We start from the raw sequence: 72089 nt of genomic DNA, 5'->3' as shown, positions 1-72089 counted from the left end.
TTTTACAAATTCATTTGTCTGAAAACACTATCATTATTTTGTCACGTATTTGCAGCATCCAGTAAGCAGCACTTGATGAAGTTGCTATGGAAAACTTCTAGTATCATGGTTCACATATAAAATAACCCTGTAACATTATTAGAGAATATTCACCAACTGGTGCCCTTTCAAAAAAGAAGTCTTCACAGCTATTGTGTATGACTTGTGAAAAAATTAAAATAAGCACTGGAATCATTAGCATATTAATTGTATGCTTCCATATGGTACTCACAGTATGTCACCATTGTGCACATTCAAAATTATTTGGTTTTAAAATTGTACAAGGATTTTTATAAATACTCAGTAAATCATTGGTTGCCTTAGCAATATTTAACTCCTGACTTAAAGCTATATGAGGCAAAATATGACACCAATATGCTGTAAAAATTGAAGTATTTATTTCTGACCTAAATTTTTAGATTTTGGGATTATTTAACAGGAGGAATATAGATTTCAATATGGCTACTTATTGTAACTTAATAGTGGATTAGTGAAAGCATGATTTTCCTGTAGTCAAATAATTTACTGAACAAAAGTCAGTTATTAAATTTATGTCATGGGTTTCCAGGCCATAAGCTCAGTCAAGTTTTTGGACAAATCCCACCTTCACTTTTCCATTCTTGTTTCCAAACTTATTAAATATCACTCAGGTAGGCAGCAGATGACATAGCCCTCGACTGTCATTTCCTAAATAGAGTGCTTATAAAGAGGCATTAAAAGAAATAATAAATATTTACATGGAAGTCTTCAAAAAAGTTCATGGAAAATACATACTATGAAGAAATTATGTATAGGTTTTAATTTTTTTTGCACCAAAATAAACTTACCTTTTAATTCCATTTTCCATGAATTTTTAGGAGTACTTTCATATTTTGTTTACATATATACACACACGTATTTTTTTTTATTTGAAATAATTACAGAGCAAAAGAGAGACAGACAGAGAAAGAGAAATCTTCCATCCACTGGTTCACTCAGCAAATGGCTGCAATGTCCAGGGCTGGTGGGCCAAGCTGAAGCCAGGAGCCTGGAACTCTATCTGGGTCTCTCACATGGGTGGCAGAGTTCCAAGTACTTGGACCTTCATCTGTTGATTTCCTAGGCACATTCTCAGGGACTTGATATGGGATACTGATGTTAAAGGCACAATGCTGGCCTTATCTAACATTACTCTGACATTTCCATTTATTTTTTTTTAAAAAGGGAAACTAATGTCAATGAGGTTAGGGAGTATGACAAATAAGTGGTGCTTATGCATGGTAGGAAAGGGACTCTGAGCCAGCTGTGTCTGCATGCAATGCCTGTGACTTCCATCACTGTGCCACACTGTGCTGTGTATGTGCCAAAATTTCCTGACCTCTTTCACTGCTCATATAGCCAATGCAGTCCAGGAGAGAGCAGGCAGAATGGAACATTCCACATAGTGCTCCTATTACTGCCACATTAAGGCACCAACTTGTATTTCATCAAATTTAATAAATATTAATGCAAGAATTTCTTTTGTCTTTCCAAAAACTATTCACACAACAGTATCATATCTATTTCAAAGCTGATGGTAATTTTAAAGGACTATTATATTAAGATTTATACTAACTTTTCTGTTTTTAAATTTAAGAAAAAATTTAAGTTAATATAGTACAATAAATATCAATTAGTGTTCATTGTTACCAGTTCTTTCAATGTAGTCTTGAGCATTACTTAGCAATTTGACTTTAATTTACATGTCTTTACTATCTAAAAGAAAAATCACTTAATTCTTTTTTTTAACTTTTATTTAATAAGTATAAATTTCCAAAATACAGCTTATAGATTACAATGGCTTTTCCCCCCGATAACTTCCTCCCACCCGCAACCCTCCCATCTCCCACTCCCTCAACCCTGGGTCATATTCATTGACTTTAGTATGATACCAATTCCATCAGTCACAGTTGGAGTTAGCCATATCTCTTCTTTTTCTAGATTTTTTTTTAAAAATTTATAGAATTTTTATGGTACATATTTTCGTTGGAAATATGTAGATCTTTCCATGCCAGCAGAATCACAGAATCTTGAATTAAAAGAAATCTCTGCATTCTAACTGGTCCATCTTTCACTCTAGGTTGTAGACCATCACCCAACAAAAGTGGCTGTAATAGACAGCAGAGCTAATCAATTACCTGCTGATTTGTGTCGATATTTGATATTACAAAATAAAAGATTCAAAATATTGAGTACTACTGCATGTTGCAAATGTCTTTATTGCTTGCTACAGGTGGCAGCAACAGCACCAAGTGCCTTAAGGTCCAGACTTCTCATTGATGAGTGGCCTCAGAAGGCCAGTACTGACTTCAGACTGTAGCAAACCAGGTTGGAAAAAATACCTGTCTGTCCATACATTGCATTCTTGCAACAGTGACCCCTGCTTCACCCCATATTGACTCCATGAGCAAGCAGCCTCCTGAGTATCCTCCTGACAAGTTCTTTTTAGTCTTTACTCTCAGCTACATGGTTGGCCAGGCTTTACATTTCTACTGTTTGTGATTTTATTATTCTAGTCAATACACTTCTGCAACAACAATAAATTTTCAACAAACCCTCAAGAGTGTGGCTGTATCTGGTTGGCTTTTCTGTTTCTCAAAGCTGATGTTCATCACTTAGCTGCAGTAGACATCTCTTTAATTCCTTTTGCTTTGTTGCTGCTTTCCTGATATGTCTCTTCCACTTTACCTCCAACGCGCATTTGAGCTTCACCAGATTCATGAACTCATGCTGAATCCCTTGGTTTTAGGATCTGTTTCTCTCTTGGGCTAGCAGAACACCCATCTTGTTTTGTTTGTGTTGTAGAATGTTCTTTGTCTAATGCACAGCAGTTTCCTGACCTCACAATTGCATTAACCCACAATTGCTGTTTCCCATGATATGGATTTTCTCCTAATTTCTGCAGCATGACCATCAAGCAGTGGACAGTCAGTCAATGTTCATTGAATTGATGGTACAACAGTTTCTGCCCAAGCCCTGGAGGAAATTAATCAACCAGTAATGGAGCCTGTTGATGAGCAGTCAGTTTGTGTGGGTGTTCCAGATACATATGAAATGGAAGAATGCTAGGATATTCTAGGATGATCTCATTAAGACAGCATAAATGCAAAACAGGGGCTTGAAAAACTGAGGCGAAACCCTCCTAGGTGGAAGTGCTTTTGTTCTACTTAACATTGCCAGTAACCCCCTTCTTCTACTTTATTTTTGATATGCAGTCCTTTTCTGAGCTTTCTTCCAGTTTCCAAATCTTCCCTGTCGTCTTCACGCCCATGGTCACTCCAGCTGGCCTACATTCTCACCACTTCATTTTTGTGCACCTCTGCAGGTACCTCTTAGTGCCAATCTGATCCATCCTGGACACTCATACTCTCCAGTGTCTACCAGTGGCAGGGGAGACATCAAGCACATGCATCCCAGTTTGAAGCTCCCATGATTCCCTGTGAGAGAATCGTTGTGTAGGTCAGTTCATCATGTTTGCATTCAGTTCCTTCCCAGCTCTGGTCCCATACTTTTGGGTCAACTTCAGATCTTTATCTGCAAACTGTCTCATTTCACTAAATAAATTGGTTAACAACTGTTTGCTTGAATTGATTGTTCAACTGGGGAAGCACAATAATTCTTTGGTGTAGCAGCCCCCACTGTGCATCCTTCAGTTACAAAATGAATCTAAAAACAGTTGCTTTTTTTTTCTTTCTGATGTCCTATCACTTCATTGTCATGGATGTTTTTAAGTGGTGCTGAGTGAGGAAGCAAGGAGATCACCCAGTTCCTTTGGAATGAAATCAACTGATGTCCAGGAACCAAACCAACTATAATTAAAATGTTTCTTGCACTATTCCTCCTCTCAGGAGGAAGGTTTAGGATATTTTGGTCTAAATCCTTTTCTTCCTGAAGATGTATCATATGCCATTGGTAGCTGGGCCTGTGCTTGATATACTAGGCTACTTTGGGTCTAGAGAGGTAGTTTAATTTAGAGTACATGTGCTTCAATTTTTATTGGCTTGGAGACCTTTAAAAATAATGAACATGATTTTTTATTTTACACTTGCAAACTTTTTCAAAATTTAGATTGTCCTAGCCAGAACATGAATCTGAAACTTTAGAAAACAATCAATTCATAGCACAATAAATTATGGTTGTTTTTTTGTTTTATTTCAGAAAATCTAAGTGAAACATAAGAACATTCATCTTTCTACTTGAAAGAAGGATTGAATCAATTCTAAAATTTTATGACTACCTAGCCTAGGGAAATCTGTGCCTTTACAGTTTGGTGTCAAAGCTATACTTGGCAAAACTGAGAATTCAACATATACCATACTCTGTAGGTAAGCTCTAAATGAGTCCCCTAGTGGGAGGGGACTTAAATCTATAGGGACAGGAACCACCCAGATAGGGAGTTATTCCAGAGTGTAAAATATTCACAATTTCTTTGCATTTTTATTAGCTTTACCTTGATGAAAGACTTATAACTGGTTGCTATGTACTTGAGAAATGTCAAAGATTGGTCATGGTCGATGACTTTCATACTTTGTACAGAATCAGGGTCCTTTGGTGCCATACTGTTTATTCACTTCTGGTAATTGGTCCCACAGGGCAAAGAAAGCGCCAGTGCCAACTCATATGGATGGAGAATCACCCACATTATCTTCTTATGTGACTACAGAGCTTTTAACATGTAAGACTCTGAATAGAACATGGACACCACGAGCTGTTAAAATGCTGAGGTAAATTAGTATTCCAGGTTTTACAGGGGAGGCACAAATTTATAGGATTTCTTGGTCCAAATCTTTTTTCTCCTGAAGATACGATATCATATGCCGCTGATAACTGGACTTATGTTTCATGTGCAAAGCTACTTTGGGTCTAGAGAGGTAATTTAATTTAGCGCCTGTGGTGCTTCTATTTTTGTTAGATTAGTGGCTTTTTGAAATAATGAACTTGTATGTGCACTCAAGAAGTTTTAGCAAATAAAGTACTTTAGGGGACTGGCATTGTGGCCTAACAGGTTAAGCTGTGTCCTGCAATGCCAGCATGCCGTATGGGTGCTGGTTTGAGTCTTGGCTGCTCTACTCCCATCATACATCACCATCCCACTTAAATCAAGACCTGTCTCACACAATTCCTCTTCTCCTGACAGTTTCCTTTAGGCTACTGATCCCACACATTGTAGCATTTGTTTCTTGGTTGTCTGCCTACTAGAAAGCAAGCTTCAGGAAAATTATATACCTAGAACCTGGTAAGAGCTGTGTGATGATTCTTTGCAGGTCCAGATTTCCATCACATTAAAATATTTTATGAAAGGGATAGCAATGAACTTTCTAGTTATGCACACTGGGCACTAATTGCATGAGCATGGACCATCTAGTTATGCTTCTAAGTCTCTCCATGCCTTATTTTCTTCATCTGTTAGGTGAGATTAGAATAATCTGACTCTTACGGAGTCATGAAATGGAATTACAGGTATGAATATGTCTGGAATTTAGCAAGCATTCAGAGAATGCTAGTGAATAGATTTTAAAAATTAGTTTGCTGTGAGCATGGGCAGGAATTATTTAACAATGGGGGAATTTTAATTCGACAGCAACCCTTTCACTGGGGTCAGACTTAATACGTCAAATCCTTACCTTTCTGTCTTAAATGTCTGCTCCATCTTTGGGAGAGTCACACTGTATGGGCAAACTGAGCACAGCACTCAACCGAAGGTCTCTGTGTCATTGCCAGTGCCCAGAAGGGGCAGGCAGTCCTCCATGATGTCACTCCAGTGCTGGCCGCACATACTGCCCTGTCTCCTCAACTATCAGGGCTGTGAGCAGGGACTAAGAACATACAAGAGAAAACTAGCTTAAAAAAAAAAAAAACATTCAAGATGCAGTGGCAAATGAAGCCTAAAATTCCTGAAAAGCTTGGTTTCAGAAGACTCTGTATCTGAAGGTTCTGACATACTGGCACAATGATGTCTTTTTTTTTTTTTTGACAGGCAGAGTGGACAGTGAGAGAGAGAGACAGAGAGAAAGGTCTTCCTTTGCCGTTGGTTCACCCTCCAATGGCCGCCACGGCCGGCGCACTGCGGCCGGCGCACTGCGCTGATCTGATGGCAGGAGCCAGGTGCTTCTCCTGGTCTCCCGTGGGGTGCAGGGCCCAAGGACTTGGGCCATCCTCCACTGCACTCCCTGGCCACAGCAGAGAGCTGGCCTGGAAGAGGGGCAACCGGGAAAGAATCCGGCGCCCCAAGTGGGACTAGAACCCGGTGTGCCGGCGTTGCAAGGTGGAGGATTAGCCTGTTGAGCCACGGCGCCGGCCAACAATGATGTCTTCTACTCACCCTGTTTTGCCCCTGTGCTTGCCACCTAGAAATTACTTACCATGTATATGATTTTTCAGGGCCTCCAAAATCATGGTAGTAATTAATGTGTCCTTAAGCAAAAATTAATAAGTGATGATGCATTATTTCAAAATAAAATAAAGTTTCTTACTCTCAGTTATATTTCTACAATAAAAGAAATTAATGCACCTCTTCCTTAACAGATTCACTTTCAACTGCTCTCACACTGCTGCCCTGCCCTAAATGAATGTCTCTGCCGGGAGATACACCCAGTAAATATAAAACAAGAACTCATTTTTTTTTACAAGTCTCTACATTGTAAAGTAGATCTAAACTCAACTAATTTCTTTTCTTAATTTGCTTTGTGTCCCAAACTAGTCTGTTTCTGGTCAAAGGAATGTCTCTGGAATTGATATAATAGAGTTTAATTGTTTGATTACGAACTTATTTCACAACTTGGGCTGTAACAGTCATTTCTTTTGGAAATCACCCAAGTCCCACCCAGTCTTGACTTGACCCGGCTTCTCCCATATCATCACTTTCATTTGCACATAATCTAGAAAGTTCACATTCACAAGGCCAGTGATACAAAAATACGGAAAGCTTACGTGTAAATGCCATTTTTCTGAAGCAGAGAACAAACTTGGCCCACATTATTCAACTACAGTCTTGTGTCTTTTAATGACAGGTTTACATTCTGAGAAATGAATTGCTTGCAAGGTGATCTCATTTCTACGTTAACATCACTGAGAATACTTATACAAACCTAGACAGAATAGTCTAGACAGTATAGCCACCATCCTATTTGTGGCCTGTCATTGAATAAAATGTTGTTTTGCAGCATTAGGCTGTACTTCCTGAAAGAGCAGTCTCCAAGGATACTCTTTCCACTTCCTCAGTCCCAGGTCCTAGTGGGTGTGAAGTGGTATCTCACTGTGGTTTTGATTTGTATTGTTCTGAGATTATAACAAGCATCTTTTCATGTGCTTATTGGTCATTTGTACATTCTTTGCAGAATAGATTTTTAATTTAAAGGTCCCAGCTAGTCTAGACCCTGTTTATCTCTGCAGAGATAAACTACCCACTCTCTGATTTTAGTTTTATGAATTTCTTCAGCCTTTGAAAGCACTAAGGTCACTGCAAACTTTCCTGTATCAGGGTTCTTATGCCTCCAAGTCTCCTGAACTGACATCTCTTTTCCCCACTTTTACTCTTTCAACCACAACTCATTTTTTAGAATTCAATTCAACCCTAACTTCATCCAAGAGCCTCCCTTGACTACCATAGCCATGGGTCCATAACCCAGCTGGGCTCACAAAGGGCCCTGCACTAGACTAGCATGGCCAGTCTAGAATATGAACTAATTGCCCCACCCAGATAAGTCATCAATTTCACTAGGTATAGCTTTATCATCAAACTTTAAACTCACAGATTTCTCTAGGCTAAACAATCACAAACTTGAGAATTAACTCAACATTTTTCAAATAGAAAGACGAATGTCCCTACTTTTCAGTTGGATTTCCTGATGTAAAACAGAAAAATGAACTATAATTTATTTTGTTATGAGTTGGTTATTGATAAAGTTTCATTTAGATATTTGATGATGTTAATCAAAACTTACTTGAGTTATTGTCTTTGAGGCATCTAGGTTGGGGCTAGGGTATTTGAGATTTTGCAAAAAGAAGGTTACAAGTGTAAATACAGTAAAAGAAAAGATTGAGTTCCTTTGAAAAAATAACAATTAAGACAATAATAATAAAAGAACCATGTTCTTTAATTTGAATCATCCTTGTAGAACCCAAACAGCCTTACCCTTCTAACAAATGCCCATCTTCCATTGGCAAATGGTGCCATATCTTCCCTGGGGAGAAGATTCAGACCAGGAAACATTAAGGCCTTTCCCACTACAGGGAGACTAGCACACTAACAAACTTTATGATTACATTCAGTTTGGCTCCTTAGTAATCTTAATTTAACATACTCTAAAGAACTGAAATTAAAATAATATCTGGATAATATGTGGTCCCATTTATGTAAAGAATCAAGAAAATAAACAAAAATAAACTATGATATTTAAGAGGTCTGGTCAGCTAGTGAAACATAAAGAAAGATCTAATGACAGCCCTCTTGGCATCAGTAAGCTCAGAATCAGCAAGTTCCTTTTTCCTGCTTAAAAACTGTGGATATGTGAAAAAGAGATGATTGAAGTTTGTAAGTTTTAATTCATAGTGATAGGTTTGGCAAAGCATCAAATAGCCATTACCAGCTCCATCCAAAAAAACTTAATTCAAATCATTGTTGTAACTTTCAGACTGATAAAATTTAAGTTGTGAGGCCAGCACTGTTGTGTAGCAGGTTAAGTCGCTGCCTGCAGTGCTGGCATCCCATGTGGGTGCCAGTTTGAGTCCTGGCTGCTCTACTTCTAATCCAGCTCTCTGCTTTGGCCTGGGAAAGCTTTGAAAGATGGCCCAAGTCCTTGGGGCCCTGTATCCATGTGGAACACCCGGAAGAAGTTCCTGGCTCCTGGCTTCAGATCAGCACAGCTCCGGCCATTACGGCCATCTGGAGAGTGAACCAGAGGATGGAAGACCTCTCTCTCTCTCTTCCTGCCTCTGCCTCTCTGTAACTCTACCTTTCAAATAAATATATAATTTTTTTTTAAAATTTAAGTTGCAACAATAAAGTAATCTTCATATTAATTATTCTTTTGCCTATTGATACTGCTAATAAAAATAGAATTAGTGTTACAATTAATGAATATCCAGACACCTGGAGGATGCAGAACTGTGGACACCTGACAGGCCAGGCATGGGATCTCTTCCTATCCAGAGAGTGTTGGATGCTCCTAAGAGGATAGACAGCCAGGTGGCAATGGATCAGTGACAGAAGGTGGGAGGATGCACAGTTGGAAGGAGGCAGAACAGGGCAAGGGGTAACGGAGCAGGGTGGAAGTGCAGGGCTGAGTGGCCACTGTACAAGAGGCACTTATGACACGAAAGTCCAGCATTTTGCAGGAGGCTCCAGAGCTGAAGATGTAGTTCAAAATGCTGAGAAAGGGCCAGAGCATGTAAAGATCAGGAAAGAGCCTTTGCTGTTTTGAAAGAGGACCCTGGAGGTGGGAATAGAAGTCCTTTTGGCATTCAAGTTTGCTATCTGCGAGCATTTCTAACTGTAAGCTCAGTTCCAGGTGAAACCTGTCCCTTGCAGCTCCTGGAGCTCCCAATTTGTCCTATGAGAGATCATAGGCTACTGTATGGGCTCCTTGGCTTTAATGGGCTCATATCAAGTCCCCACCAACCAGAAAGGAAAAAGAAAATGGACGGAAACACAGAAAATAAAATTGTTAAAAAAAAAAACCTTCATAACTGGGAGCAGACCTATAGCCTACTGAGGGAAGGGTGTGACAGCAGCCGAGAGGACCACGTGCCTGTGTCCTGGCACCTTGCTTTTCTCCTGGCATCACAAGAGCTCCCCCCTACCTCTTTCTGCCTTAAAAAATGAAAATAAATAAAATGAAAGTCTATGAAAATTTATGAAATAGAATCCTAAAGTTAGAATTCAATTTTATCTGAACATTTCCCTATATAATTGCAAAATTAGTTCATAAATCTAATAATCCACTTTTCCTTAAGTAGGAGAATCACATTTCTGTTTCCAGGGAGAGGAATGCCTGGTGAGGAAGCTACCTCCCCTTTGACTACACAGATATTCTCAGAACACAGGCAAATGGGGAAATTGGTCTACACAGAGATGCAAATATTCTTTCAGCAAGTGTGTGCCAGAAGCGTTCTGTGTATCCGGCACCATTTTCAGTCCTAGAGGGATAACAGTGAATAAAAACCATGATATCTTTTTTTACATAAGAAATAAATAGAATGAAGTAGAATTAATAAAAATTAAAATTTTTTATTAAAGGGTAAAGAGGAAACAAACAGAGGAAATATGTAAAATGGGAGGTGGCATTTTGGGAAATTAGGTAGGGGGGTGGTGGTCTGAGAAAGGCTGTGGAAGGTGACATAGAGGGAAACCCAAACCAACCACAGCGGAGCAGTGAGTCACAGCATAGCCTTGGATGCTGGGGGAGATGAGCAGATAGTGTGTATCATAGTTGGAAATGGCTGATATCCTAGGGTGATGAACTAGATTGTCGGATAGGAGAAACCCCTGTACCTGTTAAGCCTCTAGACCTCATCAGTCTCTCCGAGAATGACCAGCCTTCCCTGAGGGTTGCTGCCTGTCTGAGGAGTCAGCAGGGCAGAGCATCAGGTTTGCAGCGTCCTTGCACAGGGGTCAGCACCACTTCCATCAGGTTAGCATTGTAATAGCCTCCAAATGATCTGTAAGACTCTTCAATTTAGTGTGATCTGAACTTCCATTGTGGGGCCATTTACAACCCATGCATTTTAAAGAAGTCTAATGCATTCAATAATGAATTTTGCTGCTATATTCAGACACTGAATAATTTCTCTTAATAACTTCAGTTGACCAAGACAGATAATTAGGAAGGTACTTGAAATATATTCACCTTTTTTAAATTCAATCAGGTAAATATTGATATTTTTTAACCAATCACTATCAGCAGGTTTCAGTTACTTTTTGTAACAAATAAGATCACCTGTTTGGAGATTTGTGGTTTCTCCAACCAGGAGAGAGGGAGAAAAAGGCAAAAGGAAAGATCCCCATCTGGCACTTAGGGCAGAATGAGGGAATTCATGCAGAAACTTCAGGTTTCCCTAAGATTCCCCACCTGTCCCCACTGGCCACCTGGAGCTGAAGCCCAGGATCAGCTATAGTTTGCGGGGTTTCTGAGCTCTGAAGATTTGCTGGGCATACAGTGACCCAACAAGCCTAGAGAAGAACCATCAGAGGGACCTTCTGAGGATTCAATCCAACACAGTCCAGTAAAGTCCCCATGTCACCTTACAAGGCTGACCAAAACAAAAGGTGGGACATTCACACAAGGATGTTGGGAATATGCACCAGTGACAAAAAGGATAAAGAAATCCCAAGCATGAGAAATTATCAGAATGAAAACTCCTGTCCCACCCCACCCCATCCCACCCTGCCAGGTCTGGTGTTTCAGAGACATGAAAGTTGCCGGAATAAAAAAGATGTCACTTGTGTGGAACCCAGACAAATGGAGCCAGGGAAGGTCATGAAGGGGGCAGCTCCATTGCATCATTGTCTGGTAACAAGAATCGGCACAAAAGATTCTGCCAAAACCACAACCTTCCACAAAGGCCACCACAGTCTTACACAAAAAATACTTTTTCTTTTTCTTTTTTTTGCTTTTATTTTTTTTTTTTAACTTTTATTTAATGCATATAAATTTCCAAAGTACGACTTATGGATTACAATGGCTTCCCCCCCATACCGTCCCTCCCACCCACAACCCTCCCCTTTCCCACTCCCTCTCCCCTTCCATTCACATCAAGATTCATTTTCGATTATCTTAATATACAGAAGATCAGCTTAGTATACATCAAGTATGGATTTCAACAGTTTGCTCCCACACAGAAACATAAAGTGAAAAATAATAGATGATTTTTTTAAATGATGATGAAATCAGAGCAGACCTATTGTCATGTTTAATCCCAGTGAGAGTCAAGTTGGGAGTTGATAATTTCTTTTTTTTTTACAGAGGATCAGTTTAGTATGCATTAAGTAAGGATTTCAACAGTTTGCACCCCCACAGAAACACAAAGTGAAATATATTGTTTGAGTACTCGTTATAGCATTAAATCTCAATGTACAGCACATTAAGGACAGAGATCCTACATGAGGAGTAAGTGCACAGTGACTCCTGTTGTTGACTTTACCAATTGACACTCCTGTCTATGGCATCAGTAATCTCCCTATGCTCCAGTCATGAGTTTCCAAGGCTATGGAAGCCCTCTGAGTTCTCCGACTCTTATCTTGTTTAGACAAGGTCATAGACAAAGTGGAGGTTCTCTCTCTCCCTTCAGAGAAAGGTACCTCCTTCTTTGATGACCTGTTCTTTCCACTGGGATCTCACTCGCAGAGATCTTTTGCCAGAGTGTCTTGGCTTTCCATGCCTGAAATACTCTCATGAGCTTTTCAGCCAGGTCCGAATGCCTTTAGGGCTGATTCTGATGCCAGAGTGCTATTTAGGACATCTGCCGTTCTATGAGTCTGCTGAGTATCTCACTTCCCATGTTGGATCACTCTCCCCTTTATTTACTCCATCGGTTAGCATTAGCAGGTACTAGACTTGTCTATGTGCTCCCTTTGACTCCCAGTCCCTCCACCATGACCAACTGTGAACTGAAACTGATCACCTGGAACAGTGAGATGGCATTGGTACATGCCACCTCGATGGGATTGAATTGGAATCCCCTGGTATGCTTCCAACTCCACCATTTGGGTCAAGTCAGCCTGAGCATGTCCCAAATTATACATCTCTTCCCTCTCCCATTCCCACCACCATGTTCAACAGGGATCACATTTCAGTTAATTTTCAACACTTAAGAATAACTGTGCATCAATTACAGATCTAAACCAGTCATATTAAGTAGAACAGATAAAAAAACTACTAAGAGGGATAATGTATTAAGTTGTTCATTAACAGTCAGGGCTATGCTGATCAAGCCACCGTTTCCCATAGTGTCCACCTCACTCCAACAGGTTTCCCTCTTGGTGTTCAGTCAGTCGTCACCGATCAGGGAGAACATATGATATTTGTCCCTTTGGGACTGGCTTATTTCACTCAGCATGATGTGTTCCAGATTCCTCCATTTTGTTGCAAATGACTGGATTTCGTTGTTTCTTACTGTGGTATAGTATTCTAAAGAGTACATATCCCATAATTTCTTTATCCAGTCTATCGTTGATGGGCATTTAGGTTGGTTCCAGGTCTTAGCTATTGTGAATTGAGCTGCAATAAACATTAGGGTGCAGACCTCTTTTTTGTTTGCCAATTTAAATTCCTTTGGGTAAATTCCAAGGAGTGGGATGGCTGGGTCGAACGGTAGGGTTATCTTCAGGTTTCTGAGGAATCTCCAGACTGACTTCCATAGTGGCTTGACCAGTTTGCATTCCCACCAACAGTGGGTTAGTGTCCCTTTTTCCCCACATCCTCGCCAGCATCTGTTGTTGGTAGATTTCTGCATGTGAGCCATTCTAACCTGGGTGAGGTGAAACCTCATTGTGGTTTTGATTTGCATTTCCCTGATTGCTAGTGACCTTGAACATTTTTTCATGTGCCTGTTGGCCATTTGGATTTCCTCTTTTGAAAAATGTCTATTGAGGTCCTTGGCCCATCTCTTAAGTGGGTTGTTGGTTTTGTTTTTGTGGAGTTTCTTGATCTCTTTGTAGATTCTGGTTATTAACCCTTTATCTGTTGCATAGTTTGCAAATATTTTTTCCCATTCTGTCGGTTGTCTCTTCACTCTCCTGACTGTTTCTTTTGCAGTACAGAAACTTCTCAATTTGATGCAATCCCAATAGTTGATTTTGGCTTTGACTGCCTGTGCCTCCCGGGTCTTTTCCAGAAACTCTTTGCCTGTGCCAATATCTTGAAGGGTTTCTCCAATGTTCTCTAGTAACTTGATGGTGTCAGGTCATAGATTTAGGTCTTTAATCCATGTTGAGTGGATTTTTGTGTAAGGTGTAAGGTAGGGGTCTTGCTTCATGATTCTGCACGTGGAAATCCAATTTTCCCAGCACCATTTATTGAATAGACTGTCCTTATTCCAGGGATTGGTTTTGGATCCTTGATCAAATATAAGTTGGCTGTAGATGTTTGGGTTGATTTCTGGTGTTTCAATTCTGTTCCATTGGTCTATCCATCTGTTTCTGTACCAGTACCATGCTGTTTTAATTACAACTGCCCTGTAGTATGTCCTGAAATCTGGTATTGTGATGCCTCCGGCTTTGTTTTTGTTGTACAAGATTGCTTTAGCTATTCGAGGTCTCTTGTGCCTCCATATAAATTTCAGCACCATTTTTTCCAGATCTGCGAAGAAGGTCTTCGGTATCTTGATTGGTATTGCATTGAATCTGTAAATTGCTTTTGGGAGAATGGACATTTTGATGATATTGATTCTTCCAATCCATGAGCATGGAAGATTTTTCCATTTCTTGGTATCCTCTTCTATTTCTTTCTTTAAGGTTTTGTAATTTTCATCGTAGAGATCTTTAACGCCTTTGGTTAAGTTTATTCCAAGGTATTTGATTGTTTTTGTAGCTATTGTGAATGGGATTGATCTTAGAAGTTCTTCCTCAGCCACGGCATTGTCTGTGTATACAAAGGCTGTTGATTTTTGTGCATTGATTTTATACCCTGCTACTTTGCCAAACTCTTCTATGAGTTCCAATAGTCTCTTAGTAGAGTTCTTTGGGTCCCCTAAATACAGAATCATGTCATCTGCAAAGAGGGATAGTTTGAGTTCTTCCTTCCCAATTTGTATCCCTTTAATTTCTTTTTCTTGCCTAATAGCTCTGGCTAAGACTTCCAGAACTATATTGAATAGCAGTGGTGAGAGTGGGCATCCCTGTCTGGTTCCAGATCTCAGTGGAAATGCTTCCAACTTTTCCCCATTCAATAGGATGTTGGCTGTGGGTTTTTCATAGATTGCTTTGATTGTATTGAGGAATGTTCCTTCCAAACCCAGTTTGCTTAGAGTTTTCATCATGAACGGGTGTTGTATTTTATCAAATGCTTTCTCGGCATCTATTGAGATAATCATATGGTTTTTCTTCTGCAGTCTGTTAATGTGGTGTATCACATTGATTGTCTTGCACACATTAAACCATCCCTGCATACCAGGGATCAATCCCACTTGGTCTGGGTGGATGATCTTTCTGATGTGTTGTTGCATTCTATTGGCGAGAATTTTATTGAGGATTTTTGCATCTATGTTCATCAGGGATATTGGTCTGTAATTCTCTTTCAGTGCTGCATCTTTTTCTGGCTTAGGAATTAAGGTGATGCTGGCTTCATAGAAGGAATTTGGGAGGACTCCCTCTTCTTCAATTGTTCTGAATAGTTTGAGAAGAATTGGAGTTAGTTCTTCTTTAAACGTCTGGTAGAATTCAGCAGTGAATCCATCTGGTCCTGGGCTTTTCTTTGTTGGGAGGGCCTTTATTACTGTTTCAATTTCTGTCTCAGTTATGGGTCTGTTTAGGTTTTCGATGTCTTCCTGGTTCAATTTAGGCAGGTTGCATGTGTCCAGGAATCTATCCATTTCTGATAGGTTTCCCTGTTTGCTGGCATACAAGTCCTTGTAGTAATTTCTGATGATTCTTTTTATTTCTGTGGTGTCTGTTGTTACGTTTCCTTTTTCATCTCTGATTTTATTGATTTGGGTCTTTTCTCTTCTTTTTTTAGTTAGTTGGGCCAATGGGGTGTCAATTTTGTTTATTTTTTCAAAAAACCAGCTCCTCGTTTGGCTGATCTTTTGTAATGTATTTTTGGATTCAATCCTGTTGATTTCTTCTCTGATTTTAATTATTTCTCTTCTCCTACTAGATTTGGGTCTGGTTTGCTGCAGGTTTTCTAGATCCTTGAGGTGAATTGAAAGCTCATCTATTTGGTGTCTTTCCAATTTCTTGATGTAGGCACCTATTGATATAAACTTTCCTCTTAACACTGCTTTTGCTGCGTCCCATAAGTTTTGGTATGTTGTGCTGTTATCCTCATTTACTTCCAGAAAGTCTTTGATTTCTCTTTTGATTTCTTCTATGACCCATTGTTCATTCAGGAGCATGTTGTTCAATCTCCATGTGTTTGCGTATGCTCTAGGGATTCCTGAGTTGCTAATTTCCAACTTCATTCCTTTATGGTCTGAGAAGCTGCATGGTATGATTCTAATTCTTTTGAATTTGCTGAGACTTGCTTTATGGCCTAGTATGTGGTCAATCCTAGAGAAGCTTCCATGTACTGCTGAGAAGAATGTAAAATCTTTAGCTGTAGGATTGAAAGTTCTGTATATATCTGTTAGATCCATTTGGGCTATAGTGTCGTTTAAATCTACTGTATCCTTGTTGATCTTCTGACCGGATGATCTGTCTATTTCTGAGAGTGGAGTATTGAAGTCCCCCAGTACTACTGTATTGGGGTCTAAGTCTCCCTTTAAGTCCGTTAATAAATCTTTTAGATAAACTGGTGCCCTGTAGTTAGGTGCATATACATTGATAATTGTTATATCTTCCTGTTGAATTGATCCCTTAATCATGATATAGTGTCCCTCTTTGTCTCTCTTAACAGTTTTTGTGGTAAAGTTTATGTTGTCCGATATTAAGATGGCTACGCCTGCTCTTTTTTCATTTCTGTTGGCATGGTATATCTTTTTCCAGCCTTTCACTTTCAGTCTGTATGGATCTTTGTTGGAAAGATGTGTTTCTTGTAAGCAGCAAATAGATGGGTTTTGTTCCTTAACCCAATCAGCCAATCGGTGTCTTTTAACTGGACAGTTCAGGCCATTCACGTTCAAAGTGACTAATGATAAGTGGTAACTTTGCCCTGCCATTTGCCAAAGATAAGTTCTAATATATGCTTTGAATTCCCTGTGATCTTTTGCTGTGAGGTTTCCTTCCTTGATTTCCTTCCTTTACCTTCTTTCATATTGATGACCATGTTTCTGTGTTTCTGTGTGTAACACATCTTTAAGCATCTTTTGCAGGGCTGGACAAGTGGCAACAAATTCTTTCAATTTCTGTTTGCAATGAAAAGTCTTTATTTCACCTTCATTCACAAATGATAGCTTTGCAGGATATAATATTCTGGGCTGGCAGTTGTTCTCTCTTAGTACCTGGGCTATATCTCGCCATTCCCTCCTAGCTTTTAGAGTTTCTGATGAGAAGTCAGCTGTGAGTCTGATTGGAGATCCTCTGAGAGTAATCTGACGTTTCTCTCTTGCACATTTTAGGATCTTTTCTTTATGTTTCACTGTGGAGAGTTTAATTACAACGTGTCGTGGTGAGGATCTCTTTTGGTCGTGTTTATTAGGGGTTCTGTGAGCTTCCTGTACTAGGATTTCTCTGTCCTTCTCCAAACCTGGGAAATTTTCTGCTAATATCTCACTAAAAAGGCCTTCTAATCCTTTCTCCCTCTCCATGCCTTCAGGAACTCCTAGAACCCGAATGTTGGGTTTTTTAATAGTATCCTGAAGATTCCCGACAATATGTTTTAGATTTCTAATTTCCTCGTCTTTTCTTTGGTCTGACTGTATCCTTTCCTGTTCTCTGTCTTCTAAGTCCGATATTCTCTCTTCTGCTTCACCCATTCTGTTTGTAAGGCTCTCTATTGTGTTTTTCATTTGATCTATTGAATTCTTCACTTCAGTCACTATCCCAGTTTCCTGTTGTACTAGTTGTTTCGTTTCATTTTGATTCCTCCTTAATATTTCATTTTCACGAGAGAGATTTTCTATCTTGTCCATTAAGGATTTCTGTAGTTCCAGAATTTGTTTTTGAGAACTTCTTAATGTTCTTATCAATTTTTTGAGATCTGCTTCTTGCATTTCTTCTATGTCATCATCTTCATAATCTTGAATTGGGGTGTCTTTTTCATTTGAGGGCATCATAGTGACTTCCTTGTTTTTAGTACCTCGGTTTTTGCGTTTGTTATTTGGCATATTGGAGATATTTGGTTTCTTCACTGTGGTGCTTTTTCTTGTTATACTATGACTCTAGATTAAGTGGACTATCTGTTTTTGATGGAGCCTTAGGGCTTGAGATGGGTGTGGCCTGAGAGATCTGTTTGGTGTGCCAAAGGTGACACTCCCAGGTTAGGCGTGGTAAATCTCTCTCTCTCTCTTTTTTTTTTTTTTTTGATTCAAAAGGGAAGTAATTCCGCACAGCTGAACGAAGTTGGAGGTAGTTAGCAGGCAAATGATATACCCACAGGAGCCAGAGATCGGAAGCTCTTTCCCAAGATCCCCACAGGGAATCTGTTCGGCCCTCAGAGTGGGCTCAAATTCTCCTTCAGCCTCCCACTGGGTTGCCAAAGTTACGGAATTGTAGCGTCTCTGGAGAGTGCTCACGTGAATTCCGTGAGTTCTCTCCCCCACCATCTCTTTTCACAGTCTCAGTTCAGTAGCACCACAAATTTACTAGGTCCTAATGTCCTGTTAATTCGCCCCGCCCAGAGTCAGGTTTTTCTGCTAGGCTCAGGGCCGGTGCAGACCTGAGGTCGCTCTGCTTATGACGTATGTCCAAGATGGCGCCTGCTCTTTGTCTTGCTCGCCCTTGAGAGGTGAGCGGAGAGAGAGAAACCCGTGTCCGTACTAGTCACCTTTTTTTTTTTTTTTTTCTCTCTCTCTCTCTTCCAGTTAGCTTTGTGAACTTCCCCCCCTCCGGGGGTCGTTCCCTCTAGTCTCCTCTCTCCGCTTGCCTGCTGGTGTCTCGGGCTATTGAGGTTCGGCTCACCTCGCATTCCAGCGCTGGTGTGTTGAGTCTGCCGCTGATGTCCCGAACTGTGGGCTCCCACGCTCTCCACGCAGGTCTGCTGTGAGTCACGCGTTCCGGAAGTGTTTCTTCTGCTGTTTCCTCCCCTACTCTTCCTTGAACCTGCAGTATCTCCACTTTTATTAAACTATCTCTCCCCAGAGTATCAGTGTGCTCCCTTCCTATTCCGCCATCTTGCCGGACAAAAAATACTTTTTCAAAAAAAAAAAAAAAAGATTTACTTATTTGAAAGCCAGAATTGAGAGAGAGAGAGAGAGAGAGAGATCTTCCATCAACTGTTTTGCTCCCCAGAGAACAGCAAGGGCTAGTGTTGGGTTAGGTCAAAGCCAGGAGCTTCATCCAGGTCTCCCATATGGGTGGCAGGGGCTCAAACCCTTGGACCATCTTCCAATGCTTTCGCTAGCCCATTAGCAGGGAGCTGGATCAGAAGTGGAGCTGCCAGGATACAAACCCATGCCTATGTGGGATGTCAGCATCTCAGATGGAGGCTTTATCCAATACATCACAATACTTCCCCCAAAGTGAGGTAGTTGTAGCAACATATAGTTAGGTCTAGTTTTAAAATGTTCAATGTCTTTAATTGGAGAATCTAGTCCATTGATTTTTTAAAAAATATTTATTTATTTATTTGAAAGTCAGTTATACACAGAGAGAAAGGGAGGGAGGGAGAGAGAGAGAGAGAGAGAGAGAGAGGTCTTCCATGCCCAACTGGCCGCAATGGCTGGAGCTGCGCCAATCTGAAGCCAGGAGCTTCTTCTGAGTCTCCCACAAGGATGCAGGGGCCCAAGGACTTGGGCCATTTTCTACTGCTTTCCCAGGCCAGAGCAGAGAGCTGGATTGGAAGTGGAGCAGCAGGGACTCAAACCAGCACCCATATGGGATGCCAGAACTGCAGGCTTTACCCACTACACCACAGTGCTGGCCCCTAGTCCACTGACATTTAAAGCAATTACTGATAGTAAGGTCTTACTGCTGGCATTTTTATACTTGTTTTATATTTTTATTTATAGTGTCTTTCTTTGCCCCTCAACTGAATATTCACTTGTTGTTAAGTGACTTTCTCTAGTGGTGTACTTTGATCCCTAGTTTATTATTTTTGAAAAGTCTATGTATAGGTTATGCCTTGTGGTTCCTTTGAGACTTACAACAACTCCTTTTGGGTATAGCAAGCTATCTTCTTTTTAAAATTTATTTTAGGCCGGTGCCGTGGCTCACTAGGCTAATCCTCCGCCTTGCGGCGCCGGCACACCGGGTTCTAGTCCCGGTTGGGGCGCCGGATTCTGTCCCGGTTGCCCCTCTTCCAGGCCAGCTCTCTGCTGTGGCCAGGGAGTGCAGTGGAGGATGGCCCAGGTGCTTGGGCCCTGCACCCCATGGGAGACCAGGAAAAGCACCTGGCTCCTGGCTCCTGCCATCGGATCAGCGCGGTGCGCCAGCCGCAGCGCGCCGGCCGCGCCGGCCATTGGAGGGTGAACCAACGGCAAAGGAAGACCTTTCTCTCTGTCTCTCTCTCTCACTGTCCACTCTGCCTGTCAAAAAAAAAAAAAAAGATAAAATTTATTTTATTTATTTGAAAGACAGAGTTACAGAGAGGCAGAGACAGAGAGAGAGGTCTTCCATCTGCTGGTTCACCCCCCAATTGGCTGCAATGGCAGGAGCTGCACCAATCTGAAGCCAGGAACCAGGAGCTTCTTCTGGGTCTCCCACACAGGAGCAGGGGCCCAAGGATTTGGGCCATCCTCCACTGCTATCCCAGGCCATAGCAGAAAGCTGGATTGGAAGAAGAGCAGCCAGGACTAGAACTGGTACCCATATGGGCTGCTGGTGCTTCAGGCCAGGGCTTTAACCTGCTGTGCTACAGCGCCTGCCCTAGCAAGCTATCTTGAAGTGATAAAAATTTAACATTGATTGTAAAAATAGGAAAATAGATAAACAAACAAACAAACAAAAAACAAAGAAATAAGAAATCCTAATAAGGCACTCTACATTTGTACTCCATTATTCCTCACATTTTCATTTTTTTATGTTATACTTGCCCTCTTTCCACATTGTCTTCTACTAACATTTTAGTATAGTAATTATATTTTTTGGCTTCACGGGAAAGATAAAAATGATTTACTCACCATGTTTACAATAGTTGAGCATTCTGAATTTATTGGTATAAGTAGTCTTCACAGTGAATTTTCTACCATCTTATACTTTCTTCCTACTTCTTAATGTCTCTTTCTTTCAATTTGAGGAATTCCCTTTAATGTTTCTCATAACACAAGTTTGTTAGTGATATATTCTCTCATGTTTTGTTTGTATGGGAATATATCTCTCTCTTAATTAATTTATTTATTTGAAAAGTAGAATTACACGCAGAGAGAAGGAGAGACAGAGATCTTCCATCCACTGTTTTATTCCCCAGATGGCTTCAATGACCCAGGCTGGGCCAAGCTGAAACAGGGGCCCAGGGACTTGGGCCACCCTCTGCTGTCCTCCCAGACATATTAACAGGGAACTGGATCAAAAGTGGAGCAACTAGGACTCAAATCAGCATCCATATGCTATGCTGGTGCTACAGGCTTCTGTTTAATCCACTGAGCTGCAATGCTGGTCCCTGTCATTATCTCTCGAATGTGCTTTCTAATCATTTGGCATTTTTAAGTCCCTCTTGCATCCCAATAACTTGAATATTTTCTCTTTTTATGTGATCCCATGTTTTCTATGAACTTTCTTCATTCTTCTTAACTCTTCTTATTTTTACTCTTCCAACTATATATTTTCAAATAGTTCATCTTCAAACTCATTGATTCTTCTGTTTGATATATACTGCTATTTATGCCTCATATTGTGTTTTTAATTTCATTTAATATATTTTTGGCTTAAGACATCTGTTTAATTTTTAATTACTTCCATCTCACTATCAGACTAATCATTTCTCCTTGTTCTCTTGAATTTCACTGAGCTTTCTTAAAGCAGCTATTTTGAAATTTTCAAACAGGTATTTTGGACTTTTGATTCCTTTGAGGTTGGTTTCTGGCACTTCATTTTGCTTTTTGGTGAGTCATGGTTCCTTGGGAGTTCCTGATGCTTGTTGGAGTATGACATCATCTGTGCACTAAAGGATTATAGTAATCTAGCTTTATTTGTGGTTGTCCCTCTGACAATTCCAAGTTGTCTGTTCTGCTGCTGAGGTGGGCTATTGTCTGCTGTTGAGGTAAGCTCACAGCCTGATTCTGCTCCCATATGCCACTGGAATGCTGCTTGAAGTATAAGATTGCCAGCCAGGACTGTGCAACTCTGCTGAGCACTGAAACAGGTACAGAGACTCTGTCTACAGGCACTGGCCCAGGGACGGACACAGATGAAATCTGCTCAATGCTGGGTTTTATCAGTCTGCCACTGAACTTCAAAACAGTTCTTTGATTCCTTGTTGCTTACCCAGTGTTGCAGGAGGGGTAAAATAGGCAGTTCCTCAGTTACTCATTAGGGCCTAGATGCATCACACTTGGTCTCACAATCACCAGGCCCTGCGCAATCTCAGAGATTCACACCAGGCAGAAGAAAAGCCTAATGGCACACTAGGCAAAAAGTCTATCTCAACAGTGTACTTGTCACCCTCTGATATGGAGACAGATCATTTGGTCCGCAAGCACTGGCCTGACTTCCAAAGCTCCTGTGAACATGACTTGGTGTGTGTGTAGCTGTTCTTGGTATCTCCATGGGGAAGTGGTCACCAGAGTTTCTTATTCAGCTGCCATCTTGGCTCTACATCCTACATTTACATTTTTATAATTACTAATCATATTCAATTGAAATTTCTAGGTTTTAAGATGTCTTAAATTATGACAAGATAATGTTTAGTTATTTCTCAAAAATAGCTTCAACTAAGCACCTTAAAATTTCTTTTTTTTAACTTTTATTTAGTAAATATAAATTTCCAAAGTACAGTTTATGGATTACAATGGCTTCCCCCATAATTTCCCTCCCACTCGCACCCCTCCCATCTCCCACTCCCTCTCCCATTCCATTCACATCAAGATTCATTTTCAATTCTCTTTATATACTGAAGATCAATTTAGTATATATTAAGTAAAGATTTCATCAGTTTGCACCCACACAGAAACACAAAGTGTAAAATACTGTTTCAGTACTAGTTATAGCATTTATTCACATTGGACAGCACATTAAAGACAGATCCCACATGAGATGTAAGTATACAGTGACTCCTGTTGTTGACTTAACAATTTGACACTCTTGTTTATGGCGTCAGTAATCTCCCTAGGCTCTTGTCATGATTTGCCAAGGCTATGGAAGCCTTTTGAGTTCACCAACTTCGATCTTATTCTGACAGGGTCATAGTCAAAGTGGAAGTTCTCTCCTCCCTTCAGAGAAAGGTATCTCCTTCTTTGATGGCCCCGTTCTTTCCACTGGGATCTCACTCGCAGAGATAGAGATCTTTCATTTAGGTCTTCTTCTTCTTCTTCTTTTTTTTTTTTTTTTGCCAGAGTGTCTTGGCTTTCCATGCCTAAAATACTCTCATGGGCTCTTCGGCCAGATCCGAATGCCTTAAGGGTTGATTCTGAGGCCAGTACCTTAAAATTTCAAAGCCTAATGTTATTATTTTGTCCACCATGCTGTAAATGTTTTGTATGCTAATGACCAAAACAATCAATTTGAGATTCTTCTTCAAAATTGCATTAGTAAGCACTAGAACAGCTAAAATGCTACTTATTTTCAGTACTTAGCACTAACAGCAAATCTCTTATCAGGGCCACCACAGCAAGAACATTCACCCGGTGCAGACAAGCTCACCAATGTCACTCTCACTGGACTCCATTAGACTTAGAGTAAATGGGCTTCCCAGGTAAATTCTTACTTGAATTGAAGTAGCCACAATCCAATGCTTCCAATGATTTTGGAAGTATCAAAACCATTCAGCTGCCAAACCAGAAACCCCCTTTCCTCATATGCTGCTAGTCCCCACAGGCAGGGTACATTCCAGAAAACCCACAGGTGTTAATCCAAGGTTGCAGCACATCTCAGGTCATTCCTTCTTTACCTTTACAAGGAAGCTGTTCAGAGCTCTGCAGAGTAGCCTATCAGCCCTTAGAGCAGCAATTCATTGAAGAGTCATCAGTGTATGCCTTGGAACAGGGCTACAGTTCAGAAATGTCATAATGGGCTAAAAACAGACACTGAGTCTTAAGTTGTCCTTTAGGCTGAAAATAGAGGGATAGGAAGATAGGAAAAGTTTATGGCCTTTCCTTATAGCTTTCTAGCCGGTTAGCTATTTGAAGAGGCTAACCAAATTAATTCTCTTCCGACTCTTCCAACAGGGATCCCCCTTCCTAATTGTGAAAAAAAAGACCAAAACAAATTTACCCATGATCCATATATGTGTCTGGGGGGCGGGGGGTGCTGCTGTTTCTTGGAGAGTGTGGTTCACAAAACAGTTCCTACACATCAAGAAGTAAGTAAGAAACACTAAGCTTTGATGTAATCTCATTTGTCTATTTTTGCCTTTATTACCTGTGCTTCTGGAGTTTTATCCAATAATTCTTTGCCTATACCAATGTCTTTTTGTTAAGTGTTTTCTTCTAGTAATTTGATGGGTTTTGGACTTAGATTTAGATGTCTGATCCCTTGTGAGTTGAATTTTGTATAGGTTGTAAGGTAGGGGCTTTGTTTCAAACCTCTGTAAGCAGATATCCAGTTTTCCCAAAACCATTTGATGAAGAGATTGTCCTTTCTGCAAGAAATGATTTTAGCTTATTTGTCAAAGGTCAGCTGGTTGCAGATCTGTGAATTAATTTCTAGGGTCTTTAATATGTTCCATTGGTCCATATGTCTACATCTGTTCCCATACCAGGCTATTTGGATTATAACTGTTATATGTATGTCTTCAAATCTGGTATTGTGATGCTTTCAGCTTTATTTTATTATTTTATGGTTTTTAATTATTTTAGCTATTTAGGGTCTTTTGTGATTTCATATGAATTTTAGGGTCATCTATCCAGATCTGAGAAGAACGTCCTTGGCATATTGGCTGGGATTGCATTGAATCTGTAAATTGCTGTTGGTAGTAAGGACATCTTGATAATATTAATTCTTCCAATCCATGAACATGGAAGAGTTTTCTTTTTTGTGTATCTTCTTCTATTGTTTTCCTTAGTGTTTTGTAATTTTTATTGTAGAACTCTTTCATATCTTTTGTTTAATTTATACCAAGTTTAAATTTAACTTTAAATTTAATTAATTAATTAATTTAAATTTAATTTATTTGAATTTTTGGAAGCTATTGTGAATGGGATTGATCTTATAAGTTCTTGCTAAGCCATGGTATTGCTTGTGTATAAAAGTGCTATTGATTTTCTTGTGTTAATTTTATAACTTAGAACTTTGCCAAACTTTCCTTTGAGTTTCAATAATCTTTTAGTGCAGTATTTTATATCAAATCATCTGCAAACAGGGAAAATGTGACTTCCTCTCTCTTCATTTGTATCCTGTTGATTTCTTTTTCTTGTCTAAATGGCTATGGCTAAAACTTCCAGAACTACATTGAATAGTAGTGGTGAGAGTGGACATTCTTGTCTGGTTCTGGATCTTAGTGGAATGCTTCCAAGTTCTTCCTATTCAATATTATGCTGGCTGTGGATTTGTCATACATTACCTTGATTGTGTTGAGGTATATTCCTTCTATACCTAATTTGCTTAATGTTTTTATCATGAAAGGATGTTGCATTTTATCAAATCATTTATCTACATCTGTTGACATGATAATCTTTTTAATTCCTGTTTGCTACTGTAAACATATCACATTTATTGATTTGGGTATATTGAAACATCCTTGCATACAAGGGATAAACCTCACTTTATTTGAGTGAATGATCTCTTGGATATGTTATTAGGTTTGATTAGTTAGCTAGTGTTTTGTTGGGTATTTTTGCATCTATGTTCATCATGGATATTGGTTTATAGTTCTGCTCAGCAAAGGAAACACCCCACACAGCAAAGAGGCAACTGATAGAATGGGAGAAAATATTTGCAAATTATACATCAGATAAAGGATTAATACCCAGTATATAAAAAGGAACTCAAACCACTCACAACAAAACAAGCAATCCATTAAGAAATGGGCTTGGCCAGTGCCGTGGTTCACTAAGCTAATCCTCCACACATGGTGCCGGCACCCCTGGTTCTAGTCCAAGTTGGGGTGCCAGATTCTGTTCCGGTTCCTCCTCTTCCAGTCCAGCTCTCTGCTGTGGCATTTGGGTGGTGAACCAACGGAAGGAAAACCTTTCTCTCGGTCTCTCTCTCTCACTGTCTAACTCTGCCTGTCAAAAAAAAAAAAAAAAAAAAAAAAAAGAAGAAGAAGAAGAAAAAAGAAAAGGGCTAAGGATACAAGCAGGAATTTTTTCAAATTATCAAATACAAATGGCCAACAGACACACGAAAAGATGCTCAGGATCACTAGCCACAGGGAAATGCAAATAAAAATTGCAGGGAGGTTTCACCTTACCCAGTTAGAATTACTTTCATCAAAAATCTAAAAACAATAAATGCTAATGAGGATGTGGAGAAAAAAGGTACCCTAATACACTGTTGGTGAAAAAGTAAACTAGTACAACCATTATGGAAGACAGTATGGAGATTTCTCAGAAATCTGACAATAGATCTACCATATGACTCAAATTTCCACTCCTGGGAAAGGAAATGAAATCAGCATAAGAAAAAGATATCTGGCCGGTGCTGAGGCTCAATAGGCTAATCCTTCGCCTGCGGCGCCAGCATACTGGGTTCTAGTCCCAGTCGGGGCCCTGGATTCTATCCCGTTTGCCACTCTTCCAGGCCAGCTCTCTGCTGTGGCCTGGGAGTACAGTGGAGGATGGCCCAAGTCCTTGGGCCCTGCACCCACATGGGAGACCAGAGAAGCACCTGGCTCCTACCTTCAGATCAGCACGGTGAGCCGGCCACAGCGCGCTGGCCACGGCGGCCATTTGAGGGTGAACCAATGGTAAAAGGAAGACCTTTCTCTCTGTCTCTCTCTCTCACTGTCCACTCTGCCTGTCAGAAAGAAAGAAAGAAAGAAAGAAAGAAAGAAAGAAAGAGAGAGATATCTGTGCCCCCATATTAATAGCAGCTCAACTCACAATAGCTAAGATATGAAATCAACCCAGATATCCATCTACTGATAACTGGATAAAGAAATTGTGTTATATATACACAACAGAATACTACTCACTGAAAGTAGATCTTTGCAAAAATTAAGAGTGGGAATGGAGAGGGAAGAAGAAGGAGGGTTGGAGCATGGGCAGGAGAGAGGGTAGGGTGGGAAGTATCATTATGTTCCTGAATCTGTATATATGAAATACATAAAACATGAATAACTTAAATAAAAATAATGAACTCCTGTCTTTTGCAATAAAATGGATGCAATTGGAGACCATTATGCTTAGTGAAATAAGCCAGTCCCAAAAAGACAAATATCATATGTTTTCCTTGATTTGTGGTAAATAAGATACAGAGTACAAAAATGTAATGCATATGAGCAAAATTGACATGTTGAGATTTGATTATTGCTTACAGTTTTTGTTTATGCTCTTGTGGAACAGTGATTTTTCTACTTACTACTTACTGAATTCTTTATTTAGTGGAGGCTTAAGCTTGTAATTATAAAGCAAATTGAAAGTATGTCATTGTAAAAATTAAAAGAAAAATAACAAAGGAAGTGGAGGGAGGGAGAGAACATGGGAGGAAAATAATATTGTGTTCTTAAAAGTGTACGTTTGAAATACATGAAATTTGTTCCCCTTATATAAATATTTTTTTAAAAAAAGCAACACTTAGTTGTGGCCACACATTCTTGCTAAATTTTCCTTCCACCTCCCATAGAACTTATTCTAAATATGGAGGACAAAATATTAAAGGAGAAGCAGAAGGGAAAATAAGAGTAGAACAAAAGACAACGTTCTCTCATCCGAATAGTGTGACATCAGAAGCAATGCTTCTGGATCAAATCAAGGATGCATGGAATAGGGCTGGCCTTGTACCATTGAAGTTGTCACTTGAGACACCTGCACGCCATATCAAACTACTTAGTTCAAGTCCTGGTTACTCCACTTCCAATTCAGCTTTCCGCAAATGTGCACACTGGGAAGCAGCAAATGATGGTTCAAGCAGCTTGGGCCCTGCCACTCACAAGGGAGACCCTAACTGAGTTCCAGGACACTGGTTAGGACTTGGCCATTTTAATAGTGAACCAGTAGATGGAGGATTTCTCTCCCTCTCTCTCTTACCCCTCCCCTACCTCTCAAATAAAGTGAAAATAACTTCTTAAAAAACATTTAAGTGCATGGAGATAAAAATCAGTTGAGCAGTACACTCTTAGCATACCTAGAGAACCACAGGACCTAGGCTTACCCTTCAGCAAATGGGGCTACCTACATGACATCACTCATAGCTTGTGTCCGAGTTCCTGAGCTTTCCAGGAAAAGGATGGACTTACATTAATCATCAACCAAGAGATGTGAAAGAGCTTTGGAAAAAATATATCAAGTAAAAATTGGCAAATAGAATCACATAGCTATTAAAAACTATAGCAAGTAGTCCTTAAATGACTGGAAAACCGAAGTCAAAATGATGTATGGAGATTGTTATTACATACGACAGATGTTACATCTATGTGTTCCAGCATTGGAAGAGGGTTCAGTAAAATACTAAATACACAGCTGAATATATGTTCACACTTCTATGTACTTTTAGCTACAATTTAGATTGTTTTTCAGTGAGTAGGTATTATGTTGGGGTATGATTACATTCAGAGTTACACTGGGATCAGAGAAAGACAATCACATTTCTAGTTATGTTCTCCCGGGTTGGCTTCTATTAAGTTTTTTTTTTTTTTTTTTTTTTTTTTTTTTTTTGATAGGCAGAGTGGACAGTGAGAGAGAGAGACAGAGAGAGAAAGGTCTTCCTTTTGCCGTTGGTTCACCCTCCAATGGCCGCCGCTGCAGCCGGCGCACCGCGCTGATCCGATGGCAGGAGCCAGGATCCAGGTGCTTTTCCTGGTCTCCCATGGGGTGCAGGGCCCAAGCACCTGGGCCATCCTCCACTGCACTCCCTGGCCATAGCAGAGAGCTGGCCTGGAAGAGGGGCAACCGGGACAGAATCCGGCGCCCCGACCGGGACTAGAACCCGGTATGCCGGCGCCGCAAGGTGGAGGATTAGCCTATTGAGCCACGGCGCCGGCTTCTATTAAGTTTTGAACAGGACTTCCCCCAAACTTATACAAGCATTTAAACATCAAGGTATTATGTTAACAATATATGGATTAATGCTCATCTTTAATGCGTTAAAGGTAGAAACTTGAAATAATTATGGTGTCTCAGAGGTGGGGCCAGTGGGAGGTCTTTACATGGCTGGAGGACCTGGCCCCAGAAGGTAGTTCTCTTGACAGGACTGATTATATGAGCAGAGTTTTCCCAACTTCTCTATCTTCACTTCCTGTTCACCATGTAACCCTCCCTCTGCCTCTGTTCCATGATCACCCTCCTCCAGGTTAACCGGATACCTAAACCAATGGAGTTGCCTGACTTGGGACTATGAGCCTCTAAAACTGTGAGCCAAAATAAAATTCTTTTCTCTTTCTAAGTCGCTTCTTTAGGATTTAAGATAAGGTAACAAAAAAGCTGAATAATACAGCATCATCTCTAAGGACATAGAGCTGGGGGTCAGACAGGATTAAACACAGCAGAAAGGGGTGGAGAAGGTGTTCTGTGCAAATGAAAGAAAAAGGCAACCTGGAACCAGGAAGTCACCCTGGGATGGGTTTGTGAATGGGCCCAGGCAGGAGCTTCATTGACAGGCAAAGCAATGTGGACAGAATCCTAGCAACATTTCATGGCCACAGAAGCACTATGAGTAAAAGACCAATTGAGGCACAAGAAATCAAAAAACTAAATACAAAATGGTGATAAGAAACAGATGGACTTATTGCAATCCAGTATGATCATTAAACGTTCATATTCTAATGGCATAGGAAATGCTTACAGAGGAATGTTAAATGAAAGGCATCATATATTTAACACATGGAGCATAAACATCTACGAAGAAGGAATCTTACCAAAATTGTATTTCTCATCCTACTCTAGCAAAGAGTGAAAACCTTTTATTCTTTCCTATTCTTAACAAACCATCAGTTCCCAAGGGCAGGGTTCTGCAGCTGAAGCCCTACCCTAAGAGGAAGCCTCAGAGGCATAGTCTTTGGGCAACATGTTAACAGACCACACATGGTACCTGGAAGTCTGGAAAAACACCAACAGGTGCAGTGCATTTAAATATCCAGGGTGTACTGTATAACACCATTTACCTCAGACAGTGGGACTGGGTAACAGAAATGGAATTTTCTGATTTCATTGAGTATAGTATAGCAATACCTCCCACCCTACCCTCCCTCCTGCTCAAGCTCCCATACTCCCTCCTCCCTTGTCTTTTATCTTAATTTTTACATTGACATACTTTCAGTATATTTTATAATCACAAGCTTAACCATCCACCAAAATAAAAATTCAGTAAGTAGTAAGTGTAAAAGCCACTGCTTCTAGAGTATAGACAAGGACTGTAAACAATGGTCAAATCTCAAAATGTCAATTTTGCTCATATACATTACATTTTTTGTACTCTCTATATTAGTTACGACAAATTAGGAGAAACACATGATATTGTTTTATTGGAACTGACTTATTTCCCTCAACATAATGGTTTCCAAATGCATCCATTTCATTCTTTTTTCTACAGCTGGGTAGTATTTTATAGTGTATATGTAATACAGTTTCTTTATCCACTCATCAGTTGATGAACATCTGGGTTAATTCTATAACTTACCTATTGTGAATTCAGCTACAATAAACATGGGTATATATAACTCTTTCGTATGCTGATTTCATTTCTTGAGTAAATTCCCTAGAGCAGATTCTCTGAGGAATCTCCATACTGTCTTCCATAATGGTTTTACTAGTTTACATTCCCAGCAACATTGTCTCAAGGTAATTTTTTCCCTACACCCTTGGCAGCATTTATTGTGTTCTTTATTTTTGTATGATGGCTATCCTAACTGGGGTCAGGTGAAATCTCATTGTGGATTTGATTTGCACTTCTCTGATGGCTAGCCATCCTGAGCATCATTTTTCATGTATCTGTTGGCCATTTGAATTTCATCATTTGAAAAATTCCTGTTCTCGTCCGTTGCCCATCTCTTGACTGGATTGTTTGTTTTGCTGTTGAGTTTCTTGAGCTCTTTATAGATTATGGATATTAATCTTTTGTTAGTTTCACAGTTTATAGATATTTTCTCCCATTCTGTTGATTGCCTCTTCATTGAGTGTTTCCTTTGCAGTGTAGAAGCTTCTTAGCTTAATGAAATTCTGTTTATCTGTTTCTGTTTTTATTTCTTGTGCTTCTGGGGTCTTTTCCAAGAAGTCTTTGCCTATGCCAATGTCTTACAGTTTCCCTGATGTTTTCCTCTGGTAATTTGATGGTATTGGGTTGGGTCATAGATTTAGGTCTTTTATCCATTTTGAGTGGATTTTTGTATAAGGTGTAAGGTAGGGGCTTTATTTCATACTTCTACATGTGAAGATCCAATTTTCTCAGTTCCATTTGTTGGAGAGACTGTCCTTTCTCCAGGGGTTGATTTTCGCTCATTTGTCAAATATAAGTTGGTTGTAGATGCATGGATTGATTTCTGGACTTTTTATTCTGCTCCATTGGTCTACACATCTATTATTTTGACTTTACCAGGCTGTTTTGATTATAACTGGCCTGTAGTATGACTTGTTTTTTTAAAAAATATTTATTTTATTTATTTGAAAAACAGGAGTTACAGAGAGAGGGAGAGAGAGAGAGGAAGAGAGAGACAGGGAGAGAGAGAGAGAGGTCTTCCATCCACTGGTTCACTCCACAGATGACCGCAACAGTCGGAGCTGCACTGATCCAAAGCCAGGAGCCAGGAGCTTCTTCTGGGTCTCCCATGTGGATGCAGGGGCCCAAGGACTTGGGCCAACTTCTACTGCTATCTCAGGCCACAGCAGAGAGCTAGATCAGAAGAGGAGCAGCTGGGACTAGAACCAGTGCTCATATGTGCTGCCAGTGCTTCAGGCCAGGACTTTGACCCACTGCGTTACAGTACCAGCCTCATTTAGTATGTCTTGAATTCTGGTATTGTGATGCTTCCAGCTTTGTTTTTGTTGTTTAAGATTGCTTTAGCTGTTTGGGGTCTCTTGGGTTTCTATATGAATTTTGGCATTGTCTTTTCTATATCTGAGAAGAATGTCCTTAGTATTTTGATTGAGATTGCATTGAATCTGTAAATTGTTTCCGGTAGTTTGGACATTTGATGATATTAATTCTTCCAATCAACTAAAATGGAAGGTTTTTCCATTCTTTGTGTCTTCTTATATTTCTTTCTTTAATATTTTGTAATTTTTATTGTAGAGATCTTTTACCTCCTTGGTTAAATTTGTTCCAAGTTATCCAAATTTTTTTGTAGCTAATGTGAGGATGTCCACTTTCTAACTTGCTCACTTGCTCAGCATCAAAGCTGTTCCAGCCACTTGGTATATTGCAGATCACTGATGCTTGCAGATCTTCCTAATAGCAACCCCCATATATAACCCTCTGGAGTGATTTTCAGCTGATTTCCTTGTTTGTTATCCTTCTTTACCACTACAACTAATGAATGAACTGATGCTGTATAAAATGCCCAGGGACAGGGACTGAAAGTAGAGATTGTGGCATTCACTGCCTTTGGTAGAAAGTGGCTTTGCATTGGATAGGGTGGCTGGAGCAGGGGCTGTTCCTCTCCCAGAAGCAACAGAGTATGTAGAAGGCACCACAGAAACACTATTCTCTGCCACTTCATGAGGCCTGTGAGATGAAGGTCAAGTGGGTAGTATAGTAATAAAGGTATTAGTGCTCTTATTAAAAGACTCCAAATGCCCCCACGCTCCTTCCACCATGGAAGGAGAAGTGAGAAGGGAGCATCTATCAATCAGGATGTGGACCTTCACCAGACACTGAATCTGCTGGAGCCTGATCTCCCACTTTCAGGCTCCACAGTTGCGAGAAGTGAATTCCTGTTGTTTATATCCCACCTAATTTATGGATTTTGTTATAGCATCTCAAATGGACTGAGGCATGGCATGGATTCACACCTCTATCATCCTTTGCTCTTTGAAATGACTCTTTACAGGTGACTAGACAAGACCGAGGCTGATTTCTGAAGCAAAGTCATTACCTGTCCTTTTGGGTCACTTTCTCTGAGGAAAGATGTCCATGTTGCGAGGACACTCAAGCAGCCCTATTCAGAGGCTCTGGGAGTGAGGAGCTGAGATCTCTTGCCCACAACCACTACAAGTTATAACTTGCAGGAACTTAATGGCAAGCATCAAAACACAAGTTGTTTTGTTTTTACAAATGGATTACAGAAATTGCTATTAAATTTAAGAAATCCACTGAACATATTCCTATGAAATCTTTACCCTCAAGACTCAAATATTTCTCCCTGGGAAGAAACACTATGTTGATAAATACATTAACAAAACCAACAGCAGATGTACTCATAGGTTACACCTAACCTTCATTTTTCTTAGAAAAACAAGATTCAACCAGTTGTGTTTGTAGTTAATGGAATTAAAAATTTATTATTCTCTTCTAATTTATATTAAATAAACTATATCATTAATGGCAACAAAAACAATAAAAAATTTCCCAAAACAGCACTGCTAGACAAAGCCAAAACAATGAGAACTATACAATTGAATGCAGTTGTTCTACTTTATTTGGCAAATCTTTAGTGTTCACTGTGTGCTAGGCTTTACAAATGTGCCTGATCGAACTTTTGAGTTAACTCTTAGAGGGGCCTTATTATTGCCAGCCTTCTTAAAAATGCATGAGTGAGGGGATAGTGTTATGGTTTAGTGGGTGAAACACTGCCTGCAACACTGGTATCGCATATGGGTGGTGATTCATGTGCCAGCTGTTTTAAATCCCGTCCAGCTCCGTACTAATGACCTGGGAAAAGTAGAGGAAAATGGTGATAGTGCTCGGGCCCCTGTCACCCATGTGGAAGACCTGTATAAAGCTCCTAATTCCTGGCTTTGGCCTGGCTTAGTGCTGGCCTTTGTGGCCATCAGATGGATTCTCTCTCTCTCTCTCTAACTCTGACTTTCAAATAAATAAATATGTTTTACAAATGAATGTTTGACTGTGATTCTTATAACATTGCAGCTTTGTTCATCACTCATAGATCGACTGTAGACACCTAAGTAAGACAGAGAAGGTGCTAGCATGTGCTGTTTTTCTCTATTTCCCTTCTAGCTCCCCAACCTGAGCACATCTCCAGGACGCAGGACAGGAAATTCTTTTTTGGGGGCCTCACAGGTGGGAAAGACCCAAGACTCATTAGTTTGGGGAAAGTGAAGGAAGTGGCAAACCAGAATAAATTGTCTTAAACTAACCTCTGGAACTTGAATGATGAATTTATGCCAAAAGGATCTCTGTATGTAGTGAACTACAACCAAGCTTGATGTGCAAGCTGGTTGTAACCTAAGAATAAATGTTCGTAGCTAAGCAACTGAGTCTCAGCCAATCACAGCAGCCAACCCTTCAGCTAAACTCCAGCTGAAGGCTGCCAAATTATGCCCAAATAAGGCAAATGCCAGAATGCATCAATCAGGTTATCTCTTTAGATCATATCCTGCCTTTCTGGTTTCCAAAGTAGCTCACCACATTGTTCGGGGAGAGGAGGTCATCAGAACAACCTTTGGTCTACAATATTGTCCACCTCTGGCAACCTTCCTTGCTCAAGCAAACTCATTAAATTCAATTGGTCCCAATTTTTCTTTGTACATAACAAAGTGTGAGGACAGCCCAGTTACACTCAAAGGATCCCTCTGAGGATGGCACAAATATCAGTATACAGTGGAAGAGCAACCAGGCTTGTGTCAGCTGGACTCCCTTCCCCCTCCCTTTATTCTGGTCTCTCTCTTTGCACTTTGTCACTTACAGCACAGTTTACTAATTTATTTACTGTCTGTCTTTCCTCACTGGAGTATTAACCCTAGAGGGGCAGGAATTTTTTTCCTGGTAAGAAAACATCTGAAAGAAGGGCCCTGCAGTCTGTAATGAACAGGTTCATAAGCAAGGCATAGAAAACAAATGCAGAGGTCTGAAAATGTCTTCTTAAAGGACCACGTAGTAAGCAATTCAGACTTGGAAAGCATCTAGGCCCTGTCACAACTAAGGAACTCTGCTGCAGTGGCAAGAAAGCAGATAAACAATCAGTAAATAAATGATCATGGTTGTGCTCCTGTAAAACTTGATTTATAAAAACAGGCAGTGGGCCAGATTTGGCAGTTATTTGGGGACCGAATTGTGAAAGAGCAGAGGTTTTAAAAGGTTTAATAATGACATAAAAAAGAAAACTACAACAGATATCACTTGTTTATATTTACCAGGCATATTATTTAAAGAGCCCCCAGTGCCCAATTGGAGTAAATGTCACAAATGTATAGATTAGGAATCCACATATGTGATTGACCTCCCTGCCTCAGGAACTCATTAACTAAGGTCAACACCAACCATGACTATCCAGGAGTCTACACACATATACATCTCAACTTTACAATCAGCATCATTACTACTAGTGAAAGTTTGGAAGCACTCTGGGGACCAGATACAAATGCTGAAGAGTGTTAGTGTTATCTGAACCAATTAGACAAGGTAACAAAAAGACATTGATTTATTATTATTTACTGCCATAAATATCATTAGAAAAATGATGATATCAATAGCTTCCTTTTTTATCAGCAATAACCTGATTGCAAAGATAAAAATGAAATCCCTTTCACAACAGCCATAAAACCCAATAAAAATATGAGCATAAAAAGTATGCAGAGGCCGGCGCCGTGGCTCAATAGGCTAATTCTCTGCCTGAGGTGCTAGCACACCGGGTTCTAGTCCCAGTCAGGGCGCCAGATTCTGTCCCAGTTGCCCCTCTTCCAGGCCAGCTCTCTGCTGTGGCCTGGGAGGGCAGTGGAGGATGGCCCAAGTGCTAGGGCCCTGCACCCCATGGGAGACCAGGAAAAGCACCTGGTTCCTGCCTTTGGATCCTGCGGTGCGCCAGCCACAGCGCGCCGGCCGCGGCGGCCATTGGAGGGTGAACCAACGGCAAAGGAGGACCTTTCTCTCTGTCTCTCTCTCTCTCACTGTCCACTCTGCCTGTCAAAAAATAAAAAATAAAAAAAGTATGCAGAGCCAAGAAGAAAGCAACCTAATTTCAGTGAGGGATCCATATAATGGCTGGAATTATCGCATACCATGTTGTGGGCTGGAAAATGTTAATATTTTTAACAAATGCAACTTTAATCAATTATCACAGTGTTGGACATCTTCTTAAGGAGCTGAGAAACTAGAGATTTTTGAGAAGAGGTAGGGAGGAGACCAACCATAACAACAGGCTTAATTGATAGGAACCTGTGTAAATGCCCATCTTCTCTGCCTTCCTGGAGCAGGTGGTCATCCAGTTGACAGCTTGGGTTCTCCTTCTGAGCTCTCTGGCTCGCTCTATTCCATCTGCATCCATGGCTTCAGAGTAGCCCTCCTTCAGGCTCCAGAATAAACAAGGATCTTTCTTCCTTCTGAACATGGAGTGAGCCCTAGACCCAGGAGGTCCAAAAATATGTACCTGGGGGATGGGAAGCCTCAGTGTTGGTGCTGAGTTTTGGGACCTCAGCCTGGGGTTGCCACTAGTCCTCTTGCACCTTAAGACAACATGCCTGAAAATTAATCCACTCCAAGCGGAAAGGTGGGTCACCCTCCAGACTATTCCTCAACCATACCACATACCTTTGGAATTTCTAGCCTTGTCTAACTGACTTGCCTGTTGTGGGTTGAACTACTAACTTGCTTCTAATGACCAGTATCTGGCAAAAGTGACCATGGGTCTTCAAAGACTATGACTTCTACTTGCTGATTCCCTCTCCCTCTTTTTCTCCCTCTCCCTCTCTCTCTCTCTCCCTCTCCCTCTTTCTCAGTACTTACTCTGAGGGGACCAGCAACCACGATGTGAGTCTCCATCTGGCAAGGAGACTTCCATCAACAGCCTAAAGGGTTCAATTTCTGCCAGAAACCAGGCAAGTGAGCTCAGAAGTGATCCTGCTGGGTGGCACAGGCAACCACATACCAGCTGACACTCCGAATATATTGCCCTCCCTGCAGCCCCTTTCAGGCCCTGGCCCAAATACTGTTGTTTTGCTCACAAATTGTCAGATTGAGAGATACTGGGTGACTGCCTAGACCAAGACTTTCTCAGTCACAAACACCAACACAGTCCCACTGTGGTGAAGAATTCGCCAATACAATGGCAAAGCAATAGGAAACGGCTGCATTCTGTCTGAAAGAACATTGAGTATAGAAAAGATTTGAGGTGGAACTAAGGTTCATCATGTAAAGATATTCCAAATGGATGAAAGAAAGAAAGGTAAAAGACAATTTCAGCAATGTCCTACCTGACAATGGTAGGAGAGAGAGTTTCAGATCAACCTACTGCTAAAAAATACTACAAAATTAATTTATTTACATCTTTATATAAATCTGTGTCATGAATCAGAGCACTTCTAAGCAGAAATTAGTGAAAACCCAGGGAAGTGAGCTGCTACTCTTCCACCTGTGAAGGGGCTGATAAATTGAGACTCACAAGACTGAGAAAACCAAACATAGAACTGATGCCCTCTCAACAAAGACTCCAGGAAAAGAACCAGTTTTAGGGCTGACATGCCCAAGGCCCATATCCCGAGAAGAGAGACTTGGAAACTAGATAAACATGGGCCCTCAACCACACTGAAGCTCAGACTCCAAGATCTCAAGATGGATCAGACATGACCACAGTGCAATGTGACTGAGAAAAGAAAATTGTTACCCTCTGAAAGAGTGTATCATCCAGAGCCTTGAACTTCCTCTCCAGCTTCTGATATAAAATATACAGCAAGCAGTGGAAAAAGTCACCAGCCAAATAAAAAGGCAAGTCAAGACCCAAAGCCAAGAACATGGAGCCAGATCCATGGGAACTGGGATAATGAAATCACCACTTTTGGAAACTGTCAGGAATAGAAAAGAGAGCCCCTTCGTACATCACCTGCCCTATGACCCAGTGGTGCCACCACGTGTAAATATTGGATAAAGCACAATCAGCTGTACACCAAAAGCTTGATCAAGGTGGTGTGCAAATAAAAATTAAGATGGCTGCTGTTTGGTCAGGACAGAGAACACCAATATTCCAAGAGCCTGATAGGCCACATTTGATAGCATGCGGTTTGCCACAGAGGCCCATGTTTCTCAATCTTTATCATCCAAAAAAGAATGCTGGTTGAAAAGAATTTGCTTAGATGACCCTAGATTGTGACAGGTTCCAATCCTGAGACACATCTTGATTTTCATATTGCCTCAACAACTTTTTGCTTACTGACAGCCCCTTTGATTTAGTGCCCAAACTACCAGTCATGTATATCATAATGTATAAATGACACACAAGGACTGTCTACATGCCTTGAAAACAACTGGTATAACTAACCAATCAAAAGTTGTTCACAAAAATCTATTTAACCTCACCTCATTTTCCTCCTTTTCTCCTTCCAAAATTTAACATCCCTTACCAATTATGGAATACTTGTTTGCTATCTAAGTGAACCCATGTTTGCTAGTTCGCAAATATATTTTGTACCCAAAAAAGCTGAGTTGTTTTTACTTTTACCTTATTTATGATTTCTTGGTTTACAATGTTCAAAGCTATTTATAATCATAATTACCAGAAATGGGAAACAATCAAATTTCCCTTAATAGTGGAAGACATAAACCGTAGTATATTCAGGGAAGAAAGTGTTGCTCTTGGCAGCACAGTTGATTTTCACAGGCTGGGTGTTGAACACAAGAAATGCCTCACCCCACAAAGAGATGCTAGGTCTGGAAAAGTGTGAGAGAGTGTCATCTTGTATGGCCTCTGGATCTCCTTGGTGGTAGCAACACAGGCATATGCATTTTTTAAAATTTATTCAGCTATTTACTGAATGTGAACTTCATAGTTGTTAAATTTGACCTTAATCAGCTCCTATACTACGGTGATAAAATTTGGCCCCAAGTGGCCTCTTAGTATAGTGAACTGCAACTTAGCTTGCTGTGCAACCAAGTTGTAATCTAACATGAGTATAAACTGGTAACCAAGCAACTGAGCCACAGCCAATCATAGCAGACAAACTCTTAGCCAATCTCAGGCAGAAAGTTGCCAATTATGTCCAAATAATGCAAAGGACTGTACTGCATGGTTTGCTGTCTTTCTGCTATAAATACAGTGATAATATTCTGAATTTTATTCAATATGGAATGCTGCATAGTTCTAGAACCTTTTCTTGCTCATAGATTTTGTTCAAATTAAATGTTTTTGGAGGTTTTTCCCAAGCAATAGTATGTATGTTAATATTAACTAAAGTTTTAAGTCATAAGAATCCTCAAAATTAGTAAACAAATACTTTTAAGTAATAGTAACTAGTTGCAAATACAATGGGAAAACTCATTGATAATAGTGATTTTTTAAAAAGATAGGATAAATCTATACACAATGTCTGTATTATAAGACTGTAAACCTTTTCTGAAGGTCATTTTTTTAATTAAAAAAACTTCACTGAAGTGGAGAGTAAAGCTTTGTTCTTAGATAGGAACCATAGTAAATTAAAAGCAAACACCTAATAGGAAAATACATGAAAGATATAACGCAGTTAATAAACATAAAGCAAGATGTTCCATCCCATTTGTGATGAAAGTAATGCAGGAGAAACCTCCGGCAGCTGGACTGGCAGAGATGAGAGGACTGACAAGCTGTGCTGCTGCCACCCAGCACTCCTGTCCTCTCTTCCAAGTCCTTTATCCTTGACTCACTATGTCTCTTAAGGAGTTCATCAGGAGAACATAAGCCCAACCTCTCCAGTGTACTAATTTTTAATAAAAGATCTGTTTAAATGAAAGCAAATTACTGTAAAAAACTGAAATGTCCATTTCTTAGGGTGTTTGGTCTGCTGTGAGATGCACTATGACCTTATGAACCACAGATTTCCCATGATTCTAAAACGAGGTTGTGCGGCTATCTTCTGCCCAAGCCCTCACAAGGGGAAACAGGCCCAGCTCACTCTGGAGCCCATTTGTAAGCCCATTTGTAAGCCCACTAATCCCATCATGTTTGCTGTACTCCCACGACCTCATCTGATTCTTTTTTATTTTTTAAAAATCACATCTGGTTGAGAGACAGTAAAAAAAAATATTGTTGAGGCAGAGAAACAGAAAGAGAGAGAAAGAGAGCACTATCCGATCCACTGCTTCACACCTCTAATTGCCCCCCGCCCCCGCAACTGCTATACTGGACTCAGCTACTGCTGGGAGCCAGGAACTCAATCCAGATTTTCCATGTCAATTTCAGGAACCCTATCATTTGAACCATCACCACTGCCTCTCAGCATCTGCATTAGCAGGAAGACAGCTTGGAAGTCAACCCAGTTACTCCAATGTGAGATGCAGGATTCTTTTTTTTTAAGATTTTTATTTATATATTAGAGAGGTAGAGTTACAGACAGTGAGAGGGAGAGACAGAGAGAAAGGTCTTCTTTCCGTTGGTTCACTCCCCAAATGGCCGCAACAGTTGAAGCTGCTATGATCCTAAGCCAGGAACCAGGTGCTTCTTCTGGGTCTCCCATGCAGGTTCAGGGGCCCAAGCATTTGGACTATCTTCTACTGCTTTTGAAGGACATAGCAGAGAGCTGGATAGGAAGAGGGGCAGCCAGGACTAGGGATGCTAGCACCGCAGGCAGAGGATTAAACTACTGAATCACAGAGCCGGCCCTGGGGATGCAGGATTCTTAACCAACATCCTAAACTGCTAGGATAAACACCTTCCCTCTCTGTCCAATTCTAATCATCTCTCAAGGACCCTCTTCTTAACATCATTACATTTGGGAGTAGGGTTTCAGTATACAAATAACAAGCATTGAGCTAATAGCTGTCCTTCAGCAGGATAGAATAAATTAAACATCCAAACAAAATATTCCATTGTTATTGAAAAGTTATCTTGATAAATTCTACTTTAGGAAAAAAGTTCAGATTTTGAGACAACTAAGGAAATCAGTACTGACTGTTGACAATGATAATGAATTACCATTAATTATCTTGGGTACTTTAAGGAGTTGTTTTTGAGGAGAAGGTGTATAGCACAGCAGTAAAAACATCACCTAGGATACTTGCAGCTCATATCAGACAGCTTGGATTTGAATCTGCTGTGCTTTCCATTCCAGTTTCCTGCTAATGCACACCTTGGGAGTCAGCAAATGATGGCTCAAGTACATCGAGCCTTGCCACCCATGTGAGAGACCTGTATTCAATTCCAGGTTCCTGGCTTCAGCCTGGTCTAGCCCTTGCTGTTATATTTGGGAAATGAACTATGAATGGGAGACATCCGTCTTTATGTGTCTGTCTCTCTGTCTCTCACTTTAACAAATAAATTTTTAAGGTAAAAAAATGGTTCTTAAATAAGAGTTATTTTTGAGAGACACATACTAGACTATTTCATGACCATGTTTTCAGTTTTTGGATTTTTTAAAGAATTATTTATTTATTTGAAAAGCAGAGTTATGAAGACAGACAGAGAGGTCTTCTATTTGCTGGTTCACTCCCCAGATGGATGTCACGACCTGTGCAAGAACCATCCAAAACCAGGAGTCAGTAGTTTCTTCCGCATCTCCCATGAGGTGCTTCCCAGGCCATATGCAGAGACCTGGCTTGGAAGAGGAGCAGCTGGGACTCAAACCAGCACCCATATGGGATTCAAGTGCTGCAGGCAGAGACTTAGCCTATTTGCCACAGTGTGATTGCCTGGCCACACATCAATAACTCTCCTTCATGGTAACAGGAAGGAGGGGTAGCAGCACAAAATTGCCACTTCTGTGTATGTCTCAAATGTTGCAAATTTCTTTTCAAATTATCCAGGCTTATATTTGCTGATATCAAAAATTCCAAGGCAACTAGCAGCAAGATGGCGGAATAGGAAGGGGGCACACTGATAGTCCGGGAAGAGACAGTTTAATAAAAGTGGAGATACTGCAGGTTCAAAGTTGAGTAGGGGAAGAAACAGCAGAGGAAACTCTTCCGGAACTAGTGATTCACAGTGGACCTGCGTGGAGAACATGGAAATCCATGGTTGCAGACACCATAGGCAGAATCAACGCACCAGTGCCGGAATGCAAGGTGAGCCGAACCTCAATAGCCCAAGACACCGGCGGGCAAGTGGAAAGAGGAGACTAGAGGGAACGAGCTTGAAAACCCATGAGGAAAAGTTCACCAGGCTAACTAGAAGAGAGAAGAAAAAAAAAGTGACCAATACGGTCACGAGTTTCTCTCTCTCCGCTCGCCTCTCAAAGGTGAGCAAGACAAAGAGCAGGCACAATTTTGGACATACGTCATAAGTGGGGTGACCTCAGCCTGCACCCGCCCTCAGCCAAGCAGAAAAACCTGACTCTGGGCGGGGGGTGAAATAACAGGAGATTAGGACCTAGTGAATGTGTGGTGCTAATGAACTGAGACTGAAAAAAGAGAGGATGGAGGAGAGAACTCATGGAATTCACGTGAGTACTCTCCAGAGACACTACAATTCGGTAACTTTGGCAATGCAGTGGGAGACTGCAGGAGAATTTGAGCCCACACTGAGGGCAGTACAGATTCCCTGTGTGGTCCTTGGGAAAGAGCTTCCAATCTCTGGCTCCTGTGGGTATATCATTCGCCTGCTAACTACCTCCAATTCTGCTCAGCTGTGCAGAATTACTTCACTTTTGAATCAAAAAAAGAAAGAGAGAGAGATCTATCATGCCTAACCTGGGAGTGTCACCTTTGGCACACCCTTAAACCTGAGGAACCAAACAGAGCTCTCAGGCCACACCCATCTCAAGCCTCTAAGGCTCCATTAAAAGCATACAGTCCACTTAATACAGTCATAGTATAACAAGAAAAAACACCATAGCGAGGGAACAAGAATCCAAAGAATATCTCCACAATGCCAAGCAACAAACACAAAACCGAGGAAACAAGAACAAGGAAGACATTATGACACCCCCAAATGAACAAGACACCCCAAGCCAAGATTATGAAGATGATGAGATAGAAGAAATGCAAGATACCAATTTCAAAAAATTTAAGATAAGAACAATTAGAAGTTATCAAAAACAAATGCTTGAGCTACGGAAATCCTTACTGGACAGGATAGAAAATCTCCTTCAAGAAAATGAAATCTTAAGGAGGAATCAAAATGAAATGCAGAAACTAGTAGAGCAGGAAAGTGTGATAGTGAAGAGAAATCAAAATGAAATGAAGAACTCAGTAGATCAAATGACAAACACATTAGAGAGCCTTAAAAACAGAATGGGTGAAGCAGAAGAGAGAATATCGGACTTAGAAGACAGAGCACAGGAAAGGATACAGTTAAACCAAAGAAAAGAAGAGGAAATTAGAAATCTAAAAAATATTGTTGGGAATCTACAGGATACTATTAAAAAGCCCAACATTCGGGCTCTAGGAGTTCCTGAAGGCATGGAGAGAAAGGATTAGAAGGCATTTTCAGTGAGATATTTGCAGAGAACTTCCAGGGTTTGGAGAAGGACAGAGACATCCTAGTACAGGAAGCTCATAGAACCCCTAGTAAACATGACCAAAAGAGATCCTCACCACGACACGTTGTAATCAAACTCACCCCAGTGAAACATAAAGAAAAGATCCTAAAAAGTGCAAGAGAGAAACATCAGAATACTCTCAGAGGATCTCCAATTAGGCTCACAGCAGACTTCTCATCAGAAACCCTACAAGCTAGAAGGGAATGGTGAGACATAGCCCAGGTACTAAGAGAGAAAAACTGCCAGCCAAGAATATTATATCCTGCTAAGCTCTCATTTGTGAATGAAGGTGAAATAAAGACCTTTCACAACAAACAGAAATTGAAATAATTTTTCGCCACCCATCCAGCCCTGCAAAAGATGCTTAAAGATGTGTTGCACACAGAAACACAGAAACACTGTCATCAATATGAAAGAAGGTAAAGGAAGGAAACCTCACAGCAAAAGATCACAGGGAAATCAAAGCATATAATAGAAAATATCTTTGGCAAATGGCAGGACAAAGTTACTATTTATCAATAGTCACATTGAACGTTAATGGCCTGAACCATCCAGTTAAAAGACACAGATTGGCTGATTGGGTTAAGGAACAAAACCCATCTATTTGCTGCTTACAAGAAACACATCTTTCCAGCAAAGATGCATACAGACTGAAAGTGAAAGGCTGGAAAAAGATATACCATACCAACAGAAATGAAAAGAGAGTGGGTGTAGCCATCGTAATATCAGACAACATAAACTACCACAAAAACTGTTAAGAGAGACAAGGAGGGGGCACTATATAATGATTAAGGGATCAATTCAACAGGAAGATACGATCATCAATGTATATGCACTTAATTACAGGGCACCAGTTTATTTAAAAGATTTGTTAAGGGATTTAAAGGGAGAGTTAGACCCCAATACAATAGTACTGGGGGACTTCAATACTCCACTCTCAGAAATAGACAGATCAACAGGACAGAAGATCAACAAGAAGACAGGAGATTTAAACGACACTGTAGCCCAAATGGATCTAACAGATATCTACAGAACTTTTCATCCTACACATAAAGCACTTACAATCTTCTCAGCATTATATGGAACCTTCTCTGGGATTGACCACATACTAGGTCATAAAGCAAGTCTCAGCAAATTCAAAAGAATTAGAATCATACCATGCAGCTTCTCAGACCATAAAGGAATGAAGTTGGAAATTAGCAACTCAGGAATCCCTAGAGCATATGCAAACACATGGAGATTGAACAACATGCTCCTGAATGAACAATCGGTCATAGAAGAAATTAAACGAGAAATCAAAAATTTTCTGGAAGTAAATGAGGATAACAGCACAACATACCAAAACTTATGGGATACAGCAAAAGCAGTTTTAAGAGGAAAGTTTATATCAATAGGTGCCTACATCAAGAAATTGGAAAGGCACCAAATAAATGAGCTTTCAGTTCATCTCAAGGATCTAGAAAATCTGCAGCAAACCAGACCCAAATCTAGTAGGAGAAGAGAAATAATTAAAATCAGAGAAGAAATCAACAGCATTGAATAAAAAAAAAAACATTATGAAAAATCAGCCAAAAGAGGAGCTGGTTTTTTGAAAAAATAAACAAAATTGACACCCCATTGGCCCAACTAACTAAAAAAAGAAAAGACCCAAATCAATAAAATCAGAGATGAAAAAGGAAATGTAACAACAGACACCACAGAAATAAAAAGAATTATCAAAAATTTCTACAAGGACTTGTATGCCAGCAAACAGGGAAACCTATCAGAAATGGATAGATTCCTGGACACATGCAACCTACCTTAATTGAACCAGGAAGACATAGAAAACCTAAACAGACCCATAACTGAGACAGAAATTGAAACAGTAATAAAGGTCCTCCCAACAAAGAAAAGCCCAGGACCAGATGGATTCACTGCTGAATTCTACCAGACATTTAAAGAAGAACTAATTCCAGTTCTTCTCAAACTATTCAGAACAATTGAAAAAGAGGGAATCCTCCCAAATTCTTTTTATGAAGCCAGCATCACCTTAATTCCTAAGCCGGAAAGAGATGCAGCATTGAAAGAGAATTACAGACCAATATCCCTGATGAACATAGATGCAAAAATCCTCAATAAAATTCTCGCCAATAGAATGCAGCAACACATCAGAAAGATCATCCACCCAGACCAAGTGGGATTGATCCCTGGTATGCAGGATGCTTCAATGTTCGCAAAACAATCAATGTGATACACCACATTAACAGACTGCAGAAAAAAACGATTATCTCAATTGATGCAGAGAAAGCATTTGATAAAATACAAAACCCTTTCATGATGAAAACTCCAAGCAAACTGGGTATGGAAGGAACACTCCTCAATACAATCAAAGCAATTTATGAAAAACCCACAGCCAACATCCTATTGAATGGGGAAATGTTGGAAGCATTTCCACTGAGATCTGGTACCAGACAGGGATGCCTGCTCTCACCAATGCTATTCAATATATTTCTGGAAGTTTTAGCCAGTGCTATTAGGCAAGAAAAAGAAATGAAAGGCATTCACGATAGCTACAAAAAAACCAAACACCTTGAAATAAACTTAACCAAGGATGTTAAAGATCTCTACAATGAAAATTACAAAACCTTAAAGAAAGAAATAAAGAGGATACCAAAAAATGGAAAAATCTTCCATGATCATGGATTGGAAGAATCAATATCATCAAAATGTCCATTCTCCCAAAAGCAATTAACAGATTCAATGCTATACCAATCAAAATACCGAAGACACTCTTCTCAGATGGAAAAAATGATGCTTAAATTTATATGGAGACACAGGAGACCCCGAATAGCTAAAGCAATCTTGTACAACAAAAACAAAGCCGGAGGCATCACAATACTAGATTTCAGGACATACTACAGGGCAGTTGTTATCAAAACAGCATGGTACTGGTACAGAAACAGATGGATAGACCAGTGGAACAGAATAGAAACACTAGAAATCAATCCAAATATCTACAGCCAACTTAGATTTGATCAAGGATCCAAAACCAATCCCTGGAGCAAGGACAGTCTATTCAATAAATGGTGCTGGGAAAATTGGATTTCCATGTGCAGAATCATGAAGCAAGACCCCTACCTTTCACCTTACACAAAAATTCACTCAACATGGATTAAAGACTTAAATCTATGACCCAACACCATCAAATTATTAGAGAGCATTGGAGAAACCCTGTAAGGTATAAGTACCTGCAAAGAATTCTTGGAAAAGACCCCAGAAGCACAGGTAGTCAAAGCCAAAATTAACATTTGGGATTTTATTAAATTGAGAAATTTGTGTACTTCAAAATAAACAGGAAAGTGAAGAGGCAACTGACAGAATGGGAAAAAATATTTGCAAACTCTGCAACAGATAAAGGTTTAATAACCAGAATCTACAAAGAAATCAAGAAACTCCACAACATCGAAACAAACAACCCACTTAAGAGATGGGCCAAGGACCTCAATAGACATTTTTCAAAAGAGGAAATCCTAATGGCCAACAGGCACATGAAAAAATGTTCAAGATCACTAGCAATCAGGGAAATGCAAATCAAAACCACAATGAGGTTTCACCTCACCCCGCTTAGAATGACTCACATTCAGAAATCTACCAACAATAGATGCTGGCGAGGATGTGGGGGAAAAGGGACACTAACCCACTGTTGGTGGGAATGCAAACTGGTTAAGCCACTATGGAAGTCAGTCTGGAGATTCCTCAGAATCCTGAATATAACCCTACCATACAACGCAGCCATACCACTCCTTGGAATTTACCCAAAGGAAATTAAATTGGCAAACAAAAAAGCTGTCTGCACCTTAATGTTTATTGCAGCTCAATTCACAATAGCTAAGTTCTGGAACCAACCCAAATGCCCATCAACAGTAGACTGGATAAAGAAATTATGGGACATGTACTCTATAGAATACTATACAGGCCAGCGCCACAGCTCACTAGGCTAATCCTCTGCCTTGCGGTGCCAGCACACCAGGTTCTAGTCCTGGTCGGGGTGCCAGATTCTGTCCTGGTTGCCCCTCTTCCAGGTCAGCTCTCTGCTGTGGCCAGGGAGTGCAGTGGAAGATGGCCCAAGTATCTGGGCCCTGCACCCCATGGGAGACCAGGATAAGTACCTGGCTCCTGCCATTTGATCAGCGCGGTGCACCGGCCACCGCATGCTGGCCGCGGCGGCCATTTGAGGGTGAACCAATGGCAAAAGGAAGACCTTTCTCTCTGTCTCTCTCTCTCACTGTCCACTCTGCCTGTCAAAAAAAAAAAAGTATACTGTACAGTAGTCAAAAACAATGAAGCCCAGTCATTTGCAACAAGATGGAGGAATCTGGATAACATTATGCTGAGTGAATTAAGCCAGTCCCAAAGGGACAAATATTATATGTTCTCCCTGAGTGGCGACAATTAACTGAGTACCAAAGGGGAAACTTGTTGAAGTGAAATGGACACTATGAGAAACAGTGACTTGATCAGCTCTTGTCCTGACTGTTGATGTACAATGTAATACTTTATCCTTTTTAGTATTTTTTTGTTCTAGTACTATTGGTTGAACTCTGTAATTAACACACAGTGTTTAAATTTTGACTGAAAAGTGATGCCTGTTAAATATATTGTGGGAATAAGAGAGGGAGGAGATGTATAATATGGGACATGCTCAATCACACTTGCCCCAAATGGTAGAGTTAGAAACGTGCCAGGGGATTCCAGTGCAATCCCATTAAGGTGGCATGTACCAATGCCACCTCACTAGTCCAAGTGATCAATTTCAGTTCACAATTGATCACACTGATAGTTCTAAGAATCAAAGGGATCACACAAACAAGACTAGTGTCTGCTAATACTAACTGATAGAATCAAAAAGGGAGAGAATGATCCAACATGGGAAGCGGGATACACAGTAGACTCATAAAATGGCAGATGTCCTAAACAGCACTCTGGCCTCAGAATCAGGCCTTAAGGCATTCGGATCTGGCGGAGGAGCCCATGAGAGTATTTTAGGCATGGAAAGCCAAGACACTCTGGCAAAAAACAAACAAACAAACAAACAAACAACAACATACCTAAATGAAAGCTATCTGTGAGTGAGATCCCAGTGTAAATGAAAGATCTCTGTGAGTGAGATCCCAGTGGGAAGAATGGGGCCATCAAGGAAGGAGGTGCCTTTCTCTGAAGGGAGGAGAGAACTTCCACTTTGACTATGACCCTGTCGGAATAAGATCGAAGTCGGCGAACTCAAAAGGCTTCCATAGCCTTGGCAAATCATGACAAGAGCCTAGGGAGATTACTGACGCCATAAAAAAGGGTGTCAAATTGTTAAGTCAACAGCAAGAATCACTGTGTACTTACTCACTTACTCCTCTTGTGGGATCTATCTTTAATGTGTTGTCCAATGTGAATTAATGCTATAACAAGTACTGAAACAGTATTGTACACTTTGTGTTTCTGTGTGGGTGCAAACTGATGAAATCTTTACTTAATATATACTAAATTGCTCTTCTGTATATAAAGAGAATTAAAACGAATCTTGATGTGAATGGAATTGGAGAACGAGCGGGAGATGGGAGCGGTTGAGTGGGAGGGAAATTATGGGGGGGAAGCCATTGTAATCCATAAACTGTACTTTGGAAATTTATATTTACTAAATTAAAAAAAAGAAAAAAATTCCAAGGCAAAATGTTTCAGAAGTAGAATTTATTTAGACAAAACCGTGCAATGTATGTGCATGTTTAAATGGATGCATCTGGTGATTTATCCTTCAAAATATTAATAGCAGAGCAATCTTGGACAATGGTTTCAGAGGAAGGTTTATTTTCTTTTAGGTACCTTTCTGCACCATTAAAATTTTTAAAATAAGCCATTTATTTGTATAACTGGATAAAGCAGTGATGCTATTTCAGAGCAAAAGACACAGAATTCCTAATAGAACAAGATGTAAGGCTGTTGAGTGTTGGACAAGGGCTAAGGCTTCATCCATGTACTGACAAAATCGTCATCCACAGAAACCAAGTTGGCAGCAGAGTTAGCACAGATGCCAATGTCCACAGAGAGTTAGACAGAGGGAATCAGAAGTTCAGAGAGCCATAATATATCCAGTTATTTGAGAGGAAATGTCCCAGGATGAACAGAGAATGCTGATCCACTTTGTACAGGACTTAAATGACAAGGGAAAAGAAGAAAGATTAGCCTCCACCCAAAAGACTAACAAGAAACCCATGTCATTTGGAGGAAAGTGTAAAGCCATTAAGAGAATGAAAGTTGATGAGTTGGGAGACAAATTTATAAGCAATTTTAAAGTCCATCAAGCTCCAAATGAAGACAGAGAAACAGGTGTGTCAGATTAGAGAGGTAGGGAGACATGCTTTTGTATAGTGTCAGAACAAATAGCAGGAATCACACCTGGGTTTCAGAACTTCAAGTAGATCAGTTGAAACATTGGGGATCAGGACAGCTCAGTGGGCTCATCAGCTGTGAGATGAAAATATTTGAGAAAGGTAATGCACATCACACACACACAAATTTTGGCTGTTGTCTTCCTCTTCCCCAAGGCAAGTGAGATTGCAATTCAAACTGACAGCCTAGGTGAACTTCAGCTTCTTTCTTTTTAACTGGATTCGACTACCTTGGCCTCTTCTAGCTCTGAAACAATGTGCTTGCATTTTTTCATTGGGTTCCTGCAGCATCCTAGCTCATTGTCAGGAAACCACCTCTACTGCACATTCATCTAAAATGTAGCATTTTCATCCAATAGCGCTCATCAAGCTGACCTGAATGTTAATCAAAAGCTGAATGATTTGTATTGTTGTCCCTCCATTCTGTTCCAGATGTGCACATGGCTGTCACATGTCTGTGAAGAGATGTGTGACTCGGTGTTTCTTGTGCTGGATTCAGCATCTCTCTCTCTCTCTCTCTCTCCCCCTCTCTCTTTTTTTCCTTTTTTACATCCCTTCCTAGAAAGTCACCGATGGTGCAGATGGCTTCTGCTCTAATCTATAATTCGAGTGACTTTCCTTCAGCCGTCACTTTGGCTCCTGTTTTTCTTTCAGAAAAACACTAAATGATGCTTTATTCTACAACAGGCATAAATGCAAAAACTTCCTGGAAAAAGTCATAAAACAGTTCCAAAACAATTGGGATTGCTGGTTTGAGCCCCTGCAGCTATGCTTCTGATCCAGTTCCCTTCTAGTGTGTCTGGGAAAGCAGCAGATGATGGTCTTAGTACCAGAAGTCCTCCCACCATGTAGGAGCCCAAATGGAGTTCTGACTCTTGGTTTTGACTTCATCCAGCCTCGATCATTGTTGCCATTTGAGGAGTGAACCTGCAGATGGAAGATTTCTCTCTGTCTCTCCCTCTCTCTGACACCTGAATTTCAAATACAGTAATAAGTAAATAAATAAGTAAATACATCTTATAAAAACAGAAAAAAAGAAAGGGCTTTCAGTTAGTGGCCAAATGATTGGGAACTAAGTAGAAATTTGCTTGAATTTAAAATTTAATGTTAACATGTATGTACTTTTTTTAAATCATTTCACTTTTATTCACTTTTTAAATAACAGACTGCCTATAATTTCTCAACATATAAAACAAATCTACAGCTGCTAAAAAGATGATAGAAAAGAATGAGTGACGTGGAAACACACTAACAATACATGGAATTGAAAGGAAAATTAGAAATAGAATGTGCAGAACATTCCTATCTTGGTAAAGAATGCCTTGGTCATATGACTAAATAAAAATCTAACAGACATACACTACAAAATCCTAACAATTCCTCTCATCTTTGAAATGACAGATGCATATTCTTCTTTTTGTTTTCCTAGAAGTTTTTGTAACTAAGATTACTTTTCAGCCTACGCCACGGCTCACTAGGCTAATCCTCCACCTGTGGCGCCGGCACCCCGGGTTCTAGTCCTGGTTGGGGCGCCGGATTCTGTTCCAGTTGCTCCTCTTCCAGTCCAGCTCTCTGCTGTGGCCAGGGAGTACAGTGGAGGATGGCCCAAGTCCTTGGGCCCTGCACCCGCATGGGAGACCAGGAGAAGCACTTGTCTCCTGGCTTCAGATCGGTGCAGCGCGCCAGCTGTAGCGGCCATTTCAGTGGTGAACCAATGGAAGAAGACCTTTCTCTCTGTCTCTCTCACTGTCTAAATCTGTCTGTCAAAAAAAAAAAAGAAAAAGAAAAGAAAAAAGAAAAAAGACCCAAACTCACAGTTCCCACTGAGAATAGACAGCAGGTTCTCAGAATCAACTTGGGAATGAATGGATTTTCTCTAGATGATAGACAACAAAAAGGTAATTAGACAGCACACCTGCCACCTGGACAGGAGGGACACCAGTAGACACACTCAGGACAGGAAGGCAGGCAGTCAGGACAGAAATGTGATTCTGTTTCCACTGCTCAGATTGCTGATACCTTCCTCCTTATGGTCTACCAGAGTGGCTCACACTATCTCAAGAAACCCATGGATGCGGATGAAAATCATAAAATCCAGTCAGTGAGGAGAAGTTGACGAGATAAGGGGTAATTTTATAAACAGTACGACTTCCAGCAGGGTTTTAAAACAAAAGCAAAGAACAGGTGTGGCAGACTGGGGAAGTGTGAGATGTGCTTTTGGGGGGGCATCAGAACACACCCCAAGGAGACCCAGAATTGGCTTTGGAAATACAAGTGAAGTAGAGCAGCTCATTTACCTAAACCATAGGTGGTGGAGTGTTCTGTATCCGGAGACCAGTGAGCACAGTGTGAGCACTTGTTGTTAAACTATGCGGCTGTTTAGACCACAGGGAGTGTGAGTTGTGCTCATTGCATTAAACCAAAATTCCCTTAAAACTTGATCATGTGAAAACAGGTTTTTTGATTAATGGAGTCCTAAGTTCAAACAATAGACTTTGATAGGGAGAGATAGATACAGTTCTTCATTCAAGAGTCTCAAAATTGTCTATAGCACATCAGAAGAGAGTCCATATATGAGGCAGCAATTTAAAAACCATCATCAGCATCTGCGTGTGAGCCTTGAAGCAGAGTCACGATTCTGCATGAATCTCCACCAGGTAGTAAATGCTTACTCAATTGACTCTTTTCCAGTCCCTATGCCATAAACAAATGAACACAGTCAGTAGCAGTTTATAGCTAACATCTTAATAACTATAATTGTATGTGTAAGCATCGGGGGTGAAGGGTCACATAATCCAATTTCTAACTCAGGCTGTGTCAAAACCCTCACCCCATCCAGAACCATTCTCATGTGTAATCTAAGCCATTGTGGCCAGTTCTCTCTGAGCAGAACTTGACAAATCTAGTCCTGCAAAATAAACAACATAAATCTACATGGCAAATCAAGCTAAGCATTAATTCCAACCGTGAATTTTCTAATTGTTATGCAACAAAAAATAACAGAACTGTTAAATATTCAGTGGATAGCTTTTAAAAACATGTGTGAGGGAAAAGTCACATAAAGAGTATCTAACAAGCTAGTCAGCAGCACCAAGGGTGAAGTTTCTAATTCATTTTCCATGAAGTATAGACACCAGTTTTGCAAATATCAAAAGGAAATAATGAAACAAGAGCTTATTATATGACAAGTAAGTAGTCTTTTTATCTTTTGAATTTTATACCAGGGAATCATATAACACCTCTTTAAAAGCAAGGTGTTTTAGGGGCAACCCTTTAACTCAAACTGTAGTTTTCTCTTATTTTGAATATCTCAGTTTCTCCAGTTTCATCTCATATAGGGAAAAAAAATTCTTAAATAAGAAAAGCCTATTGTTAAATCAAGCATGCTGTGGTAAGCATTTAGCCTAGTAAAGACACCATCTGAAGTACCAGCATCCCATATTGGAGTATCCGAGTATGATATTTGGCTCCAGCTGCTGGCTCCAGTTTTCTGCTAATGTGCACCCTGGGAGGCAGCAGTGATGGTTCAAGTAATTGAGTTCCTGCCATCATGTGGGAGATCTGGGTTGAGTTCCTGGCTCCCAGCTTCAGCTTCAGCCTGGCTCAATCTCAGCCATTGCAGGTATTTGGGGAATGAATTAGACACACCCCTGTGTGACTGCTTCTCTGCCTCTCAAAAAAAAAAAAAAAAAAAGCAAATATAAAGAAAGAAAAGAGAAAAAAAAGCATGCAATAATGATTTTTTTCAATATTTAGACCCAAATGAGCTAAATGTACTAGTGTCTTAATCCCCAGTATAAAGCTGTTTTTTCATGAGTACAGGTATAACAGGAGGCTATACGGAATCATCAGTTTAGCAATGTTCCTAGAACTCATTTATTTAAAGACTGAAAGAAACAGAGGTTATTGCTATCCTAGGTTCATTTCTTCAGCCCTGAATTTCATCATCTTGGTCTGTAAAATCATATTCAGTGCATATATTTTTAGATAAGTTCATTAGTCCCCTATTGATATTAAACTAGGCCTCATTACAGCATCACTCAAAAGCTTAAGTGATGGAAGGCTCTTCTCTTTGTTCTCCAGCTCTCAATAATAAAATGTAGGGATTTTTCCATCAACTCACAGGATACAAACTGGCACCACAGAACAGCTTTCAAAAGCAAGGAACATGAACACAAAATACTAACTCATCCTTCCATGTTCCCTGCCAAGGACAACTGATGAAAGTTCATGGCCCCCACCATCCAAGACTCACTGTATCCTTCTTCTAACAGACAGCACATGGAGCTTGGAATGGTAGGACAAGACCTCAGGGAAGCCCCCTGTCTGTCCGTCTTGATGCCTGGCCCACCTTTACGCAGTGACAGCAGTGCCCCATCAGTCAGGTGACAGCCTGCAATGCAGCCCCTTCTTATATATGGACACAGTGGAGCATCTGTACAGTTGGCAGAGTTTCTCAACTGTCATTTTTGGCTCCAGCTGCTGGCTCCAGTTTTCTGCTAATGTGCACCCTGGGAGGCAGCAGTGATGGTTCAAGTAATTGAGTTCCTGCCATCATGTGGGGGATCTGGGTTGAGTTTCTGGCTCCCAGCTTTTTGTGCTTCTATTGCACAACATCACAAATTGGAGAACTGGTTAATAAGGCGGGTTCTGGAGACTACAAAACCTAAGATCAAGGGGCCATATCTGTGAGCGTCTTCTTCCTGCATCCAATGCGGTGGAGGGCATACCATTATGAGAGAGTACACTGGAGAGAGAATAAGAGAGGCCTGATCTGCTTTAAAACAAAATATTCTTGGACAGCACCATGGCTCAATAGGCTAATCCTCCACCTGTGGCGCCAGCACACCGGGTTCTAGTCCCAGGCGGGGCGCTGGATTCTGTCCCAGTTGCCCCTCTTCCAGGCCAGCTCTCTGCTGTGGACCAGGAGTGCAGTGGAGGATGGTCCAAGTGCTAGGGCCCTGCACCCCATGGGAGACCAGGAGAAGCACCTGGCTCCTGCCTTTGGATCCTGCGGTGCGCCAGCTGCAGCGGGCGCCGGCCGCGGCGGCCATTGGAGAGTGAACCAACGGCAAAGGAAGACCTTTCTCTCTGTCTCTCTCTCTCACCATCCACTCTGCCTGTCAAAAAAAAATATTCTTGAGGCAGGTAACCTATTCCTAAGGTACAAAGTTAATCCATTTATGAGGGTAGAACTCTGATGACTTAATAGTCTCACATTAGGCCCTATCTCCCAGTACTGTTGCACTGAGGACAAAATTTCCAATGTATGAACTTTTGGGAGCACATTCAAACCATAGCATCCCCAAGTAGGCTACACCACAGCATCTTTCAGCAGAAGTATCCCTCCAACATTTTATGAACTAACTACCTGCATCACTTTCCACTTACAAATTTTCATGCTGTTGAACAGATACAAAAACAGGATCTTCTGAGTGGGAAAAAAATGCCATTGCCTTGGCCACAAAGACCACTTCTTCCTGGTCAGTGAGGAAACTTTGGTTGAGAGCTATAGACATGGGCCCTGGAACACATTTCTTTACGCAAAGCCCCTTCCAGTCCCAGCTCTAGAACGAATTCCTCCTGCTGCAATGACCTTTCAACCTTTTCTACAGGAATGGTTGAAAAGCATTCCCACATGTGTGTGTACGGATGACCCCTGAGATTCAGCAATGGGAAGCTGAACACTTCTATAAAGTATCAATGACAGTTGAGAAACTCTGCCAAGTTGTACAGATGTTCCACTGTGTCCATATATAAGAAGGGGCTGCATTGCAGGATGTCACCTGACTGATGTGGCACTACTGTCACTGCGTAAAGGTGGGCCAGGCATCAAGACGGACAGTCCCTGCAGAGAGGATATTCTTGAAGCTATGAAGAGTTCTGAGAAGGGAGAAAGCTCTGGAATGTGCAAAATTTCTGGAAATTACCATAGTACAATAGGGATTGTGATAGTTTTCAAGATCTTTCATTATAAAATAAGTTTCAGTTTATTGAATTATTTTTCTGATCTAGTAAGGATCATGATGCTTCTTCAGAAGTAAAACATGTCATGATATAAGCAAGTGTGGAGCTACTGAGCTATTTAAACTACAAAACAGTTGCATTTTTAGAAAATGATTCCTTTATTGTTTTTTTGTATTGGCTCCAACTGCTTTGTAACATTTCTGGATTTACAGACTTATAAAAATAGAAATACATTGAAATAATCATTCCCTTAGGATGATGAGATAATGATACCAGCTCTCTTCAGGATTTTCTTTAAGACCATTTTCAACAGCTATTGATAAAAGTGAAATGTACAGAATTTGCAGCTTCTTAAAGTTGAAAATAGAAGATATATGCTCTGTTATTTCCCACTTCAACTCTTTGGTTTCTTTCATGAAAGATAACTTCCCAAGTAGAATTCGGCTAAGTAAACTGAACCCACTCAGGAAGGTTTGGAATTCAGATACAATGGTTAAAATTCCTGACAGAATACAAAGGAAAACCTAGAAAGTACTCCCAGTTGTAGAGACCCCTTCAGACCACATAAAGGAAACAAATCCACGCATTTTGCATTTTTCCGTGAGAGGTTTGTGAGGTCCTCACCTCCTTTCTAAGCTTATTTTAAATTCCACAAAATAAGCTTAGAGAAGCTTCACCAACTAAATTGGGATAAATTTTGTGTGTACAATTACTAGTTGTTTTCTTTAATACTGGAGTGATATAATGACCTTTACATAACTAATAAACATAATTAATTAAGTAATCACATGATTTATTAATTAGAATTATCCAGGAATCCAGGGATGATTCTATCCCTGGATCTTGGTCAAATAACAATTCCCTGTGTTTTCAGAGGCCTAAATGAGGTCCAGGTGGGTCTGAGTTTTGTGTGGTGGTTGCTGGTTCCTCTTTTTGGCTGTGTTGCTAGTTATTAAAGTAAAGAAGCATGTGAACAAGCCTCTCTTGTATTGGCCCGTAGCTGTTTCCACTACTCGAAGTGGCTGAAAGTCTTTCTGGAGGGTGTTTCTAAGGCCCTGTTAGGCATGAACCTGTGACACTTGACCGCAGAGTGGCTAACAAACTCCGTAGCTTGTGGTCAGACCATTGTATTACTTTTATAAAATCCTTATCTCACCTATAATAAACCTTCTAGCACTGAGTAATTTTAGTGATGGTAGCAGGCTTAATAGAAATGTCCTGATTAAAATCTAACAGCTTTCTATAATCCATGCAGTCTGTGGATGTCATGTGGACAAGACATTCCCATACAGTCTACACACTAGGTAAAGTCTCCCACGTGCAGCTGCATCAGAATCCCATCCCTAACTGCTGTGTTAGCCCTTGCTGGACTGAGCCTCTTCCTCTTTCATTGGAATTCTCTGAAGCAAATCCTGGCCAGTGGATTGTGAGCCTCATCAGAAACTAGTAAAAAATAATAATAATAAAAAAAACAAGCAAACAACAGAATTCAGACACCACCTTTAAGGAAATGAGGGATAAGCATGTAAAATTTAAACAGCTTTCCAGAAGATTCAGGTGAACACTGTCTGGGCAGCCAATGTTCTGAAGGATGCAACCCTGACTAAACAGCTGCAAGATCCCAACTCTTTGTGTTCACCTTTTCATCATCTTACTGAGCCACCTGCTATGCCTGGCTTCATCCTGGGCGTGACATCTCTTCACCATGCACAGAAGTTTCTCTCAGGAACACATGCTTACAAAGCTCTGATGGCTTTTGGCAAGAAATAGCACCTGAACAGGAACCAGCAGAGCAAAAAAATCTCCCTCAGAAGCGGATATCAGCTTCCTTTATTTTCTTGATCTCTTTTCTCCCTGAATGCTACCACTTGTCCTTCAAAAACTTTTCAGTGAAAAGCTTTGAGCTCAGACAGACCTGATTGGCAACCCACTCCCCTATGAACAAAGTTCGGAGATCTTCAGCAAGATGTGTTGTTCTCAATGGCTCTGATTCTTATCTGTCAACAGCACAAGAGCTGAGTACCTATTTCATGAGGATAGTTTAAAGAGGAACTACTTCATATAGAACATTTAGTGCAATAACTGACATACAGCAAACACTCAATAAATATTAACCATTTTTAGGAGCATTATTTCTTCATCCCACAACTATAAAAAGGCAGTAGATCTGAGCTTGATAGGCAAAAACTAAAATCTGGCTTTAAACTATGGCTTGCCAGCTGAAAAACTTAAAACTTTCCTGTCTCATTATGAGTAGAATAGTACATGGATGTTTTAAGTTGGAGCATCAGGCAGGTGGGACAGATAACATCAACATAATAGAATCTTTGATACTGAGGACTGAGAACATGAATTGATTTTGCTCAGGCATTGTTGTCATCAGGATTTCTAACCTGAAATGTAGCCATCTTTAAATTTATATTTCATTATCCCCTATACTAGTGCTTGAAAACATGTAACAAATTTCAAAGCCCAAATAATTCTCTAAGAGTCAACCTTCTTTGATTGTGCTAGTGATAATGTAAGTAAAATAATGGGCATCACTTACTACTTGATATGATAAAACTTTAGTTATTCTGGAAACATGATTATGTGCTTATATCTCCAAAAGATACTCATTGAGAACTTTCTATTTACAAAACACCATACTGGATTAAGCATTTTGACATGAGCAGAGAGACAGGATCATTTTTTTTTAAATGTCATGTTTCCATCAATTTTATTTACTTTTTGAATGTATAACAATTTTTTTCATAAATACTTTAGGAATATAGTGATTCTTCCCACCATATTCACCTTCTCACTAACACCCCCACCCCCTTGCTCCTCCTTCTCCTATTCCCATTCTTATTTACACCTACTATTAACTCTATACTAAGTAGAGAGTTCCACAAATTTTATGAAAGGAATCTATTCCTCAACAGTCAAGATGAAGGCTGTCCAAAGTCATTACAGCTCGAAGTGTTAAGTTCACTTATATAGATTACCTTTTAGGATCTCTATTAGCTATCACAGATCAGGTAGAACATATAGTATTTGTCCTTCTGAGACTGGCTTATTCCATTAAGTATGATGTTGTCCTGTTTCATCCATTTCGTTGCAAGTGACAGAATTTCATTTTTTTTTTTTTTACTGCTGTGTATAATTTACTTATCCAATACTCAGTTGATGGGAATTTGGGTTGATTCCGTATCTTAGCTATTGTGAATTGAGCTGCAATAAACAATGGGGTACAGATAATTCTTTCATATACTGATTTCATTTCCCTTGGGTAAATTTCCAGGAAGGAAAGGCTGGGTCATATGGTAGATCTGTATTCAGCTTTCTGAGGTATCTCCATACTGTTTTCTTTTTTTTTTATTTTTTATTTTTTTTTTTATTTTTTGACAGGCAGAGTGGACAGTGAGAGAGAGAAAGAGACAGAGAGAAAGGTCTTCCTTTGCCGTTGGTTCACCCTCCAATGGCCGCCACGGCCGGCACGCTGCTGCCGGCGCACCGCGCTGATCCGATGGCAGGAGCCAGGTACTTATCCTGGTCTCCCATGAGGTGCAGGGCCCATGCACTTGGGCCATCCTCCACTGCACTCCCTGGCCACAGCAGAGAGCTGGCCTGGAAGAGGGGCAACTGGGACAGAATCCGGCGCCCCGACCAGGACTAGAACCCGCTAGGCGGAGGATTAGCCTAGTGAGCCGTGGCGCCGGCCCTCCATACTGTTTTCCACAGAGGCTGAATCAGTTTACATTCCCACCAACAGTGGATTAGGGTACCTTTTCCCCTACATCCTCACCAGCATTTGTTTTTTGTTGATTTCTATTGGAAAGTCAGACTCCTTTCTATTAGAACCTAATAAAGGATATAGATGTTAGTCAACTAATACTCTACATAGTTACAAGCTGTGGTGTAAGCTCTGAAGTAAAAGTGTAGGATGTCAGGTGAACACTTAACAGGACTGTCTGATCTAATAGGATGAGGTACCCTGAAAAATTCCTTTGGTTGCTGAGAACTCAAGGAAGGAAAGTTAACTAGGAAAGAGAAGCATCTGGAGGCGAAACCCCTGGAAATGGGAACAAAATGGCAAAGTCTTAGATGTGGAAAGGCTAGGGGCTCACTCAAGAAATGGACAGAAACCCAATACAATAGGAACACAGCACTGAAGGGAGCAAAGGTTATGAGAAGAAGCCAGAGGGGTAGAGAAGGGACATGATCAGGGCTCTCTACCCTGGCATTGTTGTCATTTGGGGACATCTTTGTGGACAAGAGCTGTCCTGAGCACAATTTTAGCAGGATCTCTCAGCTCTACCCTCTAGATGCCAACAGTAGCTCCTCCTTTTCATTTGCTTTTTTAAATTTATTTATTATTTGAAAGTCAAAGTTACAACGAGAGAAGGAAAGGTAAAGAGATAGATAGAGGCATCTTCTGAAGTAGGCAGGCATACAGGTTAAAATCAATTAGGTTTGTGAGCTGGAAGACCATGCCTTCACCAGGCCCCTGTGTGACTTCATGCCCCTACCTGGCCACACCTGGGTGCCCACCAGGTTAAAAGCCTGGGACATGTTGTGTTCCAGCCCCTCTCTTCTTCCCTGGCCTCTTGCCAGGAGGGGGCTTGCTGTAGCCCTGTGCCTCCAGGACACGTGGCCTTCAGGCCACCTGCCCTAGGCTTCCTGGCCTAGATGCTCCTCCACATGGCTGGTTCCTGGTGCTCATTATGAACCCAGATTTACCCCTCTTTCTTAATAAAGCTGATAATAAAGATGATAATCTTTTGCACTAAATAAAAGCTTAAAATGTACCATGCTGCCTCATTTATGGATGCCGGTATTTAGAATTCTTCTCTAAATATTAGGCAAGAACCCTCTCAGGCTTATTAACATTGGGGATTTATTAATAAACATATGGTGATATTATAAAGCACCCCAAATTCCAGTAGCATATGTGGCACCCCAGATGGCGCTTTTGGGGAACTTTAAAGGGCCACATTTGTATATAAATTTTAGGGGGTCATTCCCGATTTCACTTCCATCCATTGGTTCACTCCCCAGATGGCTCCAACATCCAGGGCTGGGCCAGACGAAATCTAGAAGCCAGGAGCTTCTTCTAAGTCTCCCATATGAGTGTCAGGGGTCTAGATATTTGGGCCATCTTCTGCTGCTTTTTCCAGGCCATTAGCAGAGAGCTGGATTGGAAATGGAGTGACCAGGACACAAACCAGCACCCACATGGGATGGCTTTACTCAGTATGTCACCACACCGGTCCCCTTTACATTTGTGACAATCCAAAATATTTCAAGACTCTGCCAAATGTCTTTTGGTGGGGAGAAGGGAAAGCAAAATATTCCGCAGGTGAGAACCACCAGGTGTTATCATAGCACTCAGGTCAGTCAGAGATGAACCTTTCTATGAGGAGCAATAGAGGATTTTAGTAGGAGAGTTATGTGACAAATCTGTGACACACAAGATAAAGGTGTCTTCTTTCTTCTAAAAAAAGCAAACATTTTACTTCTTTACATAGCGCCTCCAGCTGTGGCATGATGCAAATGTTTTGGTGTGATTGTTCTCGCCCACCACTAAAATGTATAAACTTAGCAACCAATTATGTTCAAAGAATATTCAAACATTGCTTTTGAGCATATTGCTGTGTCATGATAGCAGAGTTATAATTATGAATCCTGTTCATATGTTCAGCTTTGAACCTTTAGAAATGTGTTTTGGGGAAATCAAATGTATACTCTCGCCTTTATTCTGAAAAAGAGATATTTGGAGAGCTTTATGACTGTTTGATTTTTCTTTATTAATCAAATGAGAAATAACTATTTTTGCTAGAGAGTCTCAACATTTTGTTTTGTCATTTCTTTGCTAAGACTACTGAAGTGGCTTTGTTGCTGATATTCAAATTAAGCATTTGGTAAAACCAGATGAAGAACACAGAGCCTGTCTGATCAAGGGAAAGTTGGCCTCCATTCTAGCCTCAGATGTTTAAACAAAGCATCCTTGGAGGAGCATTTTTCTTGTAAAGTTAGAAAAAAATAATGAGGTAGAAATCTTGGCACAGAGGTGATAAGAGAAAAGGTGACCTCTCTTTAAATATGCAAACTTGAGCTCTAACAGTTGATTCTTCTCAGAAGGTAAAACCCATGGTGGTGCTGGGGGTGGGGGAGGCAGGAGTGGGGAAGAAAAGGGAAGAGGACCTGGGAAGAGGATCAAGCAAGGAATAACAGAGCTTTCATGGAAGGGAGGCAAAGAAAAGCTTTTGCCCTGTGCTTGGTAGGAACCTACCTCCTTCCTGCAAGAAACTTGTGCTGAGTGATACAGAGGTACAAGCAGGAGGAATTGACCCAGATACTAATGTAAAATGCTGTGAAGGAAGCAGAGAGTAGGCTGAATGTCTGGCATGGGAGTGGGTGGATAAAGATTTCTAGTGCACTGCCTGGGAGATGGTCCAGAAGTTGTATAAATGTCCCAGTGACCAGCTGTCCCAGTTTGCCCAGGAATGCAGGATTTCCTAGGATACAGGACTATCAGTGCTAAAACTCAGACAGTCTCAGACCAATCAGGATAGTTGGGCAGCCTACCCATAATACCACCTTCCACAGAGGCACATGGCAAAAAATACAGGGGCAGATGTAGACATCTCTGACACTAGCAAGAGCCACAGCAATAGAATCCCAGCACATGAGCAACTACTACTGTGGCTGGCTGCAAAGAATGTATGTGAACTTCTCTTTTTCATTTTAGGGGTCTACCATGAAAAACAAAAGAAACACTTAGAGGGTAGAGATGGATGTGGTACCAAATAAATTATTCACATTTGAGATTGAATGTCTATCTTTCTGGTCTCATATATAAATTGGAGCAGGTCACTGAAACGATAGGGATATACAAGAATCCAAATTAGTAAAGCTTCTCACAGAACTGTGAGTAGTTTGAGGCAGAAACAATGACTTCATATACTGTTACCCAATGTTTGGTGCCCAATGGACAACCAAAAGATTTTCTTGAAGATGGAAACACTATTTCCTTCCCTGATTTAATAAATCTGTGCTCTCTTTGACCAACTGACCTCCAGAACAGTAGAACAAGAGCAGAATCAAATACAGAGAGAACCTCCATAAGCTTTGACTACCATGTAAACCAACTGATGCCACACACAGATGAAAGAATCATGTAGTCACACACAGTCAAAGTCAGAAATAGAGGTCTGACTTAATGACTTGACACTGTACCTAGTTTTTATAAGCCTCCTGCTAATTTCTCTCAGAATATTTGGGCCTGACCTTAATTTCCTAGGTAGAAAGCTCTCTTACAAAGTTAGTATACACTTGAAGTCACACTATCCTCAAGACATCGAGATGCTTATGCTTAATAGCAGAAGTAACTGGAAACATGAAATAGCAAATCTTGTAAGATCATATACCATTCAATGAGATGGCTGGTTAAAAAGAGGGATCCCCTGAAATGAAAACTGGAGATTGTGGTACAGCTTTGAAGGATGGCTTAGATTGAGAGATTTTGCCAGTTGGGAGGAGAAAAAAAATTAAAAACAACAACAACAACAACAAAAACAGAAAGTAAACAAAGAACAGAAGATGAACAAGCTGAACTGAACAAAAAGAGATGCCACTTTACTATTATCACAAATATAATAATATTTACATTTACTTACACAAGTGATACTCTAAAAAGTTCATGGAAAAATTAATTAAAAGATAGGTTTATGGGGCCACCAAAGTGGGCTAGTGGGTAAAGTGTTCTGGCTGCTCCACTTCCAATCCAGCTCCCTGCTAATGGCCTGGATAGAGTGGAAGATGCAACTTCAAAATATGGGATAGTACAAAAGTGTCTATGAAGTATAATGTAATGCTCACTACCATTTGCAACTCACCTTTGGCATATACTAACAGAATCCCAAAAGCCTTTTTTATTTTTAAGGACATTTTTTGAGAGGCAGTAGGAGAAAGAAAGAGCTTCTATCTGCTGATTCTGTTACTAAATTCCCAGCCAGGTCTAGGCTGGGACTGAAGCCAGTAGCTTGGAATACAATCTGGTTTCCCAACTGGGTGGCAGTGACCAAATTCTTTGACCCATCACCATTGCCCACTAGGGTGTGCATTGGCAGGAAGCTGAAGTCAGGGCACACAGACATAGGACATAGGTGTCCTAATTGCTAGGCTAACCACCTACTCCCCAGCATTCTTCATATTCAAGAAATCAATCCAAGGATCTGATACTTCAATGATATTAACATGAAGGTTTACTACAGACACTTCAAACCTATTCAAAACACTTCAAAAAGTATGTACTGTACACTTCATTACTTTTGTCGGAAAACAAAAAATTTGGAGAAAAAGGATCATACAGGAGCAAATGCCATTCAACGATTGCCTGGAAGAATGTGCATAATTCATCTCATTGTTACTAATTAGTGGTCTAGGCTTAATGAAGTCACTTAACTGATAGTTTTTATATAGGAAAGAGGAAAATAATTTCTGTTCAGTGGAATAAATGATGTTAGATGATAAGTGAACCCTTTTTGAGACAAATCAAAGTAAGCAACCTTATTAAAGCATTTCTTTTTAGGATCATGATTTTTACCTTCTGATTATTTACTTTAACATTTTGAACATGTATTTAAGTTGCAAGTTTCTCACAACTGTAATTCTCAAAGACAGATAAAAGGACACCTACAGACCAGTGAAAAAAATTTGACTTTAGAACTCATGAATGAGAGCTTCTTCCTCTCATTTCCTCACTATGATGTTCATTTTGTTCACTAAACTCTGGCATAATTACATAAAATGTTCTTAAAACATCTCATCCTGAAAGTGTTACTCTGTCTCCTTACTTAAAAGATCTTTATAACTGGTGGGAAAACCATGAAGTCTGCACCGAATGAGAAGTAATGAAAATGTCTTGTGGTAGTGGCAGCATGCCATTTGCTTGTATAGTAACAATCTTCTTTAACATATGTCTTCTGATTCCACATTGCAGTTCAGCAAATTTTCTTCTTAGGATGCAAAGCAGAGGTCTTACTTGCCCTTAGAGAAAATGAAATCCTAGGAACTGATTTGGTAAAACTTCCACATCCATAAACACACCATAGTCTTATCTTTGCCCTGATTGAGAGATAGAAATAAGACTTGAATAACCAAGCACTTTCATTTCTGTGACATAATATGAAGAAGATGAGTTCAGCTATCAGAAAAATGACCTTTAATGGAAAGAATTCTAAGGTGTTCTTTTGGCTAACAATGTGATTCAATTTTAAAGTATAGCCACAGATGAATATTTGTTTTTTTAAAAGCTTTATTTAATAGACTTTAATGCATGCAAAGATATTCAAAACTATTAGAAGAATGAATCCCAATGAGCCAAATTAGAATAAATTAAATATTGTTCAACAATTCAATTAACCTTTTAAAACTGGAGAGAAAACCAAATAATGTCATACTATGCTCCTGTTATCTTAGTAAAATATCATATTCATAGATATGTACTCTAATTATAACATCACTAGCATTTTTCTGGAGTAAATTCTAACATTATTGCCATTCATCAGTGTTATTTACTATGTAGAAATTGAAAAGTTTTGGAAAATCTTATTCACTAACAACAGTCAAGTGGCTTTTTTAGTCACAGACACACCCCAGTTTCATTTATGTACTTACTGATTTATTTTAAAAGTAAAAAGGGAAAATCACAAAAAATTTTGCTTAACATCTTCCAAGTAGCCAAATTTTAAGAAACATGCATATTATGACTTGTAGTTAATTAAGAAGGCTTTGGTGGATAGGTTGAACCTAGTCATAGCATCAGCATGAGAAATATGCAGTTTTCTGTCTGAAAATTTTTCTGCCATTATCCATGCAATTTTCTCTCTGTGGATCAGGGGAAATTATTAACAAGAATTGTACTTCAGTATTTTTCCTACTTTCTCCTCAGAGATTACTAATTCCACCTCAATTTTGTACCAATCAAATAGTATCATCCTATAGTATATTACAAACTAAGGAGTGGAAGAACTTAGAACATTTCCAACTGCACCCATTTTAATTTTGAGGAATTGCTGGATATATTTAATTCTTATTATAAAAACAACATTTTTTTTTCCAAAGGAAGGGAACACTAATGAATACTTTCAACCAGACGCTGATATATTTTATGCTTTTTGAAGCTGTTGGTATTCTTGCACTAGGGGCTAGGAGAGTGAATTGAAGAGAAGTTACATAACCTGTCCAAGGACATACTCAATAAGTGGCAAAGCTGGTAAGCAACCTCAGGACTTCCAGCTGCAAACTTCATGTTCGTTCGACTGTACCATGCAGCACTCAGCTCAATCAGCAACACATCAATCTGTTTACTCCTGACCTCAGCTGAACCAAAGTATCTCTGATGAATACTGGATACTTTAGAAAACAACCTTTTTTGTCATGCTCTATTCATTCTGTCCTAGTAACATTTCAAAGGTAATATGTCTAACTGCCTTCTGTCAGAGTAGACAAAAAAAATCATTTTTTCCAAAGCAGTTGGTTTTCATTGCAAAAAACATCTGGGAAAAGTTGCCCCTGCTTTGCCTCCCCTAGTTATGTGATCACCCCACCTCTTCTACTTTTGTTCCTTCACTTCGGGCTTCTAAAATGAAATTACACATTTCTCAACAATCAAAGAAGACAAATATACTACCTCAACTTAAATAAAATAAAGAGTGAAGCCTAGTCAGTCAAGACATTACCTGACCCATTTACTTATTCACCTTAGAAAGAGGAGTGAGAAACAGCTGCAATACAGTAGAAAGTTAATACATTCAAGCAGTTAAATAACCATGTAATCATATGAATAATACTCTGGTAAAGATACCTATAAATTATTGTAGGAGCTCTGAGGCTGAAGAAATCAAATTTGCCTTAAAAAGTCAAGTGATTCTTCAGAAATGCATTAATTGAACTGCATGTTGGAGGACCAAACTGGTTTTACCAGAGGAATGGGTGCAGAACACATTTGCAGCAGATGGAATCAAGTGAGCAAAGGCACAGAGAAAAGGCTCATGAGTAAGATTTGAATGGAATGTTGAATATATTGAAGTATTTCCTGTGTGCAGAGGGTACATGGACTAGGATAAAGAGTAATTATCTAAAAATTTGTAATTCTCAGGAGCTTGAATTTACCCAGTAACCAAGGGAGAGCCAAGAATTGGAATATGTAAGGGAATGCTTCCAATCTTGTAATGGATATGAATGCATTTTGATCTATCTATCAGATTGCTTGCATTTTTATGTGACGACTTCAGTAGAATACTTAGTTCTCTCAAAGGTTTGGAAGGAAAAAGACCTTTTCTTCACAATTCTCCCATATTTTCCAGAGCCTCCTTGTGCATCCCTTCTAGACATTGCTTTGTTGCAGAAGGAAGAATAACTCTCTGCATACTTTATGTGTGGAGTATGTATACTTTATGCCCTATGGTGATCAGAGTTATCTCATTTCCAAATTAGCCAGTTCTGCCCTGAATCTGTCCTAAGCCCATGGACCAGCCTTCAGTAAAGTCTAAACAAGCCCAAGCCTATACATGAGGAACCAATCTCTATTGCACTGTAGGACAAAGTATGACTTTGTATATTAAGACGTGAGTTTAAATTCAGGCTGAACCACTTACTAACCATCTTGGGCATATTACTTAACTGCTTTGCACCTGAGTTCTCATTTGTAAAATGGAGATAATGATATTTATCTTTCAGAGTTCTTAGGAGAACTAAATAATAGATAGAAATAATAGATCCTGAATAAATGGAACTTCTGCTACAGAGACTTAATTTCTTTCCCTCACCTTATAAGATATTACTCTCCATCCAGGGAAGAATCAGACAAGAGGGACAAGAAACTTTAACATATTATACAGGCTAATTGCAGCTGGGGTAAAGCATATTTACTTTCCTGAGATTTCCTTCAAACAAGTAACATTATTCCCCATCCCTTGCTAATTAGTCATTCACTGTTGAGAACAGTAGTGTTGCTATGTAATAACTTGAAATAGCCAATTGTCTAGTTGGATGCTAAGAGATTTATGCCTTAGTGAAGCAAACAGAAAGCTCATAAGTTTCCATTTCCTCTGAGAATGTTTTTCATTTTCTTTGATTATAAAGCAGAAGCAGAATATTTTCAACATAGATCATTTTATATGTATTGACTCACTTAAACACTGCTACCACTGAGACTCTTTGGCAAAAGCTGAAATTTGTTTCTCTGCTTTTGATTAGCAATGGTGAGGTTTGCCTGAGATTGCCAATTGACATTTTACTACTCTTGGTTTGAATTTAAATCAGACACTATCTTGGCAAAGGTCATAGCTGAGTGCTTTATTAATCCACTTCTGATTTAAAGATACAATTCTATACAGATTGTGGGTTCAATCAGTATTTGTCAAATAAGTACAAAATGCAAGATCATTATAAAGATAGACATTCACATTATCAACTGTGCATACTTAAGAGAATGCGGTGGTTGCCTCTTTATCAATTTGTATCTTTACTGGGCTTAGAGATCCTTGATGGGTGGGGTCATCCCTAGTATTAGTGCAGAGAGAAGGCAGATTAAAAAACAAAAAATAAATAAAAAAAGATGCCATAACTTTTTATGGAGTTTTACACTTGACCTTTTCTTTCTGGGGATGTTACATCATTTTAGCATTCCTTTGTGGGTTGGATGGGAATGGACAAAAGAGATGGAATCAATTAAGAATTTAATTAGTGGACTGAGAGGAGCCATACAGAAGATAGTTTCAGTGAAGACTGAGACCCCAAGATGAAGTATCTTCCCTCCAACACTGAGACTCTATGACTCATATTGTCTTTTCAACTGGACTTTGCCAAGAAGATAAGTAGAAAACAGATTGGGAAGGACACAACAGTCCCTTCCCTCCTGCTCCCATTTGCATTGTTTATACTAAAAAATGCTAAGTAAGCATCCAGGTTGTATGAAATCTGAAACTTGTATAACGTGGGAGTGAATTCTTTAAACAAATGGAGAATTATAAATTCAAATCTAGTATAAAATTTGTATTTACTAATAAAATTATTATTTATTAATAAAATAATTTAAAAATTATAAACTTTAAAACATTGACAAAACAACAAATATCAGAAAAATAGTGGAATGTTTTTATTAGCTAGCAACAACTAACTTGCATAAAATGGACTGAAAACTAAACTAAATTGAATTAATAAGTTCCATTAAACCCAAATTAAATGTATCCAGGATTAAGTTTTCCTTTAGCCAAGTTTAAAATTCCTGTAGTACTGCCTCATGACTAGATAAAATCGGAGAACTGACGGAAGAAAAAGCATGGCTTGAAAAGAGGCAATGTTAAACTATCTTTTTTTTTTTTTTTTTTTTTTTGGACAGGCAGAATGGACAGTGAGAGAGAGAGAGACAGAGAGAAAGGTCTTCCTTTTCTGTTGGTCCACCCACCAATGGCCACTCCAGCAGCGCACTGCGGCCGGTGCACTGCGCTGATCCGGAGCCAGGAGCCAGGTGCTTCTCCTGGTCTCCAATGTGGGTGCAGGGCCCAAGGACTTGGGCCATCCTCCACTGCACTTCCGGGCCACAGCAGAGAGCTGGCCTGGAAGAGGGGCAACCGAGACAGAATCCGGCACCCTGACCGGAACTAGAACCCGGTGTGCCAGCACTGCAGGCAGAGGATTAGCCTAGTGAGCCGCGGCACCGGCCTAAACTATCTTACTTTTCCTAATGTCACAGGATCATGTGATTGTGATCACATTACTGATCCCCTAGGGCCTGTGCAACCCTGGAGGCTGTGCAGCTTCAGCACCTTTAGCTTCATAGTCAGTCTGCCATTGAGGGAAATCAGGGGACAGTTTTCTGTCTGCCTAAGAACAGAGGTCACTCACTACCAGGGACTTCTCAGCACTCCAAATAGCATTTATTCAAATGAAAAGTCAAAGCCTTCTTGGTCTACTAAAAACGCTGGTAGCTTTGGTTTCATTTAGAAATTCTATAGTATTTATATCTTTTAATTTAAAGTAGCAATAAGTAAAAATAAAACATGTACGTATTTTATGTATGTGCCAAGCATTTAATGCATGTGAGGCAGCAGTGTAAGTAATATAAGAGCTGATTCCTCAAAGAGATTACACTTAGGGAGGGAGCATCATAAATAAATAAATACACTGTGCGTAAGTGATGTTGCAAGAAATGTATGATATATTATGGAAGCACGTTGGGGGCATCCAACCCCTACTGGAAGAAATGAAGTCTACAGCAAGTCTTGCAGGATGATTATGAGTTTTACAAATACAAGTGGAGAGGATGTGCAGCAGTGTAAAGTCTTTGGGAAGAAAGGAAAATGCAAAGAACTGGATGTTAGGGTATTTAGCATGAATGAAAACCTGAGGAAACAGATGAGATGACCTAATGGTGCTTGTGGCATAGGAATGGCAAGAGAGTAAAGTTAGACGAGAATGGAAGGTTTGCAGGTGTGAGATCAAGCAGGGACTGACGGGCCACACAAGTGTGTGGGCTTTGTCCCAAGTGTATGACAGTACTTCAAAAACTGACTTAAAAGAATTTTATTTTGATGTAAAAATTTTTTGATATACATGCATAGTTTTTTCATAAAACACGTTTTTCATGAATTTCTTAAAGTCCCCCTTATATTAGAGAAATTACTGAAGAGTTTTAAGTATGGGAGAGTCCTAAGAAGAAATGCCTTTTAAAAAGATCACCGACTATAGAATGAAGAATGATTTCACTGGCACAAAATTAAAAGTGGTGACAAGTTAGGTGTCTGTTTTAGTATCCAGGAAAGAGTTAGTAGTGGATAAATTCAAAAGGTTGTTAGAATATGTAACAATAGAGCTTAGGAACGGACAGGAGGAGGGTATCAAAGAGAAAAAATAATAAAGAGCAAGCACCAAGGTTTTGCTTGGCAATAGGAAACCAATCACAACATAAGCAAAATAGGCCAGTGTTTGACATTTTAAGTTTGAGGTGGTAAACATAATATTCAAGAGGAGAGATTTAGGAAGCAGATGGATAAAGATTTCCAAATTATACTATTGAACTCTTTATTTAGTATAAATTTTATGTGTATAAAGTTAGTTGGAAATATATCTTAGTAAAAATTAAGAATGGAAATAGGAAAGGGAGGAGGAAGAAGGGTGGGAGTATGAGTTTGAAGAATCACTATGTTCCCAAAATTGTGTTTATGAAATGCATGGTTTGTATACTTTAAATAAAAAGTTTCTGGTGAAAAAAATTTAAAAATGAAGTACTAGGCTGTCGCCGCGGCTCAATAGGCTAATCCTCTGCCTGCGGCGCCAGCACACCGGGTTCTAGTCCCAGTCGGGGCCCAGATTCTGTCCCGGTTGCCCCTTTTCCAGGCCAGCTCTCTGCTGTGGCCCGGGAGTACAGTGGAGGATGGCCCAAGTCCTTGGGCCCTGCACCCACATGGGAAACCAGAAGAAGCACCTGGCTCCTACCTTCAGATCAGCGTGATGCACCGGCCGCAGCGCGCTGGCCACGGAGGTCATTGGAGGGTGAACCAACGGCAAAGGAAGACCTTTCTCTCTGTCTCTCTCTCTCACTGTCCACTCTGCCTGTCAAAAAAAAATTAATAAATCAAAATCTTTTCCTTCAGCGAGTGCTCAGTCCAGTGAGGAAAAAAAATTCCAGAACAAAGATTGAGCAGCTGTTGGTACCAGTACAGCATGACAGGATGAAAACAACTTCCTCTTTCAAGTGGTTACAGTTTTCTATGCTTTTAAGAAATTGTTGGCCGGCGCCGTGGCTCACTAGGCTAATCCTCCGCCTAGCGGCGCCAGCACACGGGGTTCTAGTCCCGGTCGGGGCGCCGGATTCTGTCCCGGTTGCCCCTCTTCCAGGCCAGCTCTCTGCTGTGGCCAGGGAGTGCAGTGGAGGATGGCCCAGGTCCTTGGGCCCTGCACCCCATGGGAGACCAGGAGAAGCACCTGGCTCCTGGCTTCGGATCAGCGAGGTGCACCGGCCGCAGCATGCCAGCCACAGCAGCCATTGAGGGGTGAACCAGAGGCAAAGGAAGACCTTTCTCTCTGTCTCTCTCTCTCACTGTCCACTCTGCCTACAAAAAAAAAGAAGAACTAGGCAAAACGAAATAGAATAAACTGTTATGAAATCAT

Source organism: Oryctolagus cuniculus, chromosome 6 (genome assembly GCF_964237555.1).
Source record: "Oryctolagus cuniculus chromosome 6, mOryCun1.1, whole genome shotgun sequence".
Taxonomy (NCBI): Eukaryota; Metazoa; Chordata; class Mammalia; order Lagomorpha; family Leporidae; genus Oryctolagus; species Oryctolagus cuniculus.
This window is presented reverse-complemented; position numbering follows the sequence as displayed.